Below are 72,089 nucleotides of genomic sequence, written 5' to 3'. Positions count from 1 at the left end.
TCTCACGATACTCTTAGCTTTTCTTCTTATCTTTTTGTAATAATGTTGTTTGTGTTTTCCTATGTTCAAAAAGGAATCTTGTAGTAACTATAAAGTTGTCTCTGTGTGACTTGTAGGTAACGGGTTCGAGTCCGTGGAAGCAACTAATGCTTATGTATTGAGGCTCCTTCTATTGATTCTGTGCTCGTTATTCGTGAGTTCCTTGAGTATTCCCTTCAGACTTGCCGGGTATGCCACCCGATAGGGATATTGACTTCTGCATTGATTTGGCTCTGGGCACTCAGCCCATTTCTATCCCGTCATATCGTATGGCCCCGCCTGAGTTGAAGGAGCAGTTGCAAGACTTGCTTGAAAAAGGTTTCATTAGACCTAGTGTTTCGCCTTGGGGTGCGTCGATGTTGTTTGTTAAGAAGAATGATGGATCGATGAGAATGTGTATTAATTATCGGCAGTTGAACAAGGTTACAATCAAGAATAAGTATCCATTGCCGAGGATTGATGATTTGTTTGATCAGCTTCAGGGTGCCAAGGTATTTTCAAAGATTGACTAGAGATCTGACTACCATCAGTTGAGGATTATGGCATCCGATGTCCCTAAGATAGTTTTTCGCACTCGGTACGGGCATTATGAGTTCTTGGTTATGTCATTCGGGTTGATAAATTCCCCGGCAACTTTTATGGATTTGGTGAACCTAGTGTTCAGGCCTTACTTGGATTCATTTGTGATAGTCTTCATTGATGATATTTTGATCTATTCCCGTAGCCGGGAGGAGCACGAGCAACATCTTAGAGTGGTTCTTCAGACTTTGAAGGATAGTCAGTTGTATGCTAAGTTTTTGAAGTGTGAGTTCTGGCTGAGTTCAGTTACATTACTGGGTCATGTGGCATCAGCAGAGGGTATTCAGGTTGATACGAAGAAGATTAAGGCAGTCAAGAACTGGCACAGACCAACATCAACTACAGAGATCCGGAGTTTCTTGGGATTGGCATGCTACTATCATCGGTTTGTGGAGGGGTTTTTATCTATCACAACCCCAATAACCAGGTTAACCCAGAAGGGCACCCAGTTCAGATGGTCAGATGAGTGTGAGGCTAGCTTTCAGAAGCTCAAGACAGCTCTGACTACGGCACCGGTGTTGGTTTTGCTCACTGGTTCATGGCCTTATACAGTTTATTATGATGCATCTCGTATTGGACTTGGTGCAGTGTTGATGCAGGATGGCAAGGTCATTTCATATGCTTCACGGCAATTGAAGATTCATGAGAAGAACTATCCGGTTCATGATTTGGAGTTGGCAGCCATTGTTCACGCGTTGAAGATTTGGATGCATTATCTGTATGGCGTGGCATGTGAGGTGTTCACGGATCACAAGAGTCTGAAGTATTTGTTCAAGCAGAAGGAGCTAAGTTTGAGACAGAGAAGGTGGTTGGAGCTATTAAAGGACTATGATATCACCATCTTATATCATCCGGGAAAGGACAATGTGGTGGCCGATGCTTTGATTAGGAAGTCAACCAGTATGGGCAATCTTGCTTATATTCCAGTCGGTGAAAGACGCTTGCTTTGGATGTTCAGGCTTTGGCCAACCAGTTCGTGAGGTTGGATATTTTTTTGAGCCCAGTCATGTGTTGGCTTGCACAGTCGCTCGTTCTTCTTTATTGGAGCGTATCCGAGATCAGCAGTATGATGATCCTCATTTGTGTGTCCTTAGAGACACGATGCAGCACGGAGGTGCCAAGCAAGTTACCTTAGGAGATGATGGAGTTTTGAGATTATAGGGTCGAGTTTGTATGCCTAATGTAGATGGGCTTCAGGAGTTGATTTTATAGGAGGCCCATAGTTCCCGGTACTCTATTCATCCGAGCGCTGCGAAGATGTATCAGGATTTGCGACAGCATTATTGGTGGAGAAGAATAAAGAAGGACATCATTGCATATGTGGCTCGGGGTTTGAATTGTCAGCACGTTAAGTACGAGCATCAGAGACCTGGTGGTATGTTCTAGAAGATTGAGATTCCTGAGTAGAAGTGGGAGCGTATCACTATGGACTTCGTTGTTGGACTCCCACGGACTCTGAGGAAGTTCGATGCAGTGTGGGTTATTGTTGATAGGCTAACCAAGTCAGCACATTTCATCCATGTAGCAGTCTCCTACTCTTCCGAGAGGTTAGCTGAGATCTATATCCGGGAGATTGTTCGTCTTCATGGTGTGCCCGAGTATATCATTTCGGATCGAGGTACATAGTTTACCTCCCATTTCTGGAAAGCAGTTCAGTGAGGGTTGGGCACACGGGTTGAGTTGAACACAGCGTTTCATCCTCAGACGGACGGGCAGTCCGAGTGGACCATTCAGATTTTGGAGGACATACTCTGAGCTTATGTCATTGACTTTGGAGACTCGTGGGATCAGTTTTTGCCTTTAGCAGAGTTTTCCTACAACAACAACTACCAGTCGAGTATCCAGATGTCTCCTTATGAGGCTTTGTACGGTAGGCGGTGTCGGTCGCCGGTTGGATGATTTGAGTCGGGGAGGCTCGGTTGTTGGGTACGGATCTGGTTCAGGATGCCTTGAACAAGGTCAGGATTATTCATAATAGGCTTCGTACAGCTCAGTCCAGGAAAATGAGTTATGCTAACCGTAAGGTTCGAGATTTGGCATTCATGGTCGGTGAGCGGGTATTGCTTCGGGTGTCGCCTATGAAGGGCGTTATGAGATTTGGGAAGAAGGGCAAGCTTAGACCTAGGTTCATTGGTCCGTTTGAGATTCTTGATCGAGTGGGAGAGGTGACTTACAGACTTGTGTTGCCGCCGAGCTTATCAGCCGTGCATCTAGTGTTTCATGTGTCTATGCTTTGGAAATATCATGGCGATCCATCCCATGTGTTAGATTTCAGCACTGTCCAGTTAGATAAGGACTTGTCTTATAAGGAGGAGCGGGTAGCTATTCTAGACCAGCAGGTTCGTCAGTTGAGATCGAAGAGTTTTCCTTCTATTCGTGTTCATTGGAGAGGTCAGCCCACTGAGGCCTTGACCTGGGAGTCCGAGTCCGATATGCGGAGCCGTTATCCCCATCTTTTCCCCGACTCAGGTACTTCCTTCTTATGTCCGTTCGAGGACGAACAGTTGTTTTAGAGGTGGAGGATGTTTTGGGTCATCACTTATTTTAAAAGTAAATTCTGCGTTTCGAGGCCTCGAAAACCTCTTTCGGCATCACCTTGATTTGCGTGCGCAGTCCGGGCGCGTAGCCGAAAAGCCATTATGTGAAAATTTGTGAAAAATAATGAATTTTAACTTTAAAATGGATTTAAGTTGACTTCGGTCAACATTTTAGGTAAATGGACCCGGACCCGTGATTTTATTATCCTGGAGGATCCGTAGAAAATATGGGACTTGAGCGTATGCCCGGAATCGAGTTTCGAGGTCCAAAGCCCGAGAAATGAATTTTTAAAGAAAATTATTTTCTGAAATTATTTATGAGTTTTGGAAATGAAATGTGTTTAAAACTTGATGGTATCGGGCCTGTATTTTGGTTCTGGTGCCCGGTACAGGTCTTATATGTGATTTAAGATAAGTTTGTAAAATTTGGTATGAAACGGATTTGAAATGACGTGAATCGGATCGTATTTGAGAAAATTTGAAAAATTTGAAGTTCTTAAGAAATCTCATGATTTTGATGCTAAATTCATAGTTGTTGATGTTATTTTAGTGATTTGAATGCACGAGCGGGTCCGTAGGATATTTTTAGGTTGGTGTGCATATTTGGTTTGGAGCTCCGAGGGCTCGGGTGAGTTTTGGATAGGCCACGGGGTAGATTTTGGACTTGAGAAATTGCAGATTTCAGTTGTTGCATTGCATTGCACGGGGTGAGAAATGCGAAGCCTGGCTCGCAAATGCGAGTTCGCAAATGCGAATGTTATGTCACAAATGCGAAAATAGCCCAGTCCAGCCTACCTCGCAAATGCGAGGGATTTATCGCAAATGCGATTCCCCCCAATTTTTGCCAGTCGTCGCAAAGGCGACATACTGTTCACAATTCCCACTTCGCAAATGCGAAATCTTCTTCGCAAATGCGAACTTAGCAGAAGTCTGGGTTCGCAATTGCGAACCCTGGTCACAATTGCGACATCTGCAACCTGCAATTTTATAACTTAGCCGAAAATCTTTTATTTTTCACCATCTTTCAAAACCAAAACACTCTTGGGCGATTTTTCAAAGGCAACTCTTCTTCCAAATCGATTGTAAGTCAATTTTAACTCGTTTTCTTCGATCATTAACATCTTTTCACATGATTTCAACTCAATATCAATGATTTTCTTGGGGGGAAATGAGTGTTTTGGGTAGAACCTAGGTTTTTCAAAAATTGGGGATTTGGACCTCGATTTGAGGTCCGATTTCAAAACAAATTACATATTTGGATTCGCGGGGGAATGGGTAATCGGGTTTTGGTTCAAACCTCGGGTTTTGACCATGGGGCCCGGGGGCAATTTTTGACTTTTTGGGTAAAACTTTAGAAAACTCATTTTCATGCATTAGAATTGATTCATTTAGCATTTATTGATGTAATTAAGTAACTTGTGGCTAGATACGAGCAAATTGGTGGTGGAATCAAGAGGTAAAGCGATAGTAGAGACTTGAATTGTGTTCGTGGCATCGAGTGTTTGGTCTAACCTTAGCTTGAGGGATTAGGAGTCGAGTCATATTTGCTATGTGGTATTTGTTGAGTACGATGTATAGGCATGGTGACGAGTATCTATACATTTGTGTCAAGCATGCCCGGGAGTCTTATATTGTGATTATTATGACTTCGTTGTATTATTCATGCTTTGGTGATGATTTCTATTGTTGGGCAAAGTTTGTGGAAGTAATTGTGACATTTGAACTTTGAGGAGCATTGGCTCAAGTTGTATAATGAAATGTGAAAGTATAAGCGGTAATTGAACCTTTTAGAGCATTGGCTCAAGTTGTGAAGTTAGTTATGAAGTAAAAGTGAAAAAGAGGAGAGAATCATTATATTATCTCCCTTGTCGGGAATTGTTGCTTTTAATGTTATCTCCCTTGTAGGGATTTTTATTGTAATTTTATTTATTCCCTTTCCCTATTGTTTGTGATTGTTGTTTGGGTGAGGAAGAGTGTTAAAGCACGAAGAGTGATGTCGTGTATTATTTTGGTGAGAGAGTGTTAAAGCACGAAGGGTGATATCGTGTATGATTTGTGAGGGAAGAGTGTAAAGCACGAAGGGTGATGTCGTGCCGCACGATGTACCATTCCGTGCCGATTATATTGATTATATGGTGATGACGAGAGTAAAAGCACGAAGGGTGATGCCGTGCGCATTTTCATTACTTGATTGCTTTGGTGAGGACGAGAGTAAAAGCACGAAGGGTGATACCGTGTACTTATTGATTTCTGATTCTTTGTTGATATCTGAGATATGGTGTTCCTTTTAATTACCCGTTGTCTTTCTATTCTAAGTTGATAGTTCCCCACAACATGTTACCCTTCCCATACTTGACTGTATATTATTGTTCTTCTTTTCCGCTGTATATAGTTAAATTGCACAGGTTTATTTGGTAGTCTGGTTCTAGCCTCGTCACTACTTCGCCGAGGTTAGGCTAGGCACTTACCAGCATACTGGGTCGGTTGTGCTGATACTACACTCTGCACTATGTGCAGATCCCGGAGCAGTAGCTTTTGGACCGTAGATTGGGTGGTTGCCTTCAGTCCACGCAGAGATCCAAGGTAGTCCTGCGGGCGTCCGCAGGCCCTGGCGTCTCCCTCTATCCCTTTACTCTTGTTTCATTTACTTAGTTCAGAAACAGTGTATTTTTTATCTTTCTGACTTTGTATATAGTATTCTTAGATCGTCTGTGAAACTGTGACACCAGTTCTGGGTGATCGAGGCTCAAACAATTGTATTAGATACATATTTCAGATAGTTTACCGCATTTCTTCCGCTTATTGTAATTTTCGTTGTCTACACGTTATTACTTTATAATTGTTAAAGAAAATAAAATGGGTAAAAAGGTAATGTGTTCAAACAGTCGGTTTGCCTAGCTCATATTAGTAGGCGCTATCACGACTCCCGTTGGTGGAAAATTCGGGTCGTGACACTCATTGACGTCCAAAATAAACAGTGATATTTTCCGCTTTCTCCAAGGTCGGGTAGCTTTTAAGGTAAATTTTACGGCACCACTCTTGTTTTTTTGCTTTCTCTATTTCTCTTTGTTGTGCTATGATAGTAATATATTAGTGTTACAGCAGCTTACACACTTCAATAAATAATTCTTGAATACCGCAGCTGTGTCACCACAATTGAAGTCCATGGTGCTCAAAATTTGCAATTTCTATAAATCAGTGTGCGACATATTGTGCATAGTGTCTTGATAACCCTCAAAATGACACCAGTAGAATGTAAAGCCTATGCTCTTAATACTACCCCTTAAAGGAGAAAGACAACAATAATAGGTCAATGATGCCATTATTAGTGCAATGTAATTTCAAAGTTCAATTTTACAGTTAGTATGAGTATTCTAATCAAGAAGTGGAGTAAAGAATAATTGGCTTATCTACGATAGCAGTGTTATGCCCCGAAGCCACCCCATAGCTCTTATTCCCGATACTAATGTCGTATTGTCCAGCCCTTTCCCGGTGAGAACTTTGTTCGTTATCCATTTTTCGATTTGGACATATCCGTTGTAGGTTCCTTGTTTTAGTCTAATGAAATATTTTGAAGTGCGTTTCTTATAAAGTTGCCAAGACTTCAGCCATTTTTGTTGTATAGTTCCCCCTCCATTTTGTGCTACTATTGCTTTAGAAGGTTATGTAATTTGTTGGCATCTTCCACAGCATAAAATGGCTGACCAAATGACAATAGCAGTAGTGAACCTCATGATGCAGTACTAGTTCTCCTGCAATTGAGCCAATAACAATCTGGTCAAGTCACCTTTTTAATAGATTTAAAAAATCATGGAAAAACATGAACTCATTAAAAAGAATGCGGCAATCCCACATTACTATAATTAGCATGTAATTGTAGTATATCTATATATTGAAGCACAGTATGAAAATGAACGAATTCTCATATCCTAAGCTATTATGTTCAAGCAAACACATACATAAGTCTTCTTGTTGTCTTCCCTTGTGCTCGGTCTCCGGGTCCTCAATCTATTTTTTTCTCACGATACTCTTAACTTTTCTTCTTATCTTTTTGTAATAATGTTGTTTGTGTTTTCCTATGTTCAAAAGGAATCTCGGTCTCCGGGTCCTCAATCTATTTTTTTCTCACGATACTCTTAGCTTTTCTTCTTATCTTTTTGTAATAATGTTGTTTGTGTTTTCCTATGTTCAAAAAGGAATCTTGTAGTAACTATAAAATTGTCTCCGTGTGACTTGTAGGTAACGGGTTCGAGTCCGTGGAAGCAACTAATGCTTATGTATTGGTAGGTTGTCTACATCACTGAGTGCGGCCATTCCCCCAACCCTACGTAAATGAAGAATACCTAGAAAGTGTTAACTAGCAAGAATCTCCAGATAATTCTCTTGAAAGCTTACTCCTTTAGTGATGAACTATAGCACTAATTGTTGTTTCTCAATTCGTTTACTTGTCAAGCGGACTATGCTGGAGTTGTACTGATAGCAAAAGAAGTCATTATTTCTTACTGATTTGAAGCTCGATTGCATCTTATACTCAAAAATTAACATGGAAAAGAGTAGCTTTGAGATTATCGTAATAAAAATGTTTCTATGGTTGGGAGGCATAACGTGTAGTCTGAAAATACGTCATCTACATTAAGACACTGTTTTCTTTTAATGTTTTGAATAGGAAGAAATTCAGCCCATGATAGTATATACAGTGGGTAAAGATTTTATCTTCTATATTTCTTTCTTTTGTAAAGCTAATTATTGTGGGCAACATTGTAGCTTTATAAAGTTTCTTTTTGCAGTAATAAAGAGATCATATTGAATGGAATTTAGTATGATTGCCTTGGGTTTAATATAACTCAAACAAATACCACCTATAGATAACATCACCTGTAAATCAAAGTAATAACCAAAGATGATACTCGGGCTAAGGGTCAAGTTAGTAATTTTTCTTACACCTACCCCTCCCGGAGTCCAGGTGTCGTATGCGCCCCCAAAATAAAAAGCTTGAATACTAGAAGACTTCTGTTCCTACAAGAGAAACAGATTAGGAAAAATACTTGAGAAAAATAAAAGCACAAATTAGAACTAGTTTTAATACAAGTTGAAGTCTTCCATGGAACAGTACATCATTGAAACTCAATTGTCAAAATTGAATAAGATAGTACTTGAGTTCAAAAGTTCCAAATTCTCATACAAAAAATCCAAACCATTTAATACAGTTAGATGATTCCAATTTTGTTCGCCACATCCAAAGCATCATAGTCTGGTGTTAACCTCACATATGCCTTCTTCGTTCCATCAGGCCTGAACCAAGATATGACAAAGCCAGCAGCTTAGATAAGATAGCAAGAAGTTGCATGAAACATTAAACATTGTATAAATGGTGAAGAATAAGAAACAACAAATTGATTTTTTGCCAGAATTGCAGTGGTAGGACTAAGTTCACTTCATTCAGAGCATATTATCTTCACACTATTTCAAATGAGAATGTTTAAAATAGTGGTGCAACACACAAGTACTTCAAGCAAGTCCGAAAAAACCTGCTTCATATAAGTTCTGGCTCAACATAAATTAGAATAAACCTTCGTATATAAATAAAAGGCTAACCAGCATAAAACTGGGAAGTTTATAATGCAACTACAGAGATATCAAAATGTTAATGCAAACATATGACAACTAAGACTACACATGTCTGTTTTCTTGAGGTAGTTTTAGCAGATGCAGAATAATGAGACAAATTCCTTAACGTCCAAATTACCACAGAACTAAACTTAACACGTAACGCTCGGAAATTATTGAACAGTGCATCAATGCCCTTATCTGGAAGGGCATCAGTAATGTTGGATAAAAAAATGATGTGTAGCTATCTTCTCTGTTAAAGAAATCAAGAGAACAACTAAAAGTGCCTATTAACCAAGCCAAAACACAAATAGGAAAATAAACAAGCTGTTACCTGATCAAGGTATTGACTTTCTTTGTCTGGATATCATACATTTTCTTCACCGCATCCTTAATCTTCTTTTTGTCAGCCTTGATGTCAACAATAAAAACAAGTGTATTATTGTCCTCGATCTTCTTCATTGCAGATTCAGTGGTGAGAGGATACTTAAGAATCCCATACTGATCAAGTTTGTTCCTTCCAGGTGCACTAATCCGGGGATACTTGGGATTTCTATCCTTCTTCAATGTCTTAGGCCGATGAAATGTAACTTTTGTTCTTATCTTTGTTGACTTTTTCTTAAAGGTTGATCCTGATTTCACAGCCTTGGCAGCCTTGACCGCTTGGGCTTTGGGGTCACCTTTTTTTGCCACATCTGCTACATAAGGAAGTCGCACTAAGTAACAGATCAAGTCATCTACTAGCAGGAATATATGCCACAGAATTCATTTGATATCTTCCTGTTATAGAGCATATCGACTTCGATTTCTGAACAACCCACATCATTTTTGTTTCAATTCAAACACTAGATTCCAGGTAAGAAAACAGTACTAGTAAAAGTAAGATATAAAACAAACACTTGATTTTCCAATCAAACCAAAAGAGTAACCATTACTCTTAGCCCTCATGATTATCAATATAAGTACCAAACCATTAGCCTTTCTAGTTGAAAATTGGAACCACTAAGGTCTGAGCATACGTCCCAAGAGAAAAGAATCTTTGTATCCAAACTCTCATAGAAATCATGACTTGACATTCCCATCTACCCAAACCTTGATTGGCAGAGTTACTCATATTTGAGCTGGTAGGAGGTACCAAATTGTCCAGCTAGCCTAGACACCACCGTAGTCTAAAAAGATCCTTAAATCCACATGCAAATCGATGATTTAAGCTTTATGAGTTCAACCTTTAAGGTTCTTAGCATTGAACCCATTTTATTTTTAACAATATGGGTTCATGTCTACTACTTGTTGCAGTTTTAGTGGATTTTTACATAAATTTATGCTCCCATCGAAAGTATTGGTTCAGATGAACCGGGTACCAGTACTCTGCATTCGCCTCTGCTTAAATCAACACATATCGGAATTGCTGGAAGATTTCAAGCTACAACTATCTCCTCTATCCCACATTCTCCAAACTCCCAATATAATCATCGCAACTATTATTCCGTAAATTTCAATCAAATGCGGTAAACTCCAAACGAGCCTTCTAATCAACAAAAATGTTCACACCTATAAGTTAAGCTACATCACGTTTCACCTTTAAATGAATCTAACAACTAGAATATTCTGCCATTTAATAAATAAAAAATTAAAAAAACGAGCTTCATCAGAAATGCCCAAGCTTCTGAGACAAAAAGCGAATACTTTTCAAGTTTCCAACAACACAATAACCTTCTTACTGAGCGCACTCTTAAAATTTATCTCTAGTTAGAGTTAAAATTAGAAATTAAATGTAAAAAAAAAAAAAAATTAGATTTAAACATGTACCTTTAGCCGGAGCCATGGGAGATAGTTCTAAAACCTTATACTGCAAACCTCAGAGAAGCTCCCGCTGTACCGCTAGGGTTTTCTCATGGAAGACAATGAAAAATGATTTATATTGGGGCCTTGACTAGCAGAGCCCGGCTTATTCGGGCCGTTGCTTTGAGGCCCATATATATGGGCTTTAGTGACTCCAACCGACTAAACAAAAGCAAGATTGGATAATATTATAATAAGATCTTTACATAAATAGCTAGTTGGATTTACTATTTTTTTTTATTCGGTATACATAGATTTTATATATATATATATATATATATATATATATATATATATATATCCTCATTATCACTTGTAAAATACACTACATTACACTACCTGTGACGACCCGATTGATTGTTTTAAGAATTTAAGCCCCGATCCCTTAACACTTAGTCCCTGAATGAGAGCTTAAGTTTTGAAAATTTGACAATAGTCAGAAAAGTGTGAAGACGGCCTCGGAATGGAATTCTGATGGTTCTGTTAGCTCCGTTGGGTAATTTCGGGTTTAGGAGCGTGTTTGGACTTTGTTTTGGAGGTTCGTAGCTAATTTAGGCTTGAAATGCCGAAAGTTGAATTTTTGAAGTTTCCAGTTCCATAGTGAGATTTTGATCCGAGGGTCGGAATGGAATTCCTAAAGTTGGAGTAGCTACGTAGTGTTAAATGTGCCGTGTGTGAAAAATTTCAGGTCATTCGGACGAGGTTTGATAGACTTTTTGATCGAAAGCGTATTTTGAAAGTTTTTGAAGTTTTTAGGCTTGAATCCGGTGCTAAATTGGTGTTTTGATATTGTTTTGAGCATTCCGAAGGTTGGAACAAGTTTGAATGATGTTATGGGATATGTTGGTAGATTTGGTTGAGGTCCAGGGGGCCTCGGGTGTATTTCGGATACTCAAACGGGCACTTTTAGACTTTGGGAGATTGCTGGTTTTCTGGTATTTTAGCAGCAGTGATTTGTTCATTGCAATCATGTGAGTCCATCCGCGATCGTGTAGAGTCAGTTAAGGCCAGGCGATTTTTGTGAATCGCGATCGCGAAGGTAAGAGTGCGATCACATAGGGTGAGCAGTGTTGGCCACTGCGTTCGCATAGAAGGACTTGGAGTGGCAGCGGGGTGATGGAATTGCTCTATGCGATCGCATAGAGCTGTTCGCGATCGCATTGTTTTGAGGAAGTTGTCTTATGAAATCGCATAGGTATTTCTGCGATCGCATAGGGTTAAATCTGGGCAGTATTTAAATAGCCCATCCGCAACCCTTCTTCATTTTTCCACCATTTTTTAATGAGATTGAAACTTTTGAGGGAGATTTTTGAGAAAACCAAAGGGGAATCAGTTGGAGGTAATATTTTTGACTTCATAACTAGTTTATATGTGATTAAAGGTCTAACTAGTGGTAAAAAATTAGGAAAAATCAGTGCAAAATGGGTAATTATGGCTTGAGATTTAGAGACCTTAAAATGGATATTTGATGGGTCAATTGAACTCCGATTTCAGAGTTCTTGATATGTATAGACTTGTGAGAGTACAAGAATTCTAAAAATATAAATATTACCTGATTTCGAGACATGGGCCCGAGGGGCATTTTGGTCATTTTACCTAATTCCGCGTATTAGCTTAGAATTTATTTGTAGAATTAGTTACTTGAAGTGTTATTTACATTATGCAATTGTATTGAATAGATTTGGAGTCGAGTACTTGTGGCAAAAGCGTAGTTTCGGGTTGATTTTGAGCTGGTTCGAGGTAAGTGGCTTGCTTAACCTTGTATGGGGGACATTCCCCTTAGGATTGGTATGGTGATAGTTGAAATGCCTTGTACGTGAGGTGACGAGTTCTTACTTGTGCTAATTATTGAAAATTTTATTTTCACTAAAGTAGCTTTAATTGTGTTTTCCCTTTCCTACCTACATTACTTAAAATTTAACCATGTTGTTAGCTTAGAAAAGCATGTTTAATTGACTTAACTGCTTTATTTGCTTAAACTGCCTTAATTGTATTATGTGAAGCATGTTAGGTTAGAATTACCCATTTTACCTTGGTATAAAGTTGAGTTTAATTGAGTATTCTTTGTGTTATTGCTGTGTACTCTATTTTGGGACTACGGGACGGCATCCCAAGAGATCCGCCAGCACGCATATTGAGGATACCAAGAGATCCTCGGGATACCAAGAGATCCCTAACATACATTGAGGATACTAAGAGATCCTCGGGATACCAAGAGATCCCTGACATATATTAAGGGTACTAAGAGATCCTCGGGATATTGAGAGATCCCCGGTTATTATCTTGTGAAGAGTGGTATTCCTTGTAATTGTTTTTCTTCTGTTTCAGTTGTTGTTATCCTTGTTATCCTGTATTTAATTCTTATTATTATCTTTCAACTGTACTTCTTTATCTTATGTTGAAAGATAAGATACCTTATATTTTATTTAATCTCAGTAGGGCCCTGACCTTCCTCGTCACTACCCGACCGAGGTTAGGCTTGACACTTACTGAGTACTGTTGTGGTGTACCCATGCCCTTTCTGTACATATTTTTCATGTGCAGATCCAGGTACCTCCACTCAAACTTATCACGCTTGAGATGAGGCGCTTCTAGAGACTCCGAGGTATATCTGCCGCGTCTGCAGATTGAAGAGTCCCTTTCTACTCTCCCTTTTAAGTATTAGCCCTTCTGTATTTTCTTTTCTTTGTTAGATATTCTGGAATTAGATGCTTGTAGACATTCAAAGGCTTATGATCATGAGATTCCGGGTTTTGGAAATGTATTTAGTTTTCGAGAGTTGATATTGTGTATGATGAGCGGCATTTTTAAATACTGTTTTATTTCACTATTTCGATTTTTATTATTTCTTCCGCAAATTAATTTATTTTCCGCATTGTTAGGCTTACCTAGTCGCAGAGACTAGGTGCTGTCACGATGGTTCACGGAGGGAAAACCCGGGTCGTGACAAGTTGGTATCAGAGCTCTAGGTTCATAGGAGTCATGAATCACAAGCCGGTTTATTAGAGTCTCGTTGATCGGTACGGAGACGTCTGTACTTATCTATGAGAGGCTATGTAACTGTTAGGAAAATTCCACTTCATTTGATTTCCTTGTCATGCGAGATTTTGATATCATAATTCTAAACTCCTGTATTCTATTCTCTCACATATGGTGAGGACACGTGCTACCCGAGATGATCAGGCACCCGCACCCCTACTGCAGTCGTTAGAGTCCGAGGCCGGGGTAGGGGTCAAGGACACGCACGTGGTGCAGCTAGAGCACCTGCACGAGCTGCTACCGAGGTACCACTAGCAGTTCCAGCTGGAGTCCAGGCACCTGATACGCCTACTGCTACTACTACACTAGCACTTCAGGAGACTCTGGCACAGTTTATGAGCATGTACACCACTTTGGCTCAGGAAAGGTTGCTTCCCCTTGTTGTAGCTACATCTCAGGCCGGGGGAGGAGCACAGACTCCCGCCGCCTACACTCCTGAGCAGTGAGTGCATGTTGAGCAGGTTCCCGATATTATTCTCGTACAACCTGTAGTCTGAGATCAGCCCGAGGACAGGGCAGTAGTTTTCGAGGATGAGCAGATGAGGCTTGAGTGGTTTAAGAAGTACAAGCCTCCTGTATTCAGTGGTCTAACATCGGATGATGCTTTAGATATGAGTGTTACCGTATTCTCCGTACCATGGGTATATCAAGATTGAGCAGGGTTTCCTTCACTACTTTCCAGCTTCGAGGAGCCGCCTATGAGTGGTGGCGCACCTATGAGTTAGACAGTCCGAATGAGGCTTCTTCATTGACTTGGACTTAGTTTTCAGATCTGTTCCTGAAAGAGTATGTTCCTTAGAGCCTCAAGGACGCATGGCGTGCAGAGTTTTGAGTATTTGCACCAGGGTGCTATGACTGTCTCATAGTATGCTGTCTGTTACACTAGTTTGGCTAGACATGCACTAGCCTTGGTTTCTACTGTTCGCGAGAGGGTTCGCCGGTTTATTGAGGGGATTATTCCTAGTATCAGGTCTAGCATGGCTCGTGAGTTAGAGATAGATATTTCTTATCATCAGGTGGTGAGCATTGCTAGGAGGATTGAGGGTATGCATGCTAGGGAGAGAAAGGAGAGGGAGGCCAAGAGATCTCGAGAGTCGGGCCATTATTTTGGTGCCCGTGCCCTAGCTGCAGGACGTCATGGTAGCGGTTATATGAGTCTCCCTGTTCATTTTGCTCTTCCAGCAGGCAGTGGTATTCTAGTTCCTCCTAGGCCTCAGGAGCCTTATTATGCACCTTCGGTATCTAGCGCGCCTCCTACGCGAAGTGCTTTCAGAGGTTAGTCCAGCAGACCTGGTCCGAGCCAGTCACAGCTTTCATATCCTCCCAGAGCTTGTTTCGAGTGTGGTGACACACGCCATGTGGTGAGGGATTGCCCTAGACTTGGGAGGTGTGCGCCTCCATAGACTTCTCAGCCATAGCGCGCCCCGTAGAGTTCTTAGGCTATGGTTACATCTTCAGTTGCTACCCCACCTGCTTAGCCAGCTAGAGGTGGAGGTTGGGGAGGTAGAGGTTGCCCTAGAGAGGGAGGCCAGGCCCGATACTATGCCCTTTTCTGCTCGTACCGAGGCTGTTGCCTTCGATTCTGTCATCATAGGTATTATACTGGTTTGTCACAGAGATACATCTGTTCTATTCGATCCATGCTCCACTTACTCTTATCTGTCTTTTTATTTTGCTCCATATTTGGGTGTACCTCGGGATTCTTTGAGTTCCCATGTTTATATTTCTACTCCTGTGGGAGATTCTCTTATTGTGGACCGCATTTATCGGTCGTGTTTGGTTGCTCTTAGTGGTTTTGAGACAAGAGCCAATTTATTGTTACTCAACATGGTAGATTTTGATATTATCTTGGGCATGGACTGGTTGTTGCCCCATTATGCTATTCTTGATTGTCACGCCAAAACCGTGATGCTGGCTATGCCAAGTGTACTGCGTGTTGAATGGGGGTACTTTAGATCACACTCCCAGTAGAGTTATTTCTTTCCTTAAGGCTCAGCGAGTGGTTGAGAAGGGGTGTGACGCGTATTTAGCTTATGTGAGAGATGTCAGTATTGATACCCCTTCAGTTAATTAAGTCCCAGTAGTACGGAATTTTCCTTATGTGTTTCCAGCTGATCTTCCGGGCATGCCGCCCGATAGAGATATTGATTTTGGCATTGATCTATTGTCGGGCACTCAACCCATATCTATTCCTCTGTATCGTATGGCTCCTTCTGAGTTGAAGGATCAGTTGCACGAATTGCTTGATAAGGGTTTTATTCAGCCCAGTGTATCACCTTGGGTGCTCCTATCTTGTTTATGAAGAAAAAGGATGGTTCTATGCGTATGTGTATTGATTATCGCCAGTTGAACAAAGTTACAGTGAAGAACCTTTATCCTTTGCCTCATATTGATGATCTATTTGACCAGCTTCAGGGTGCACGAGTGTTTTCTAAGATTGACTTGCGCTCAGGTTACCATCAGTTGAATATTTGGGAGTCAGATATCCCGAAGACTGCTTTCAGGACTCGATATGGTCATTACGAGTTCCTCGTTATATCATTTGGGTTGACCAATGATCACGCCCAACTATGCCTTATAAAAGGACAATGCGGACGTTGCAAATATAACCTGAGTATTTATGCCCAAAGTCGAATCCACAGAGAATTAACCTATCAATTACTTTCGTTGGACTTACTAAATTCTTCAGAATCAACTTCCCCAAACGTTGTGAATAATAATTGATGGTATATTTAATAACTAAGATTGAAAGTCAATAAACAGTTGTAAACTAAATATGCTTAAGTTGTGAACAATAATGAGAAGGTTCTAAGGTAGTGATTTCCCCTATTGATGGAATCCCTTCTGTTTATGTTTCATATAGATTTACCAACACATCTCTATCAATCATGAACACTCTTTTTACCGTGAATCTCTCCCGAGTAATCACGATAATTTACTAGGCGTACTCTCCCGAGATACGCTATATGGCTTTGTTTCTTATGGTTCACTTTAGATTGCACCCAAGACTTCGTTATCCCTAATCCCGCCTTTAAACCCACAGTTATAGATCCCTCTTATACTTTGGGAGTGGTGTTGTTCAACAATCACCTAAATATGCACTCTCTCCCTAGTTATACATACTAAACCGGCATAACTAATTGAGGATCCTGTCAATTAACTACAACAAACACGTAGTTGAACAAATAGAGATTAAACTGGCAAACTATATTAACATAATCAAGAAGTTCATCCTTCAATAGGTTCCATCAAAACCCTAGACAAAGGATTTAGCTACTCATGACAATGGGTAAATAAACTATGAAAATATTCATGATCAAAATTGCAAGAAAAATAAAGAGAAGAAGAAAATATGATATTTTGGGTGATCTCTCACACTTGTTTCTCTTGCCAAAGTACTTCCTAAAACATTACATGCCTCCCTTGGACGAGTTCTATTGTTTAATATAGGGATTTGGGCTAAAAATCCCGTATTTTGCACTTCAGTCCCTCAATTTTCCTCTTCCTATTGCGGTCCTACCGCGGTCACGCCAGGACCGCGGCCAACTAGCCTCTCAGAATCCGCAACAGCCTTCTGTCGCGGTCCGACCACGGTTACACCGGGACCGCGGCAGTCCATCTCCAATTCTGGTTTTGCTGCCTTCGCGTGGTGCACTTAGCAGATATTGTAAGATTGACCTCTTTTTCTCCGTAATTGATCCCAAAAGTACTCCATAGACTTATTTTATTGTATATAGCCTACAAAACATGAAAATCACTAATCAGAGCATTTTGTTATCACTTTTTACCATAAAACTATACACGAAGGTGGTTCTTTAGTGCCTAATTATAGTCCAATTCACCTATTATCAACACCCCACACTTAAATCTTTCCTCGTCCTCGAGCAAGTTGAACCACACTTCTAGGCCTAATCGTTTGATGCATTACCCAGTTTATGTCACCCCCGCCATTATGAAAGAACAACCTAAGCAGTGCAACAGCCACACCTCAGATGAAGACTCTAATGCCATGCCACACTCGTGTTTACTCTAGTTACTCTAAATAGAGGTGAAAATTTGCTTTTTCTTCCTGAGTCATATGCCCCTCACATCATATTTCTGAGAGAAGTTCCACACACATAAAATCAAGCAACAAGGAACTATAGATAGAACGAATCCACTTACTCTCATCAAAGAACATTCACATGCCACACAGATACACCATAAGCTTGCCCTTAGTGTAATACTCTACTAATCGAGTTGTTTAGTCCAAGATCAAGAGGTCTTTATTTGGTTATAATGTAGGCTAAGGGACGGGTAGGATATATTTGGATATAGTGACTAACCTCCCTAAGCACTTTTAATACAATCGTTCCCTTTATTCCAATTTTCATGTTCAACCCAATCATTCTTCCACTTTTCATAGGCTACATACACTTTTTTTAGCAGTCATTGCACCATTCAAGTATTTTCCTGATTTTCCTTTTCCCACTCCATTACTACCCCACACTTTGACTTTTATATGCTCTTTAACGATTCAAGTGCTTCTAGGAGGTACAGGTTCAAACAATCAAACTATTCAACATAGGGATGTAGGTTGTCGTAAGGTTATCAAAGAACAGGCTTCAGGCTCGAAGGGGTTAACTATGGCAATATGTACAGGTGGATTCATAATTATACAGGCTACACAAGGAAATGCTTCAATCATCTCTAAGACCAACCAACTTCTATTTCGCTTTGCAGACACACATGGAAAGTTCTAGGTATCGCATGCAAGCACAGAATACAAGTATTATCTCACACACACTTGACATGTAACTCATTCCGAATTAGTTTGTCAACACACTCACGTGAGCGTTCAAGAAAGACAAGGTGTGCAGAATTAAGGCATAAAATTACGAGTCTACAAACGAGCCTAGACGTCACACCCTCAAGTTCGTTTTAGTTATTTGCAGGTGTGTACATTACGGGTTACATTCTTGCCTTCACCCATCTTGGTCCAATAGAGTCCTAAAGGTCCTAAAAATATTAAAGAAAAATCTACCTGACCCGGTTCAAGAAAAGCCCTTGGAAAAGAACCGTGTTCAAAAGAAAAACCAAGGAGGAATTACTACACTATCTAAAAACAAAAGTAAAATAAATAAAAAAAAATCTAAATAGACTACTTCCCTCAAGAGTACTGTCCAAGTGGTCCGTCCTCAGGAAGAATCTCCTACATTTATTTATTTTACAACCAATGTATATGTACACTAACAATACACCACTAAAGCAAGTCTCCCACCCCACACAAAAAAAATATGGCATGTCCCCATGTCATAACACAAATAAAGTGCAGAAGGGTAAGAAGACTTCCCTGAGCATCACTCGGAGTCGGAGACGGTGCTGGAATCCACATGACAAGCCCTCCCCAAAGCACGGAACCAAGCCATCATCCAGCTCTCAGACCTGGCATGCCGCTGAGACATGGCATCCATACGCACATGCAGGCCATCCACCGAGGAGCGAAGATCTGCCACCTCTTCCTCCAAAGAATGCAACATGGGTCGGCTGGACTATGATCTAGAGAACCCTACCCCAGTATAGGGTTGCCGAGAGGATCTGGCTCCATCATAGGATCTCCTGGATGGTGCCATGGGTGCTGGGGCGTCATCCTCACCATCAAGCTCAATAGTTGTGGGTGCATCTCTGCCCACTGTGATCTTCGAAGCTCTGAATGCCGCTTTTGCGGGCAAAGCTCCATCTGTAGGATTGGTGGGGACACCATCCAGCAGACACAACCTCGACACAAGTGAGGGGAAGTAAAACCCCTTAGATAGCAGAGGTGACCGAAGGATCATTTCATCTCCAATAATACTCGCCACATCAAAGTCTTTCTTGGTGACGAAGCACCACACCAATAGAGCCCGTAGGTGGTTCACATCTGTCGTGTTGCCTGTGGGCAATAACCAGCTGCAAATAATGGTGAACCAACACTTAGCCTCATGTGTGAACGACTTGGAGTGAAGGGTAATGTTTCCTGTATCCAGATTAGTCGACCCCCTACGCAGATTATCTCAATCATAGTGTCCCAATTGACCCTTTGGGCGTCGTGGTAATGATCAATGTCACCAGTGAACTGGGGCAGCTGCAAGACCTAGCGAAACTTCATAATTGAGGCATCCACCACCCTGCCCCGCACAATTACAGACCGACACAAATTTTCCGGGCAGTTCGCGTAGAACTCTCGGACTATCATCGGGTTTGTCGTCTCAGGTTCATCAAACAAGAACGCTATCTCCCTCCATCTGATTTCCTCATACATGTCTGCTTTTTCCATACGGAGGGCAGCCCTATCAACAGAAATCTCAGGGATAAAGCTTTTGGTGGCCTTAGCATGAAACGCATCCTCGGCCTCTTGTGACTGGAACCTGGTGGCATCATATGTTGGCATTTGGGAAGTGCTTGCCGAGCTCTTTCGCCTTTTTCGGGCCATATTACCTGTAGACAATTCAGGGTAACAATCAGATGCATCCTAATATGTGTCAGTCGGATGGGTACTCAGACTTTGCCACCCGATGGCACCAAACAGTTTCCTTTTGTCAAACAATGCCAGTATACCCAATTAGTAAGGTGCCCAAAGTTGACAACCTCCACTATTTCCCTCACACCACTATTAATTCTACAATTCAGCCATATAATACCTCACACAATCTCCCATAAGTAGGGCTGTGTATGGATCAGATCGGATCAGATCGGATTTAGCATATTTCGGATTCGAATTTCGGATTTCGGATTCTAGAAAATGTAATCCGAATCCGATCCGAATTATATCCGATCGGATCGGATTTTAAAGTTTGGATCGGATCGGATATCAGATCATATTATTATGCCTCAAAGTTAAACTAATATGTATATTTTCTTTGTAAAAGAGGCAATACATTAAGAAAAATTCATGTTTATGCAATTATGAGAGTACTATGGTGCCAATATAGCTAAATCTAGCAATTGTAAAGGTAATAACTTGGAGGTTGATGTAAATTAAAGTGTAGTATTTATACATGTCCTAATAATTTCGGATTTTGGATTGGATTGGATTAAAATATACCAATCCGAAATACGATCCGAAATTTTAATAAATATAATCCGAAATCCGATCCAATCCGAAATCTGAAATTCAAAATTGAATGGATCGGTTCGGATTTCGGATATCCGATCTGAATGAACAGCCCTACCCACAAGTGAATCATGTCAAATGCTACCACCACCACAAACTAAGAAGGGCACAAAGTGCTCCAAAATTTTACAACATACCCCCAATTTTCGGTCATTTAGACCCCTCCACCAAGCTTCACCCTAAAAAATTTGTTTAGGCCTACAAACCTTCTAAAAATCACCCCCAAGTTAAGCACAATAAAAATCCAACCATTTAAATATCAATCATGGCCAAAAGAAGCAAATAATGGATAAAAGGAAAGAAAAGAAAGAAAGACAAAAAAATAAAAAATAAAGAATCTACACTAAAACACTACACTAAGTTATGTAAAATAAAGAGAAAAGAATAGATAAGCTTACCTTGAGAAGGAATGGAAGGGATAGGTTGTGGAGAGAGAGAGATGGAGAAGAAAGGAGGGACAACAATGGGGGTTTGAGGGATGAGAGATGGTGTGAAAGAGAGAAGAGAAGAGAGAATGGGATGGGGGATGCGGGTGGTGTGAAGAAAAGAAGGATTTGGGGGAATAGTGGGGGGTTAGGTTTATTAAAAGGGGGGAAGAAAATAAAAAAAAAATTGGACTTACCTGGCCCGCGCTGGTCTGTCGCGGTTATGCTGGAACCGCGGTAGACCCCTTTCAGAGGGTGTATCTGACCGTGGTCCAACCGCGGTAGACTTCTTTCAGAGGATGTATTTGACCGCGGTCCTACCGCAGTAGACTTCTTTCAGAGGAGGTCCTTGACCACGGTCCCACCGCGGTTACACTGGGACCGCGGTCTGGGCGTGTTCCTGCTACTTTTTTTTTGAAGTTATGCATTACACTTACAACACATTCGTGGGTTGCCTCCCACGCAGCGCCTGATTTAACGTTGCGGCACGACGCAGATGAGTGCATTTAAGGCTCGTTCGACCTCTATGGTTCAGTCAAGTGTAGCTCAGACACTTCCTTTGGTTTGCTCATGCCCACATATAGTTTCAATCTCTGCCCATTGACTCTAAATGTATGAGAGTCTTTCTCTGTGACAATCTCGACAGCACCTAAAGGGAAAACTTCGACCACTCTAAATGGTCCAGACCATCGCGACCTGAGTTTACTGGGAAATAGCCTTAATCGTGAGTTATAAAGCAACACCATATCTCCAAGATTGAAATTTTGCTCCACAATGTTCTTGTCGTGCAACCTCTTCATTCTTTCCTTGTATAACATTGTGCTCTCAAAAGCAAGATGTCTGAACTCGTCGAGCTCGTGCAATTCTGTGATCCTCGTTGTGCCCGCAGCCTCGATGTCTAGATTCAGCTATTTCAGCACCCACCACGCTCTATGTTCAAGTTCCACTGGCAAATGGCAGGCCTTCCCGAACACCAACTTATATGGTGACATACCAATCGGTGTTTTAAAAGCAGTTCTATAGGCCCAGAGTGCATCATCTAACTTTTTCGCCCAATCAGTTCTTGTGGTGTTCACATTCTTGGTTAGCACACTCTTTATCTTTCTGTTGGACACTTCAACCTGCCCACTAGTTTGCGGGTGATAAGGGGTAGCCACCTTGTGGCGTACATCATACTTTGCAAGCAACTTCTCGAAAGCTCTATTACAGAAGTGAGTGCCTCCGTCACTGATAATCGCTCTTGGTGTCCCAAATCTGGTGAATATGTTCTTCTTCAAAAACCCCACCACCACTCTTGCATCATTAGTGGGCAACGCTGCAGCTTCTACCCATTTAGACACGTAATCCAGAGCAACAAGTATGTACTTATTGCCATAGGAGCTAACGAAGGGACCCATGAAGTCAATCCCCCAGACATCAAACACTTCCACCTCTTGAATTGGGTTCATGGGCATCTCATGGCGACGGGAAATGTTCCCGGTCCGCTGACATTTATTGCAGCCCTTCACCCATTGGTGCATATCCTTAAACACTGTTGGCCAAAAGAATCCGGCCTCAAGCACTTTCGCAGCTGTCCTGACCCCTCCAAAATGTCCTCCATAAGCCGATGCGTGACAAGCCTGCAAAATAGAAGATTGTTCTATCTCGGGGACACACCTCCGGATCATATTGTCAACACAAATTCTAAACAGGTAAGGCTCATCCCAATAATACATGTGGCAGTCACGATAAAACCTTTTCTTTTGTACAGATGAAAGGTCATAGGGAACTATACCGCATGCCAGGTAATTTGCAAATTTTGCATACAATGGCGCTTTCTCAAGATTAGTAGCGAGCAGCTGCTCGTCTGGAAAGGTTTCCAGAATATCTTCAGCCTCAAGTGCATTTTCAGCTCCCTCAAGTCGTGATAGATGATCAGCGACTTGGTTTTCTGTGCCCTTACGGTCACGGATTTCAAGGTCGAATTCTTGCAGCAGCAACACCCAATGAATCAGGCGTGGCTTAGACTCTTTCTTCTCAATCAAGTACCTGAGAGTTGTATGATCAGTGTATACAATTACCTTAGAACCAATCAGATATGATCTGAACTTGTCGAAGGCAAACACCACAGCCAACATCTCCTTCTCAATCACAGTATAGTTCAGCTGGGCTCCACTCAACATTCTACTATCATAGTAGATTGGATGCATCAGCTTGTCCTTCCACTGTCCCAGCACTACCCCCACTGCGTAGTCACTGGCACCACACATGAGTTCGAATGGTTGCTCCCAGTTGGGGACAACAATGATAGGTGCTGTGACCAGTCTCTTTTTCAGCTCCTCGAATGCTACCCTGCAATCATCAGAAAACAAGAAAGGGTGATCTTTTTCTAACAACTTACAGAGAGGGTTGGCAATTTTTGAGAAGTCTTTTATGAATCTCCGGTAGAAACTAGCATGCCCAAGGAATCTTCTGATTGCTTTGACTGAAATTGGAGGAGGTAGATTTGCTATTACATCCACTTTAGCATGATCTACCTCAATTCCTTTGCTTGACACCCGGTGCCCCAAGAATATGCCTTCTTCTACCATGAAGTGGCACTTCTCCCAGTTCAGAACTAGGTTAGTCTCGATACACCGTTTCATACACGCGTCAGATTTATCAGGCACTCATCAAATGAATTCCCCACCACTGAAAAGTCATCCATGAACACCTCCATTATGTCCTCTACCATGTTAGTGAATATGGCCATCATGCACCGTTGGAATGTGGCGGGTGCGTTGCATAGGCCAAAGGGCATCCTCCGAAAGGCATAAATGCCATAAGGGCAAGTGAAAGAGGTCTTCTCTCTGTCCTCCAGTGCAATGGAAATCTGGTTGTATCCTGAGTACCCATCCAGAAAATAGAAGTGTGACCTCCCTGCCAGTCTGTCTAACATCTGATCAATGAAGGGAAGTGGGAAGTGGTCTTTCCGGGTGGCTAGATTTAGCTTTCTATAATCCATGCAAATTCTCCAGCCCATGACTGTTCTTGTAGAGATCAATTCATTGTTATCATTCTTAACTACCGTCATACCACCCTTTTTAGGTACACATTGAACTGGGCTAACCCAGCTGCTGTCAGAGATTGGGAAGATAATTCCCGCGTCTAACCACTTTATTACTTCCTTCTTCACCACTTCCTTCATGTTGGGGTTTAACCTTGTTTGGTGTTCCCTGGAAGGTTTGTGTCCCTCTTCCAGTAGAATTTTGTGCATACAGTAGGCGGGGCTGATCCCCTTTATGTCTGCCATGGTCCACCCAATGGCAGTCTTGCACTCCTTAAGTACCTGCAAGAGTTGTTGCGCCTGCACATCTAATAAACTAGATGAGATAATAACAGGTAATGTGGAGTTAGGTCCAAGGAATTCATACCTGAGATGGTTGGGTAATGGCTTTAACTCCAGCTTTGGTGGTTCTTCGATAGATGGCTTGGCTGGAGGAGTCTCTCGATTTTCCAAGTGCAAGGGCTCAAATTCTAGAGTTCTATCCCAGAACCCTCTACCCTCTAATGCCAACACCCATTCCGCCAGTTCCTCTCCATTCACCTCATCCAAATTCATCAAACATGCAGCAAGTGGGTCCTCAATGGTTAGCACCTCATCATCAGTCTCTACGATTACATCCACGACATCAATAAGAGAACAATTGGCGAATTCACTTGGTCCTCATAGATTTATGCACATTGAATGTTATCTCCTCATCGTTCAATCTCATCTTGAGCTTCCCGGTTTCATAATCAATGAGATCTCTCCCTGTGGCCCAAAATTATGGGAATCTCTTCATCCACTCTGCAGTCTAAGATCACAAAATCTGCAGGGAACACAAATTTCCCTACCTGAACTAGCACATCATCCAGTATACCAGAGGGTCGTTTCACTGTCCTGTCAGCCAGCTGCAACAACATAGAGGTGGGTCTAGCTCTTCCAATGCCCAACCTCTTATAAATCGCCGGGGGCATAAGATTGATGCTGGCCCCTAGATCACACAGTGCTTTAGCAAAAGCAAAATTACCAATAGTGCATGGAATTGTAAAGCTCCCTGGGTCAGACAGCTTTTCTGCAATTGGTCTAGTCACCACTGCACTACATGTCTGAGTAAGAGTAACTGTGGCCAAGTCTTGGAAATCAAACTTTCGGGACATCAAGTCCTTCATCATTTTTGCATACCCAGGCATCTCCTTCAAAGCTTCAATCAATGGCATGTTTACCTGGATTTGTTTCAGCATTTCTAAGAACTTCTTGTATTGTTCCTCCTTTTGATACTTAGCCAGCCTCTGAGGGAAAGGTGCAAGAGGTCTCTTCTTCCCAATCAACTGGGATTGATCCTTATCAGCTGCTACATCAACTACTGGTTCCTGGACTGTCTCATCTTCTTTCTCGGTCGCATTCTGGATGCTATTTTCTTCCTGGGCAGGCTGGACTGGGACCTCCGTCAGTTTCGTTGACTCATCCAGCTCAATGGGCACTAGTATAAGTGTCTCAGCTTGTCTAGTTTCTCGAGCCCTCTCTTGCTATACATCCAGATCTCTGCCATTACGTAGACTTACCGTCATCAGCTGCTTTGGGCTTTGATCTTTTGGATTTATCTGGGAGTCTGCAGGTAGTGTCCCATGAGGATGATTGTTCAGAGACATAGAAATTTGGCCCACCTGCACTTCAATATTCTTGATTGTTGCATCATGTGCATCCACTCTCTCATTAATCTTTGCATTAGACCCAATAACCTGCTGCATCATTGCCTCAAGTCTAGCAAATCCATCTTCCTGCCTTCCACCATGCTGCTGCTGAGGAGGGTGATACCCCTGCTGCTGATTCTGATTATTATATCCATGTGGCCTTGGGTAAGGTGCCATATTGTTAGGGGGTCTCATACCTCCCATGTTTCCATTGTTGAACTGTGGATGGACTGGCCTGTATTGCTGATTTTGTTGGCCCCAATTCTAACCACCCTGTCTTTGGCCTCCATAATTAGACACATAATTCATGTCTTCAGGGTAGTGGTGATGATCATGTTCTGCATTCCATTGGTTACCCATTAGCTGACTAATGCAAAATGCGCACAAGCCCCCATTGGTAGTATCTACGATGTGTGCCTGCTGCTTTTGCCCTGACTCTTCCACCTTTTTGGTGAGTATACTCATCTGTGTCAATAAGGTGGCCATATTTTCAGCCATAGGGTTGGATGGATCTAATGGCACTGAGTGAACCACTGGAGTGATCGGTGCATTCCTGGTTGTCCATCTCGAATTTTGTGCCATCTTGTCGAGCAGAATTTGGCCTTCTCTCCATGTTTTGCTCAAAAATGCTCCACCAGCTGAAGCATTAACAATGTTCTTCACGCTATCTGACAATCCCATATAAAACCACTGCCCCAACATCAGATCTGGAATACCATGGTACGGGTATATAACCAGCATCCCTTTAAAGCGCTCCCATGTTTCATACAGTGTCTCCATTAGTCTCTGTTTAAAACTTAAAATTTCATCAATTTGTTGAGCAGTCTTATTGGGTGGGTGGAACTTGTTATAGAATTGCCTGACTAACTCATCTCAAGTTGTTATAGAATTTATGGGAAGTGAGTTTAGCCAAGTCTGGGCAGCTCCTGTCACTGAGAATGGAAACAATAACAGCTTGATTGCTTCAGGAGTTACGTTGGGCTGCCTTTGGGTTTTGCAGATAGAGAGGAAGTTCTTCAAGTGCTACTGAGGATCTTCGACTTGCGACCCCGAAAATAGTCCCTTGTTCTGCAACAAGTGCAGCATGTTATTCGTAATTTGGAATGACTCAGCCTGTATCTGCGGAACTACAATGGCTGTGGACAGATTTTCAGCTGTGGGTTGTGCCCAATCATAGAGAGCAGCCTCTGGCACTATTGGTACCGCTGGGTTTTCCTCGTGATCCCCCATGACTGTTTCGAATTGTGCAGTTGTTGGTTGTTGTTTGTTTTTCTGATTAGCCCGATTTAAGGCCTTGAAAACTTTCTCGGGATTTGATAATGCTTCAAATACTTCACCAGATCTCGATGAGTTTCTAGGTATGCACCTGTGCAACCAAGTCAACAAACGTTAAAATTTCAATGTAAAAATTGGGTATAGAGAAGGAATGACTACAATAAGAATTTTTGTACTTCTTTTAATTGTAATTGATAACATCATTAATTTCCCGGCAACGGCGCCAAAATTTGATCACGCCCAACTATGCCTTATAAAAGGACAATGCGGACGTTGCAAATATAACCTGAGTATTTATGCCCAGAGTCGAATCCACAGAGAATTAACCTATCAATTACTTTCGTTGGACTTACTAAATTCTTTAGAATCAACTTCCCCAAACGTTGTGAATAACAGTTGATGGTATATTTAATAACTAAGATTGAAAGTCAATAAACAGTTGTAAACTAAATATGCTTAAGTTGTGAACAATAATGAGAAGGTTCTAAGGTAGTGATTTCCCCTATTGATGGAATCCCTTCTGTTTATGTTTCATATAGATTTACCAACACATCTCTATCAACCATGAACACTCTTTTTACCGTGAATCTCTCCCGAGTAATCACGATAATTTACTAGGCGCACTCTCCCGAGATACGCTAGATGGATTTGTTTCTTATAGTTCACTTTAGATTGCACCCAAGACTTTGTTATCCCTAATCCCGCCTTTAAACCTGCAGTTATAGATCCCTCTTATACTTTGGGAGTGGTGTTGTTCAACAATCACCTAAATATACACTCTCTCCTGAGTTATACATACTAAATCGGCATAGCTAATTGAGGATCCTGTCAATTAACTACAACAAACACGTAGTTGAACAAATAGAGATTAAATTGGCAAATTATATTAACATAATCAAGAAGTTCATCCTTCAATAGGTTCCATCAAAACCCTAGACAAAGGATTTAGCTACTCATGACAATGGGTAAATAAACTATGAAAATATTCATGATCAAAATTGCAAGAAAAATAAAGAGAAGAAGAAAATATGATATTTTGGGTGATCTCTCACACTTGTTTCTCTTGCCAAAGTACTTCCTAAAACATTACATGCCTCCCTTGGACGAGTTCTATTGTTTAATATAGGGATTTGGGCTAAAAATCCCGTATTTTGCACTTCAGTCCCTCAATTTTCCTCTTCCTATTGCGGTCCTACCGCGGTCACGCCAGGACCGCGGCCAACTAGCCTCTCAGAATCCGCAACAGCCTTCTGCCGCGGCCCGACCGCGGTTACACCAGGACCGCGGTAGTCCATCTCCAGTTCTGGTTTTGCTGCCTTCGCGTGGTGCACTTAGCGGATATTATAAGATTGACCTCTTTTTCTCCATAATTGATCTCAAAAGTACTCCATAGACTTCTTTTATTGTATATAGCCGGCAAAACATGAAAAGCACTAATCAGAGCATTTTGTTATCACTTTTTACCATAAAAACTATACAGAAGGTAGTTCTTTAGGGCCTAATTATAGTCCAATTCACCTATTATCAACCAATGCTCAACAGCCTTTATGCATTTGATGCACAGTGTGTTCCGGCCATATCTTAACTTGTTCGTCATTGTCTTTATTGATGTCATTCTGGTGTATTCCCGAAGTCGGGAAGATCACGAGCAGCACCTAAGGACTGTGCTTCAGACTCTGAGAGAAAAGAAGTTATATGCTAAGTTCTCGAAATGTGAGTTTTGGTTGGATTTCGTGGCATTCTTAGGCCACGTGGTATCAAGTGAGGGTATTCAGGTGGATCCGATGAAAGTAGAGGCATATAGAGTTGGCCCAGGCCATTCTCAGCTATAGAGATCTGTAGTTTTCTTGGCTTGGTGGGTTACTACCGTCGTTTTGTGGAGGAGTTTTCATCGATTGTAGCCCCTATGACCAGACTGACCTAGAAGGGTGCTCCGTTCTAGTGGACGGAAGAGTGTGAGGTGAGCTTTCTGAAGCTCAAGACAGCTTTGACTACAACCCCAGTTTTGATATTGCCTACAGGTTTGGGGTCTTATACTGTCTATTGTGATGCCTTGAGGATTGGACTTAGAGTGGTATTGATGCAGGGCGGTAGGGTGATTGCCTATGCATCCAGACAGTTGAAGGTATACGAGAAGAATTACCCTATCCATGACCTTGAGTTAGCTGCCATTGTTCACGCCTTGAAGATCTGGCGTCATTTTTTGTACGGTGTGCCTTGTGAGATTTAAATTGATCATCGGAGCTTGCAGCATCTGTTCAAGTAGAAGGATCTTAATTTTCTCTAGAGGAGATAACTAGAGCTACTGAAGGACTATGATATCACTATTTTGTATCACCCGGGCAAGGTCAATGTGGTGGACGATGCCTTGAGTCGCCGGGTAGGGAGTTTGGCTTATTTACCAGCATCAGAGAGGCTTATGACGATGGATGTTCAGGCCTTAGCCAGCCAGTTTGTGAGATTAGATCTTTCGGAGCCCAACCTGGTTCTAGCTTGCGTGGTTTCTCGGTCTTCCTTATTTGATCGTATCAGGGAGCGTCAGTATGATGACCCTCATTTACTTGTCCTCAAGGACAAGGTTCAGCATGGTGATGCCAGAGATGTGACTATTGCTGATGACGGGGTATTGGGGATGTAAGGTGGGATCTGTGTACCTAATGTTGATGGGTTTCAGGAGTTGATTCTAGAGGAGGCCCATAGTTTGCGGTATTCTATTCATACGGGTGCCGCGAAGATGTATCAGGATTTGAGACAACACTATTGGTGGAGGCGGATGAAGAAAGATATAGTTGGATTTGTAGCTCGATGCCTCAATTGTCAGCAGGTGAAGTATGAGCATCAGAGACTGGGTGGGTTGCTTCAGCAGATAGAGATTCCGGAGTGGAAGTGGGAGCGGATCACCATAGACTTTGTAGTTGGGCTCCCACGGACTTTGGGGAAGTTCGATGCCATTTGGGTGATTGTGGATCGATTGACCAAGTCCGCGCATTTCACTCCTGTGTGTACTATCTATTCTTCGGAGCGTTTGGCGGAGATTTATATTCGGGAGATTGTTCGTCTGCATGGTATTCCAGTTTCCATCATTTCAAATAGAGGTACTTAGTTCACATCAAGGTTCTGGAGGGCCGTTCAGCATGAGTTGGGTACTCGGGTGGAGTTGAGTACAACATTTCACCCTCAGATGGACGGACAGTCTGAGCGCACTATTTAGATTCCTGAGGATATGCTCCGTGCGTGTGTGATTGAGTTTGGAGGGTCTTGGGACAATTCTTGCCATTGGCGGAGTTTGCATACAACAACAATTATCAATCCTGCATTCAGATGGCACTGTATGAGGCTTTATATGGTAGGCGGTGTAGATTCCCGGTGGGTTGGTTTAAGCCGGGTGAGGCTAGATTATTGGGCACAAACTTGGTTCAGGATGCTTTGGAGAAGGTTAAGGTGATTCAGGATAGACTCCGTATAGCCTAGTCTAGATAGAAGAGTTACGCGGACCGAAAGGTTAGTGATGTTTCCTATATGGTTGGAGAGCGAGTTCTACTTCGGGTATCGCCTATAAAGGGCATTATGAGATTCGGGAAGAAAGGGGAAGTTGAGTCTGAGGTTTATTGGTCCTTTTGAGATATAGCGGCGTGTTGGGAAGGTTGCTTATGAGCTTGCCTTACCTCCCAGCTTGGCAGGAGTTCATCCGGTATTTCATGTTTCGATGCTCCGGAGGTATCACGGCGATCCGTCACATATGTTGGATTTCAGTTCAGTTCAGTTGGACAAGGATCTATCTTATGTTGAGGAGCCAGTGTCGGTATTGGACAGGAAGGTTAGAAAGCTGAGGTCAAAGAATATTACATCAGTGAAGGTTCAGTGGCGGGGTCAGTCGGTCGAGGAGGCGACCTGGGAGACCGAGCAGGATATGCGCAGCCGTTACCCTCCTATTTTCACTACTTCAGGTATGTCTCTATGATCGTTCGAGGACAAACGAATGTTTAAGTGTGGTAGAATATGACGACCCGACCGGTTGTTTTAAGAATTTATGCCCCGATCCCTTATTCGGAGAGTTTTGGGACACTTAGTCCCTGAATGAGAGCTTAAGTTTTGAAAATTTGACCGTAGTCGGAACAGTGTGAAGACGGCCTCGGAATGGAATTCTGGTGGTTCCGTTAGCTCCGTTGGGTGATTTTGGGTTTAGGAGTGTGTTCGAATTTTGTTTTGGAGGTCCGTAGCTAATTTAGGCTTGAAATGCCAAAAGTTGAATTTTTGAAGTTTCCGATTCGATAGTGAGATTTTTATCCGAGGGTCGGAATGGAATTCCGAAAGTTGGAGTAGCTCTGTAGTGTTAAATGTGATGTGTGTGCAAATTTAGGTCATTCGGACGGGGTTTGATAGACTTTTTGATCGAAAGCATATTTTGAGAGTTTTTGAAGTTCTTAGACTTGAATCTGGTGCTAAATTGGTGTTTTGACGTTGTTTTGAGCATTCCGAAGGTTGGAATAAGTTTGAATTATGTTATGGGACATGTTGGTAGATTTGGTTGAGGTCCCGAGGGCCTCGGGTATATTTCCGATGCTCAAACAGGAACTTTTGGTTTTTGGGAGATTGCCGGTTTTATGGTATTTTAGCAGCAGTGATTTGTTCATTGCGATCGCGTGAGTCCATCCGTGATCACGTAGAGTAAGTTGATGCCAGGCGATTTTTGTGAATCGCGAAGGTAGGAGTGCGATCACATAGGGTGAGCAGTGTTGGTCACTGCGTTCGCATAGAGACCTTTGCGTTCGCGTAGAAGGACTTGGAGTGGCAGTGGGGTGATAGAATTGCTTTATGCGATCGCATAGAGCTGGTCGCAATCGCATTGTTTTGAGGAAATTGTCTTATCCGATCGCATAGGGTTAAATCTGGGCAGTATTTAAATAGCCCATTTGCGACCCTTATTCATTTGTCTACCATTTTTTAACGGGATTGAAGATTTTGAGGAAACCAAAGGGGAATCACTTGGAGGTAACATTTTTGACTTCATAACTCATTTTTATGTGATTAAAGGTCTAATTAGTGCTGAAAAATTAGGGAAAATCAATGCAAAATGGGTAATTAGGGCTTGAGATTAATAGACCTTAAAATGGGTATTTGAGGGGCCAATTGAACTTCGATTTCAGTGTTTTTGATATGTATAGACTCGTGAGAGTACAAGGATTCCAAAAATGTAAATTTTAGCGATTCCGAGACGTGGGCCAGAGGGGCATTTTTGTCATCTTACCTAATTTCGCGTATTAGCTTAGAATTTATTTGTAGAATTAGTTACTTGAAGTGTTATTTACATTATGTAATTGAATTGAATAGATTTGGGCCATTTGGAGTTGAGTACTCGTGGCAAAAACGTGGTTTCAGGTTGATTTTGAGCCGGTTCGACATAAGTGGCTTGCCTAACCTTGTGTGGAGGACATTCCCCTTAGGATTAGTATGGTGATAGTTGAAATGCCTTGTACGTGAGGTAACGAGTGCGCACTTGTGCTAATTGTTGAAAATTCTATTTTCACTAAAGTAGCTTTAATTGTGTTTTTCCTTTCCTGCCTACATTACTTGAAATTTAAGCCTGTTGTTAGCATAGAGAAGCATGTTTAATTGACTTAACTACTTTATTTGCTTAAACTGCCTTAATTGTATTATGTGAAGCATGCTAGGTTAGAATTACCCGTTTTACCTTAGTATAAAGTTGAGCTTAATTGAGTATTCTTTGTGTGATTGCCTGTGTACTCTACTTTGGGACTACGGGATGGCATCCCGAGAGATCCCCAACACGCATATTGAGGATACCAAGAGATCCTCGGGATACCAAGAGATCCCTAGCATATATTGAGGATACTAAGAAATCCTCGAGATACCAAGAGATCCCTAGCATATATTGAGGATACCGAGAGATCCTTAGGATACCAAGAGATCCCTGGCATATATTGAGGGTACTAAGAGGTCCTCGGGATACTGAGAGATCCGCGGTTATTATCTTGTAAAGAGTGATATTCCTTGTATTGTTTTGCCTCTGTTTCAGTTGTTGTTATCCTTGTTATCCTGTATTTAATTCTTATTATTATCTTTCAACTGTACTGCTTTATCTTATGCTGTCATACCTTATTTTTTATTTAATCTCAGTATGGTCCTAACCTTCCTCGTCATTACCTGACCGAGGTTAGGCTTGACACTTACTGAGTACCGTTGTGGTGTACTCATGCCCTTTCTGTACATATTTTTCATGTGCAGATCCAGGTACCTCTACTCAGACTTATCACGCTTAAGACGAGGCGCTTGTAGAGACTCTGAGGTATATCTGCCGCGTCCGCAGATTGAAGAGTCCCTTTCTACTCTCCCTTTTAAGTATTAGCCCTTCTGTATTTTCTTTCCTTTGTTAGATATTCTGGAATTAGATACTTGTAGACATTCAAAGGCTTGTGATCATGAGATTCTGGGTTTTGGGAAATGTATTTAGTTTTCGAGAGTTGATATTGTGTATGCCGAGCGGCATTTTTAAACACTGTTTTATTTTACTACAACAACAACAACAACAACGACGACCCAGTATAATCCCACAAGTGGGGTCTGGGGAGGGTAATATGTACACAAACCTTACCCCTACCCCGAAGGGTAGAGAGGCTGTTTCTAGGAGACCCTCGGCTCAAAAAAGCAACAGGAGACGATATATTAGTACCATAAAAATGCATAATAAAATAACAGCAATATAGGAGATATGAAATACAGAATACGAAATACGAAATAGATGGCTGGTATAGTAAAAACTAGCAGGTAAAGCCCTGCATCAATAGACGACCAATGACATTCTTAGTCTAACTCCTAACTGGCTAGTCTCACTCTACTGTTTTATTTTACTATTTGTATTTTTATTATTTCTTTCGCAAATTGGTTTATTTTCCGCATTGTTAGGCTTACCTAGTCGTAGAGACTAGGTGTCGTCACGATGATTCACAGAGGGTGAACCGGGGTCGTGATACTACCACTTGAGAAAGAATTCTCTCCCTCTCTCTAGAATTGTTCTCTCTCTAGTATATTATTATAAGTTTTTAACTTGTAATATCTATTTTTCAGTTTCAATAACAATCAAGTTTATATTTATTTTATCCTTGCTCAAGTTTACATTTATATTACTCTGCATTATGATTGGTTAAGTCACCTAATTTAATTTATCGCATTTTATTTATACCGGAATCGAAACCCCTAAAGATTAGGGAATAAATAAATAAATATAAGGACATGAAGCAGTTAGAGTGCAGATAAATAAATTAGGCTGCAGAGCCGACCATATAAATAAAATGCCATAAAGTAAATTAGGTGGCTTATCCAACCATAATAAAGAGTAACATAAATATAAACTTGAGCAATAGTTGAAATAAATATAAACTTGATAGTTATTGAAACTGAAAATTTGATATTACAGGTTAAAATCTTATAATAATATATTAGAGGAAGAGCTCCAACCAACTTTAGAGAGAGCGAGAGAATTCTTTCTCAAGTGGTAGTGTAATGTAGTATGTTTTACTTTTACAAGTGATAGAGGAGGCTATTTATAGCCAAAAACTAAAAATTACTTAGTATTTTTTATGTTATTCATGATGTCATTAGGAGTAAGTGCTAACTGATGTCATGGATGATGTCATCTGTAATGTTATTGTATTGTCATGCTGATTTATTTTCTGATTAATTTCTAAGAACATTAAATCAGGGTCTTCTTCTTCTGATGATGATGATTTTTCATATGTAAATGCTTGATTTTGTTGATATAGAATTTATGTCTCGAAGGAATCAAGAATTTTCTCCATCTACTGAATAAAATCAAGTCTGCTGCTAGAACCGATAAGTTGTGAAGCTGTAATTGATTTTTGTTGTAAAAATAAAATTTGCACAACATCTGTTATAGCTAGATACCGTGGATGAGACAAAAACTACTTGTCTACTGCTGACACATAGGCTTCGGATGAATCCCACATTTTACACCACTTGCAGTGGCCTTGGAGGGCTAACCATGGTAGTCCTTTATGTCCTTCTGGCTTGTGAATGAGTATATCCACGGGATATAAAATCTGTGGGAAAATTGGAGAAGTATGAGTATTTATTGCTCACTGAAAAACCTGTGGCAAGAACAAAATGCGAGTAATATATATATATATTAAGGTACGCGCTTTGCGCGTGTTTTTCATGTCAATGAGTAAATAGTTTTTTTAAAAAAATCAAACAAGTATTGAATAATGTATTTGAATTATAAAATAAAAATAAATTATATATTAAGTGTTGTAACCTCTGAGGATTTTTTTTACTCGTCTAGAATATATTTTACAATTGTTGAGTAACTTTTACTCATTTAAAATATATTTCAATTTATATTGTGTATGATTTTTTAAGGTTGAAATAATTAGTGACTTTTAATTGATTTTAAAGCTCTAATATTAAAAATATTAACTTTAAAGATATTATACTAAAAATAGACTGCACTTTAATGGCATAAGTATATTTTTCAAGAAATTTTATTGTATACGGTAGAAATCGAGACTACCCGTTTTCGTGGGCTCGAAGATTATGTTAAGAGCGAGATCGAAATAGATCAGGAGTGGGCCCGATGGGAGGCTTCGAAGGTCAAAGTGTCTGATGAATATCGAGGCCGAACGTGACCGGCCTCGAGATAATGCAGTTGTAGTTTTGTAACAGAAAGAGTAAGATTCACGCCACATCTCCAAGATCATGGCGTAAATTCCGAGATAAATTTGTACGAGTTAATACGAATCCGTACTAGACGGTTAGACATCTGTCCCAATAAGATTCCTTACTGTAAATAGAAATGTACCTTATTTAGGGTTCCCCTACTATATAAAGGGGACCTAAATCATTTGTAAAGATCATCTAATCATTGGAAAAAAAATATACTCTCTACTTCACGCTCTTTGTTCATCAAAATTATCCTTTAGCTTTATTATTCTTGCTTTATTGTTCTTGACCAATCTCGAGGTCACTTGGGCTTGAGGTCGAGACTGACACATTTGCTGGTCTGGTCTTACTTATTCCTTTCATCTATACTTCAGATTTCTTGATTATTAATTAGTATTAAACTAAACTACGTATCTTTAAACCCACAAATCAAATTTAATTGTTACTCGTATTTTCGCGGTAAACATTTATATACATGTTAGACATTGTGTCCCAACATTTATATACTTTTGGAAAAATTGTTAAGAATAATACAACGAAAAATTGAAACCTTCGAGTCACAATGTCAACATTTTATACGTGCCTAAATATTAGGATCTCTTACCTAGTTTAATAAGGAAAGATTTAATAACAAAAATTTTATTTTATTTTAAAGTTTTAAATATTAGGAAAGTAATACAAATTACAATTATATCCAATATGAAATATATTTTTAAGGGGTAAAAAATGCGAATGACATTTCGCAAAGAGGCTTCGTGCTTTTAATATAGTACTAGTCACTATGTACGTGCTTCGCACGTAATAATAGAATACGCGCAATAATTAACGCATATGTGAGATATGTGAATATACTTGTTACCACATTTTTGCTACTGTTCTTCATATATAACTAATTGTTTTTCAATTATGTCCGTCCTTGTAAGAATTAACTTGAAAGATAAAAGGGTATAATAAGTCTTGTAATTATAGGTTAGATAAATAGAATATGAGCAAATGCTAGAGAGTTACTTTATAAAGTTTAAACCTATTTTAATTATATTTCTGTTACAGTTTTGGAAATGTCTCCTTCTATAAAAGTTTCTTTCGAAAATTGAAATTGCTCATTCTTTTTTCTAACTGTTCTTGCGAATGCTTCTTTTAGTTTTGGTTCCACCAAAGCTTTTCCACCCGACTTCTGTTGGATAATTATAATTCTGCTAACTAATAAGAGGGACTTAGTACACACCTGGACGACATATTGTCTTTTTGTTTAATATTATTTTTTCCGGGGGCTTCATTTGGATTATATCGACCACTTTGGGAAAACTTTACTTTGCCTTTTGTTTCTCACTCTTTTTGTTCTTATCGGTACCAGACATACACGTTTTTGAGAAACTTGGCAGATGCAAGTTCTCAGTATCAATAGGTTAACACCCTTATTGCAAACTCAGTATCACCGATATAAGAAAAGCTCCACCGTCTGCCCATTTTTTTTGTTTTCCTGTCAGGTTTCTCTGAAGAACACAACCTTTGCTAATCAGAGGTTATAGTGTTTGCTACTTTTAGAAGCTTATTTCGAATTTCCGATTTATTTCAAGGTAATTATTTTATAGGATTATTTTGTTTCATCAATGGTATTTTGTATGCTATTTTGATTTTCCCCGCCGTTACCAAATCGGTAAAAAGGTTTCAATGGTTTTATTTTGCTAATTACATTTGCCCTTTAGTAAGAAGAGAGTCTTCCTGATCTTATCTTTGTACTTTCGTGATTTTTCCCTTTTGATCGTTGTTGCTTGTGAGTTTTCTTCTTCTCATCTTGTGTTCCTCTTTGATGGCATGCTAGGGCTTTGTTACACAGAAAGTTCAATTAGTCTATCGACTTTGCTCTTTAGGCGTTTGAGGCAATTCTTGAATGAATTAAGCCTTTTTCTACATTTCTACTATTGTTTTGGTTTAATCTTTCAACTGTGAAATGGTTGGGAAAACATATGACGAAATATTAAACTCTGCCTTTGCTTTCAATTAGAGAGTATGAATTGAACTAAACCATCTATTCCTTGTGTCTTTTTCTCAAAAAGATGAGAAATTTCAATACTAAGTTTGCGATAACCTCTTTAATTGTTTGTTTTTCTCACTTGGTCTTCATGAGCGAGACTTTGAAACTTAAAGTAACATCTGCATGTAGAGTTACCACCTCATTTTCGATGAAATTATGATATAAATAGAGCCATTTATTTTTCCTTCACATTGATAAGCTGGTGAGTGTATAAACGTGGCCAGATGTTCTAAAGTTCTTGCTATTTCACTTATGTAGAAAAGGATGTTTAAAACGAGGAGAAGAAGATTCTATTTTAGCAGTAGAAGCTACTAAATACGTATTTGGTTCTGGTAGTATCTTAATTTCTTGATATAAGACATAAAAAGGGAAAAACTAATTTCTCATGATACATTCTTCCTGCTTTCCTATAGATTACATGCATATACTTATTTTATGTAGTGAGATCCTTTCTTACTTTCAGTTTTCTTCACAACATTTACGAATAAGAAGTGCTTAGACATGTAAACGCAAAGTCTTGGATTCTTTTCTGAATTAAAGAAAAAATTATAGATATAAAATTTGCTAGCTGGACTCAATATGAAAAGGGCACAACATTAACCATAATTCTATAGCTATAGCTTCTATTGAACGATCTTTTTATCACCACAGCCAATTTCTTTCTTTTGATAAGTAATGTTATAGCCATAAATACTCGAAAAAAGTTTTAAAAAATTAAAGCTCTAAACTTACCAAATTAAGCTGAAATCTAACAAACAGGTTGTAAACAAACAAAAAAATAAAAATAAAATCTAACAAACAAGTTATAATGGTTACGTTGTTGTACTTCACTCTTTTTCACAGTACTAAGTACCAAAGAATCTTTAATACATAGCTCAAGTTATAGAAGGTCATATAGTTCTGAAGAGAAGTTTAGATGAAATAGAAAACATCAATCGACAAGAATTTGAACTCATATTGTAACTCTTATAAGACCAACTGAAGGATCAATTATGTATTATTTAATGACACATTTTAATTTGCCTACCCAGCTCTGAACGAAAAAGAGCTAGCAAGATTCCAAAAGGACATCCTGATTTGAGAGCCAAATATTCATTGGAAGTAAGTAGTGTGCTGCTGTCCTTGCTCTTCCCGTTCTTATCTGTACGCTTTGGTGAATTTTTTTGTTTGGATCATTGCTTTCTTGTAAGCTTTCTTCTCATCTTCTGTTTTACTGATGCATCTTTTATGGCATGCTAATGCTTTGCGCACAGAAAGTTTAAGATGTCGGTAGCTTTTGTTCTTTATGTGCTTGAGAAAATTCTTGAGTGAATCAGTCTTCTCATTGACGGTAATTTTAATTCTGGATAAGCGGTGGGCGGTGACACATTTTTATGCTATTCCATATGGTCCTTTTGAATATTCCATGAAAACATTAGGCTGAAAATATCTACAGATAAAAAAGAAGTTGAAATTGCATAGCTGATGGATTCCAAAGAACCAAACAACTGCTTTTACGCAGAAAAAAGAAAGGCTGCAATGCAACTCAGAATACGCAAAGCCTGAAGTTATTATTCCCGGGACCTTACCTCAACGTAGTACATTCAAATTTGCATTATATCAATGATAAAGTTAGTTGCCTCTGTTATATAGTTGCGATAGTTTCTGTTTCATAATCTGTAGTCATTAATCAGGACAGTGGGAAGTTGGATCCTAAAATCTGCGAGGAACACTTGGAACATGCCAAAAATAATTTTCCAGTATGTAAATGTCGATTTGATGTGTTGGATGTTGGCCTTTTCAATTACTGTAAGGTACCGTGATAGCGCTAATTTTATTTAACTTTTTGTTAGTGCTCCTGCCGTGAATTGGAAAACCAGCTAAGATCATTTTTGTACTTGTCGCTCATTCTTTTCCATAAGCTTAAAATACAAAAGGATGCACAAGATTTTAACATTCTATAATCAGAAGCAACAAGAAGTTAGTTGTTGCTGAAAATAGAGGTCTACATAACCCTTCTCCTTTAGTTTTCAATTCTATATGGAACGCTCAATAAGGAAAGCAAAGAACAGACAAGTTCAATTACCCTGCATTTCTGGTATTCAAAGGCCAAAAAATGATGAGGATATTGCAAAATGCTTCAGTAAGTCCTATCATATTTGACCAAGGTTGAAACATTATTACCAAGCTGAAACCGCGTCTTTATTTAAAATTCAATTTTTTTAAAGTATTCAGAATGAACTGAAGTTACGTAGCAATTGGTAGATGACATGCTAAGCTAAACTAATGTAAGCTGTGCAAAAGAAGAATATAATTAGGTATTATCTCTTTGAATAGGTTGAATATAATTAGCTTCTTAATAATTTTATAAAACAGGATCCAATTATTCGGAGCAGCTTGCTATTAACATACACAACTGGCTACGTAGCATTGCAGGTATTCTATATGTTTCAAATAATTGTTATTGTGGCCAACAGCTATTAGATGGTCCAAGGACTGTTAGATCTTGTTTTATGATGCAAATAATATACATGTGCAGGAAATCAATTACAAGAAGTAAAAAAGACTGCTGGAGTGGTTCATGATGTATGAGGAAATAAATCAATTAGCATACAATCGGCAAATCTAGAAAGGTCTCGCAAATCTGGGCGGAATCTAATCAACAAATCAATCAGCAATAACAACAATTAGCTGAGTTGGAAAGAATCAAATAAGCCTTGAGTAAAGGCACAAATCAAGGGCAGAATCACGGAAGATTGAAGGATACGAGGAAATTTGGTACGCGACCGCATTTGGAAGAACCAACAATCACGGAGCAATCTTCATTTGTATCTCTGCTGAAGGAAAGCAATTAAGAGAAGCAACAACTCATTCCTTATTCTTGGAAAGAATCAATTCTTTCCAGAGATCAAATCTCTTGGGTTGTCAAGCCTCTACCATCCATCAAAGTATTTATACCTCGTTGTAAACCCTAGTGTTTATACTTTGATCAAACCAAAATTACTCGCTTTATTCTACTGCAAACAAGCATTGTAGTTCACTAGGATCTGCTGTGTAACAAGCCAGGGAAAGAAAGAGAGCATAACACTGGTGAGGCATTGTATCAAAAACGAGTGCTAGAGAAACCGAGTGAAATTCACTATAACTGTACTCGGAAGAAACTCATTTACTAAAGAGAACTCCCTTGCAACCCAAGGGGACTGGACTAGGATTCACATTGAATACGAACCAGTATAAAAATTCTGGTGTCTTTAATTCCTGCAATTACTTTCTGCAATTTACTTCCTATTATTATATCTGTCAATTTATCATATCTAGTCGACTACTCAAGTAATAAGTCAACTAATAAGCAATTATTTTTAAAAGAGTTATCATTCACCCCCTCTTGTACTTTCAATTGGTATCAGAGCCAGGTTCACATTTTACTTTTACTTAACAGCTTGTGAGAAAAGATCATGGCAAATCAGGTTATCATAGGAGCTCTTTTTCAGGAAAGAACTTCACAAGTTAGACCACCATACTTCAATGGACAACATTTCTCTCACTGGAAAGTACGAATGGAAATCTTTGCTAAAGCTTACGATGTCAAAGTCTGGAGAGTCATCAAAAAGGGAAACTATCCCCTACCGGCTAGCACTCCACCACTTGCTGATCCTGATGATATAGATTCATACTCAAAAGAGCAACTGGAAGTGGTACAAGTGAATAACAAGGCAAGAAACCTGCTTCATAATGCTATAAGTGGTGAAGAATACGAGAAAATATCGAGTTGTGACACAGCCAAAGAGATGTGGGACAAACATGAGGTCACCTATGAGGAAACCAACAAAGTAAAGGAAACACACATCAACATGCTAGTTCATGATTATGAACTATTCTCAATGAAAAAAGGAGAATTCATTGAAGAGATGTTTGCCAGGTTTAGCAAAATAATTAGCGACTTAAAGGCATTTGGCAAACCCTACACCAGTGGTGATCAAGTAAGAAAAATTCTCAGAAGTCTGCCAATCACTTGGCAGACCAAAGTAGTCACACTGGAATCTCAAAACCTAAACAAATTATCCTATGATGAACTACAAGGAGAACTCATTGCTTTTGAAAGAACGCATCTGAAAAAGACAAATCAAGAAGAGAAAAAGAAAATAGTTGCGTTCAAAACCTCTACTAAAATGGCTGAAAATGAAATTGATGATCTTGAAGCTCTACAAGAAGAGATTGCTATGATGTCTAGAAATATGGATGGACTGATGAGAAAATACAGAAACACAAAGAAAGGAAGATACCCACCAAGACGATCCAGACAATACAACGAACAGGACAAGAACGATGGAAAATGCTACGAATGTGAAAAATTTGGGCATATTCAAGCTGAATGCCCAGAATTGAAAAGGAAGATCTCTAGAGGCTTCAACAAGAACAAATCCTTCGGAAGCTGGAGCGATGAGGATGACTCTGGACATGAAGAAATAGCAAATCTTTGCTTCATGACAATTCTGGAAAATGAAATAAACAAAACTTCAGGATGCTGGACAAATGAAGACGATTCAGATGATGAGAATGAGAATTGTTTCATGGCACGAGGTGAAACTAGTGAGGTACGATCTTATGACTGTGAAAGATGTAATGAATTACAGGATATTCTTGATTCAACCTTGAAAGAGTCTCAAAAAATGATGAATGAGCTTAAAAGACATACTAGGGAGGTTAAAGACTGAAAACTCAAACATGAAGTATGTGAAATTAAAAAGGAAGTACTTTAGGAAGAGTTTGAGGGTTTGCAAATGCAGCTCAACAGCTTGCGCAAATCCACCAGTCATAGTTCTGTTAGGTCAAACCAGACGACTTACAAGTCAACTGGAAAGGAACCAACCAAAACTAAGTCAACCAGTCGGTCAGACCGGGTGACTTACAAGTCAACTAGGAAAGAATCAGCTAGAACTAAGTCAGCTAGTTCAAACACTTATGAAAGACCTATAAGCAGGTCTGAAGCTACATGTCATTACTGTAATAAAAATGGGCATAAATATTCCTTTTGTTATTTTCGTAAATCAAATGTATCAGGATGGGTTTGGAAACCAAAAAATTCTAAACCTAGTACTACTAACCCTCCAGGACCCAGGCAAACTTGGGTACCTAAAAGAAAGTAATCATCTTGTCTTGCAGGAACACCACATAGTAAGCCGCAAAGGAAAATGGTATCTACATAGTGCGTGTTCCAGTCATATGACAGGAGACAAAAACCTGTTCAAAAAAGTTACAAAAATCGATGGAGGAAGTGTTAAATTTGGAGACGATTCAAGGGGCAAAATAGTCGGTACTGGAACAATTCCCTTCAATAACAATTGTGACATTACTGAAGTTTATCTCGTCGATGGACTAAACTACAATCTCTTGAGCATAAGTCAACTCTGCGACTCTGGATATGAGGTAAAGTTTAAGCAAACAGGTTGTGCTATTGAAGACGAATCAGGTAAGATAATTCTTCCTGGAAAAAGGTATGGAAATGTTTATATACTTGATGGTTTTGAAAAGATAGATGGCCATATTTGCTTATCTTCTATGTCTGATGATCCATGGTTATGGCATAGGAGACTAAGTCATGCTAGTATGCATTTGATTGAAAAACTGTCCAAACATGATTTAGTTGTTGGTTTGCCTAAATTGAATTTTTCTAGAACTCATATTTGTGATGCATGTCAAATGGGTAAACATACCAGAAATTAATAAAGATATAGTATCTACTTCAAAACCTTTGCAATTACTTCATATGGACTTATTTCCTACTAGAACTGCTAGTATAGGAGGAAAGAGGTATGCATTTGTTATTGTTGATGATTTTTCACGTTTCACTTGGGTAATCTTCTTGTCTCATAAGGATAGAGCTTTAAGAAATTTTGAAGTTTTCTGCAAAAGGGTTGAAAGAGAAAGGGGACATCTGATCTCAAAAATTCAGAGTGACCATGGAGGAGAATTTGAAAGCAAAGCTTTTGAAGACTTCTGTAACGATCAAGGATACACTCATAATTTCTCTGAACCACGCTCACCACAACAAAATGGGGTTGTGGAAAGAAAGAACAAAACTCTCCAAGATATGGCAAGAACCATGCTACTAGAACATTCATTGCCAAACCACTTCTGGGCAGAAGGTGTAAGTACTGCTTGTCACATCCTCAACCGTTGCCTCATAAGGCCAATTCTGAAGAAGACACCATATGAACTCTGGAAAGGTAAACATCCGAATATCAGTTACTTCCATCACTTTGGAAGCACATGTTTCATTCACAATAACGGTAAGGATAATCTTGGAAAGTTTGATCCAAGAATTGACGAAGGTATTTTTCTTGGTTATTCATTAAATAGCAGATCTTTTAGAGTCTATAATAAACGTACTTTATGTGTAGAAGAATCTGTACATGTTATATTCGATGAAAATAATCCCTTGGTCGAGAAAGGAACTACTGCAGGTGATGAAGATCAAACTCAAGAAGCTCAGGATAAAGGAAAATCATAAGAGTCGACTAATACATCTAGGGTGATCGAGTCAACCGGTGAAAATAGCAGAAATATTTCAGATCCACAAATCGAGTCGACTACAAATGCAATTCGACCAAATGAATAGAGAAGCGAACCCAATATCCTCAGAAATTTATTATAGGAGATCCAAACGAAGGAATGAAAATCAGGCTGCTCTCAAGAAGAAAGCAAATATTGCATTGATTTCTCAAATTGAGCCAAAAAAGATAGAGGAAGCACTAAAAGATTCAAGCTGGGTGCAAGCCATGCAAGAGGAATTAGATCAGTTCAGCAAGAATCAAGTGTGGAAACTAATACCCAAACTTGATAATGTGTCTGTAATCGGAACAAAGTGAGTATTTAGAAACAATTGAACGAGGATGGAAAGGTCATAAGAAATAAAGCTAGACTAGTTGTTCAGGCTATTCACAGCAAGAAGGAGTCGACTATGATGAGACTTTCGCCCCAGTAGCTCGTTTGGAGTCCATACGGATTCTTCTGGCATATGCTTCTTTTAAAGGTTTTAGGCTGTTTCAAATGGATGTTAAAAGCGCCTTTTTAAATGGATTTATCGAGGAAGAAGTTTTTGTGAAACAACCTCCAGGCTTTGAGGACTCAAAATTTCCATACCATGTATACAAGCTTACTAAAGCACTGTATGGGTTGAAACAAGCTCCACGTGCCTGGTATGATAAGTTGAGTACCTTTCTTATTGATCATGGCTTTACAAGAGGTAAAATAGACACTACTTTATTTATCAAACGATCATCAGAAGGTAACCTCATTATTCAAATTTATGTTGATGATATTATATTTGGTAGTGCTAACCCTCTTATGTGCAAAGAATTTTCAAATCTTATGCAAAGCGAATTTGAAATGAGCATGATGGGTGAGCTCACGTTCTTCCTTGGGCTACAAATTTAACAATCCGAAGAAGGAACTTTTATATGTCAGACCAAATATACAAAAGAGCTGATTCAAAAATTTGGTATGAACAATGCAAAATCAATTGGAAATCCAATAAGCCCCACTATAAATCTAGACAAAGATGAACAGGGCACCCCTGTTGATGAAACCAAATATAGGGGAATGATTGGATCACTGCTATATCTGACAGCAAGTCGACCAGATATTATGTTCAGCGTATGTAAATGTGCCAGGTTTCAGTCAGCTCTCAAGGAGTCACATTTGACTATTGTAAATAGAATTATTCGATATCTCATTGGAACTGTATCTTATGGATTGTGGTATCCTCGCTCTAACTCTTTTAAACTAGAAGGTTTTTCAGATGCTGATCTTGTAGGTGATAAAGAAGATAGAAAAAGCACAAGCGGCACATGTCAATTACTAGGAAAGGCTTTAATATCCTAGAACAGTAAAAAGAAAGCATCAGTCGCTTTGTCCACTACTGAAGCTGAATACACTACTATTGGACAATGTTGTGCACAACTACTATGGATGTCTTATCAATTGGGTGACTATGAGCTTTCGTTTAAACCTATACAAATCTTTTGTGATAATTCTAGTGCTATTTGTCTTTCAAAAAATCTTGTGCATCATTCTAGAGCAAAGCATATAGATATTAACCATCATTTTATTAGAGATCATGTTCTTAAGGGAGACACAAAAATATCCTTTGTTGGAACTTCTGCTCAGTTAGCTGATATTTTTACTAAGCCTTTGTTAGAAGAAAGATTTTTTACTTTGAGAAAATTACTTGGTATTATTTGCATTTCTAATAACTCTTAGGACCTATGTGCTCAGTTACTTTTAAAGTGCTATAATTGTCCTTTTCCCACGCCTTAATTACGCCTCCGATTTTTCCCTCTCTTTTCGCTTCTTTCACATCAGTTCGCAGTTCGAAGATGGAAAGTCAATCATCACGTCTTCTCAACTGACAACTTTTCCTTTCATGTACTCAACCGTCAAAACCCTCTTCTTAAGTTAGAAAACCCATTCAGTCACTCTCATCTCCATCTCCTCTCCAATACCTTTAGCAAAGCCCCTTCTCTATAATGGCGAAACACTCCAAAAATCCCTCTGCCTTCACCAGAAAAAGCTTGAGGCAAGCAACCCATGGAAGATCCCCCTATTTCATCTACCCCAAAGAAATCAAAGGTTGATTTCTCTGCCTCACTCGAGTCTGACCTAAATTTCTGGGATACCCCAAATAGGGATCTTTTCATTACTCTTAATGACAAGCCCATCGCCCATGAAAGGGTCGTGGATCTTGATGATATGGAAGCCCTTAACTGTAAGGTTAAAGAACTTTTTGTTTATCAAGGGTGGGAAAAATTCCTCTCTATTCCTCCGCCTAAGGTATATGAACCCCTGGTCAAAATATTTTATGCAAATCTTTGCTCTAGTAAACTAGATAGGTTGGAATCTCTAGTGCTAGGTAAGCGCATTGTTCTTGATTGTGCCCAGTTTGACTCACTTTTTCAATGTCGTTGCTTTGGTTTCCCTACTCTGTTTAAAAATGTGTGGCCTGATGACTTTGAAATCTCTTTTGACCAAGCCAAACAGTGCATTGTTGAGTGTCCCTCTAAAATCCTTCCAAACCAATTGGGCCCCAGTGATGTTAGTTTTGAAACTCGGGTTCTGGCCCATATTGTGGCAACCACTTGCTTCCCCGCACTGGTTCCTTTTCAACCTTCTCTCAAAGAGATACATTCTTTGTCTACTGCCTTATCACCAACCTCAAAATCAAGCTTTCCTCCTGGGTTATCAATTTCATGATAGAAAGTGCTGAAGATCCCACTAGTTTACCATATGGCATGACAATCACTCATATTTTGGAAGCCCATCAAATTTTTCTATCCAACTATCCATTCATCACTGTCTCCAAGTCCTATAATTCTAGAGCTTTTGCTAGTATGGGCCATGTGAGTATCAAGGGCTCCTGGGTTAAGAAAAGTGAGAGTGAAGCAAAACAGGCCCCTATAGAATCCAAACCTTCACCCGCTGTTCCTCCTCCTACTCTTGTCAGTTCTGAGCTTAGTGAGAAGCTTTGCACTATTAACTCCCAACTCTCTGACATCAAGAACCTTCTTTCCGCCACTCAGCCTACTCTGAGTAACATTCATGCTATTTCCAAGGAAACAGGGTCTGACGTGTCAAAAATCAGAGTTGTTGTTCTCAGAGTGAGGGAGAATGCTGTCAAAGCTTTCAAGGAGGTTCACGACAGACTGGATGGTATGAGCGTCTCTGCAAATACAAGCTTCGAACAGTTAAAGGAGGTCATCTGCAACACCCTTACCTATTTCCTGCGCCGCTAGTGTGGATGTTTTTAAGACTATGTGTTTTTTTTTGACAATTTGTTTTGGTGGTTTGTGGTTTAAGCCCCTGGATAATTATGTTTTTGCTGCTACTGTGGGCTGTTTTACCAGCCGCTGGATAATCTCTTCTGCTTTACTGCTATTTATTCTCTTATTTCCTCTTTGCTGATGACAAAAGGGGGAGAATATCTATGTGTATAGGTAGCACATATTGGTATATTGTACAAGTACAATTCTACTGCATACATTGAGGGGAGTATCATGGAACAAGTCGACTGCATACATTAAGGGGGAGTATCATGGACAAGTCAAGTTGAGTAGTAAAACACAGGGAGGTCGACTGGTGTTTACTTCTATACATTATTATATTATTTTGCCATCATCAAAAAGGGGGAGATTGTTAGATCTTGTTTTAATGATGCAAATAATATACATGTGCAAGAAATCAATTACAAGAAGTAAAGAAGACTGCTGGAGCGGTTCATGATGTATAAGGAAAGAAATCAATTAGCATACAATCGACAAATCTGGAAAGGTCTCGCAAATCTGGGCTGAATCTAATCAACAAATCAATCAGCAATAACAACGATTAGCTGAGTTGGAAAGAATCAAATAAGTCTTGAGTAAAGGCACAAATCAAGGGCAGAATCACGGAAGATTGAAGGATACGAGGAGATTTGGTATGCGACCGCATTTGGAAGAACCAACAATCAAGGAGCAATCTTCATTCATATCTCTGTTGAAGGAAAGCAATTAAGAGAAGCAACGACTCATTCCTTATTCTTGGAAAGAATCAATTCTTTCCAGAGATCAAATCTCTTGGGTTGTCAAGCCTCTACCATCCATCAAAGTATTTATACCTCGTTGTAAACCCTAGTGTTTATACTTTGATCAAACCAAAATCACTCTCTTTATTCTACTGCAAACATGCATTGTAGTTCACTAGGATCTGCTGTGTAACAAGTCAGAGAAAGAAAGAGAGCATAACACTGGTGAGACATTGTATCAAAAACGAGTGCTAGAGAAATTGAGTGAAATTCAATACAACTGTATTCGGAAGAAACTCATTTACTAAAAAGAACTCCCTTGCAACCCAAGGGGACTGAACTAGAATTCACATTGAATCCGAACCAATATAAAATTTTTGGTTTCTTTAATTCCTGCAATTACTTTTTGCAATTTACTTCCTGATATTATATCTGTCAATTTATCATATCTAGTCGACTACTCAAGTAATAAGTCAGCTAATAAGCAATTATTTTTAAAAGAGTTACAATTGACCCCTCTTGTACTTTCGAGGACCACATGTTGCAGCATCCACATTATGGAGCTCTGCATTTTAAGCTTACGAAGTCTAAAAGACATTATTTTAAGAATTATTTCTGCATTTCAACGCCACTCATCCTGCTTCCTTATCTTTTATCATCTTTCGTAAGATTATTCTTGCATGCTAGAGGTACTGGTTACATATGTTAACTATAATGTTTTTCAACATTTTAGTACTGACAAAATGCATGTCATTTACAGAGTATACTTTCATTCCACAAGTTCTCAGCACGAATCAATCCAGTTAGGTAAATTATTTATGAAAATAATGTTACTATTAATCAAAAATAGCTTAAATTTCTTTTGCTTCAGTCACTTCTTCCCTAATACTATCTTAACCACATTCTTCAAGTGCTTAGCCAGACGTTTGCCTGCTAAATTATTTATTTTACAATGGTACGCAACTATGATCAATTAGCAAGATCTGGAATGGGGATGACATTACCTGCCTCTTCTTAATGTTTGAGTTGCTGCTTATGCACAGCCAAAGCACCATTGAGCGATATAGATCAAAGTTTGAAATTAATGAGCAAGCAAAGGTATTACAAATACTTGGAATCTGTAACTTCCACTCCTAATAGCCAAAACCAAGAGAGTTACTGGTACATAATTTTACTCACCTGATCAGTTGTCTCCATTCCCATTAATTTACAGAAGTGGTCTCTGTTGTCTCGCCGGAGCCCTCTTTGTTGGTATTACATTTTCTAATTTCTCTCTGTTGAAATGTTGTGATTCCTTTACACCAGCAACAGTAAAAATCTGTACAGTTGTTTTGCCTATGTTGTGCTGAAAGATAAAACTAAGGAAATCAGTCTTTTTAACTTATAGGAGATATTAACTAACTAACTATGTTGTACCAATGTATGTCATTTTTAATTTTATTAATTGAGTACATGATATGCTGTTATATCAAATTGTCGAACTTGGGCAACTTTTAAAGGAAAAATTAATTACATAAGCGGGTTAACTGAAATATTTTTGGACAGATTAAAAAGGTATGGTGAATGCTTTCCTTCATATAATCTGCTGGTATGGTCCTGTCCTTGAATCCATTATCAAAATTACTGAAGAATTAGCATACAAACAAGCAAAAGAGGCCGATCAACTGTTTTCAAAAGGCAAATATTTGGGTAACATTCATCCTTCCTCTCTCCCCCTTGTCCCTCTTTCTTTCTTGTATACCCTTGCTACTATTAGCATTTTATTTACTCTTAACATCCTCCATTATTCCAACACTTTTCACTTTATTCTAAGAAATGAATCCGGCCGTTTTTTAATCTTAATTAGAAAACTTCATATACAATTAGCTTTCTCAGAATTTGCTCAAAAGGAAACATTTATTTGATTTTATTCTTTATAGGTCCTCTTCATCGGGTTCCGTATGGTCTGAAGGACATCATTGGCTTCCAAATCTTTCAAGGATCAAGTTCTTGATGTTGAAGCTTGGGTTTATAAGAGGTATTGATAAATTAATGAATGTAGAGGCCTCATCCAGAGGCAACCCTATTACACGTGTTTGTATAACTTTTAGATACGGTTGATACAGGCTGAAATTTGCTGATATAGTTCTTGTTGCAAAATCAGTCGCTGATTCTTTAGCATGTGATATGATATCTGGTTTCGCGATAAAATAATAAACCCATGGAACGTGGAAGAATTTTCTGCTGTTTCATTGGCAAGGCTAGCTTCCTGTACCTCAGCAGGTATATCGAGTTATTAAGCTATCACTAATACAGGTATTTTGATGGAGGTAAACCTATGTTCCATTGTAGCAAATATGATATTACTTGTTTTGCTAGATGCCTATATCTGTTTGTGTATCTGCACGGTCGAAAGAATAGACTTGAACTAACTGTTAGTAATTCAGTGATCCAAATCAATAAAATTCAAAAGATCTTATGTATTGTGTGCCTAATCCCGAAATTGGTACAACAAAAATGACCAACAAGAAGGAAAATTATGTGCAATAGGTAAATTCTGATGAGCAATATCAGCCCCCCATGAACTTTGTGCTTGTAGATGGAATCCTCCATCAAGACTTAGAATGACAGTTCCCGTTGTTTGTGTTAGTTTTACTTATTAGTAGGCGAAGTATATTCTTTTAATAACTGTGTCTTTGTGTTGCAGGTATAGTTCCTTTCGCAATTAATTCAGAAACTTTTGGGTCGATTACCTACCCAGCTACTAGGTATGGTGTTACTGCATTGCAGCCCATTTTTGGAGCTGTTGGTCGTACTGGAATTATGAGCACATCTGAAAGCCTTGTACCATATCTCTTCCACAAACACAGAATTTGATCCCATTTCATCTATGTTTTATCTTTTATTATAACAGGACTGACACTTAAATCTTGTTATTATATTAGGACAAAAGTAGGGCCATTTTGTAGAAGTGCAGCAGATTGCGCAACGTCAATTACCTTCAATGTTTAATTTCTTCATTCATATACCTGTTTCAAAATATCCTTGCCAAGGATTGTATTGAGAAATTTCAAAATTCCAAAGGCACTAGCTTCATCCACCTAGTATAAGAATAAAAGTAAAGAGATTTAAAGATGTGGATGAATTATCAGCCAACATTCACAAATTTAAAGATTCAACTTTTTAGTTGTCAGTAACTATCTTTTGGCTGCGTTAGAAAGCCAAATCTAATCTATAAAATATAATATTAAAAGAGACAAAAATTACCTCTAAAAAGATTTGCATGAGTTGCAATGTCGTGAATATAATGAAAATATTTATATAGAGGCAATATATGTGTTTCATACGTGGGATTGCTATGGTTTTGAATATGAGATTGTACTATTATTCTGTGTAATTTTTCAGGTAGAATTAGTATAGTACTAGAACATTACATTCGATTATTTAAAAGAATTCTATTATTAGTTGGTATCAAATTCCTAAATATTAGGCAAATTATTATTAGATTACTATTTTATCCAACATGGAACTATTTTTTTTAAAAAATATTTAAGGGTATAAAAGTCAATAAATATTTTAAGGATATTTTAGTCGTTCAATATTTAGTCTGAAATATTAGTGTTTTTATAATAATAGTGTATATATATACCAGTTCGGGTTCATGCCGGGCCGATCTACCACAGAAGTTATCCACCTTATTAGGAGGATGGTGGAACAATACAGGGATAGGAAGAAGGATCTCCACATGGTGTTTATTGATCTGGAGAAAGCGTACGATAGGGTTCCTAGGGAGGTCTTATGGAGCTGCTTAGAGGATAAAGGGGTCCCGGTTGACTATATTAGGGTGATTAAAGACATGTATGATGGAGCTAAGACTCGGGTTAGGACAGTAGGAGGCGACTCTGAACACTTTCCAGTTATTACGGGGTTGCACCAAGGGTCTGCGCTCAGCCCATTCCTATTTGCCCTGGTGATGGATGCACTGACTCATCATATTCAAGGGGAGGTGCCATGGTGCATGCTATTTGCTGATGACATTATTCTAATTGACGAGACACGAGGCGGCGTCAACGAGAGGCTAGAGATTTGGAGACATGCTCTTGAGTCTAAAGGTTTCAAGTTGAGCAGGACGAAGACGGAATACCTCGAGTGCAAATTTGGAGTTGAGCCGACGGAAGCGGGAGTTGAAGTGAGGCTTGACTCTCAAGTCATTCCCAAGAGGGGTAGTTTCAAGTACCTTGGATCGGTTATTCAGGGGATCGGGGAGATTGACGAGGATGTCACACACCGTATAGGGGTGGGGTGGATGAAGTGGAGGTTAGCGTCGGGAGTCTTGTGTGACAAGAAAGTGCCACCGTTACTAAAAGGTAAGTTTTATAGAGCAGTGGTTAGGCCTGCCATGTTATATGGAACTGAATGTTGGCCGGTAAAGAACTCACACATCCAGAAGATGAAAGTAGCAGAGATGAGGATGTTGAGGTGGATGTGCGGGCATACAAGGATGGATAAGATTAGGAATGAAGATATTCGAGAGAAGGTGGGTGTGGCCCCCATGGAGGACAAGATGCGGGAAGTAAGACTCAGATGGTTCGGGCACATTCAGAGGAGGAGCACTGATGCACCGGTGAGGAGGTGTGAGCGACTGGCTGTAGTGGGCACGCGGAGAGGTAGAGGGCGACTTAAGAAGTATTGGGGAGAGGTGATCAGATAGGACATGACGCGACTTAGGATTACTGAGGACATGGCCCTTGACAGGGAATTATAGAGGTCGAGCATTAAGGTTGTAGGTTAGGGGAAAGTTGTGAATATTTCTACAGCACAATAGAGTGAGACTAGCTAGTTAGGAGTTAGACTAAGAATGTCATTGGTCGTCTTTTGATGCAGGGCTTTACCTGCTAGTTTTACTATACCAGCCATCTATTTCGTATTTCGTATTCTGTATTTCATATCTCTTATATTGCTGTTATTTTATTATGCATTTTTATGGTACTAATATATCGGCTCCTGTTGCTTTTTTGAGCCGAGGGTCTCCTGGAAACAGCCTCTCTACCCTTCGGGGTAAGGGTAAGGTCTGCGTACATATTACCCTCCCCAGACCCCACTTGTGGGATTTATACTGGGTCGTTGTTGTAGTGTATATATATACCCTTACCGTTTATTTTTAGTCTAAACGTTGAATGAGTGGCTATTTCGGTTAATTTTTGTCGATGGCCTAATTTCAGCTGAAATGTGATAGTTCCTTTCATTCGATTGAATGTTTGTCGAAAATTCAGGAGTTAATAGCCTAAATATGCATCATTTGAACCAAAAATTGAAAAACTAATGTAAACCTGAAGAAATGATCTAAATTATATAAATGTTAATAGTATAATGACTTATCAATTTTTTTTTTGTTTTGTTGAAAGTTATGGCAGAATTTTTCGTAAGCAATATCGACATATTGTTACAGTTGCTGTTGTAGTTAGTGAATTTTAGCCTTGATGTATGGTGGTTGAAACGTCTTATTTCCTATCCAATGTGATATATCTTAGTATTATCTTTAAGAAACGTATCAACATTTGCTTCGTGGGCAAAGTGCATATTAATTTTTAATGGCTTGAAATGAAGTGCACATTGTTGAAACTAGAGTTACTTGTTAAGTGTTTATGCTGTTACACTTTTCCGAGATCTGTATCAAAGTCGATTAAAGGGGAGGAAGATATATAATACTGCTTATCCTTTTCCCCACAATGTTTTTTTTTTTTTTTTTTTTTTTCTCTTTTAAGGTTTGAGAATCTCTTCTCTTTCCAAATTCCAAATCTAGAAATTAATATGTCGGAAGGAGAGAGAGGTTTTTCCATGTGGGTGTTTATGATTACATGATATCAATCTTATGAATTCTGGATTTTAGAACAACATTTTCAAGTGTTAATAAATTTAATATTTGTATATATTTAATAAATTCTAAATATAAAATATATTTTGAGCAAAAGTTACAGGGTTCGGCCAAAGTACCGTAGCTCGGCTTGTACTTCCGCCTTGTTTATGACTGTTGAATATTGAAGTATTAAAACTGTTGGTTCATATGGGAATGTTTTCTTTTATGCTATATGCATATAGGAAATATTAGGAATGACCTTCCTATCTTGAACAGTGAAGTATTTGAACTATTGGTTCATATGGGAATGTTCTCTTTTATTCTAAGCATACAGAAATATATTAGGAATGTTATTCCTATCTTGAACAGTGAAGTATTAGATCCATGTTGCCTGTTGGCTCGTAGTATTGTAACTGCAAAGATTATAGGATGAAGGTTAATGAGAGCCTTCAATGTAAGATAAAAAGTAAGACATTTGGATAATATTTGGTTGAAGTTGAAAGAAATATTTTAAGTTGAAATAGAAGTAAAAAAGTATTTAGATGTTGAAGTTATGTTTCGGTTATGAATTTTACTTCAAATAGAATTTATTTTTATGTGTAAAAACTATCATTTCAGTTGAAATGGTAGTGTGTTACAACTGAAATAATCAGGTGCAGAGGTGGATCCAGGATTTGATGGTCGCGGGTGCTACTTTTTAGTACAAACCTATCATTAGTGAAGGAGATTGAATTAGGGTGTATGTTTTATTGGTTTGATTCATTTTGAACTAATTATGTTCGGTTCGATTTATAAGATTTTTGGTGCATAAATAAATATATGACCATCAAACTAATAATTTTTGTCCAATTCGATCTAATTCTCTAGCTCTATTGAATGATGTAATTAGATGCATGAAAGTTAAAATAAAATTTAAATTAGCAAATGCATCCCTTATATGTCTATGAATGCCATATCTATAAAAGATTTTTAGAAATCATGGAAACAATAAAATTATATGGATAAAAAGAGAAAATTAAAAAAAATCACATTCAAATAAAATATTGAAGATCTACGCAAAGAAAAAGAAGCAAATATAGTTTTGAATAAATAATAAAATGGTTGTACTAAGAGAGGAAATCAAAAGATGAAAAAACACAAGAAATTAAGAACAGAAGCATAAATAAAGTAAAGAATGAAAGGAACTGACGAGATTCGATCCTGTATCTAATCTAATATAGAGAAAGATGGCTTTGAACCATGGCACCTAGAGCAAACGTATTAGTCAAGGTGCCAACCTTTTAATATATAGCTATTTCTTTGCAGAATATCAATATATATATAAACACACATAAAATTTACCTGAGCGTCCGGGTGGCGTGCCACCCCCAACCGTCTACATAGATCCGCCCCTGATCAGGTGTCATGAAAAAACTAACAAAGCATATATCAAAAAAAATATGATTCAGTTAATTTACCTATATTTAGAGGCGAAAATAAGAAATTCACTATATAAAAAGAATATAAAATATCGAAAAAATGGCTTTGTGAATTTTGTAACTATAACCCATATGTAAGATCCACGTAGTTGAAGAGCAGTGACTACAATAGGGCGCCCTTTAACAAAGTGTCATCTGACACAATGTTGTCGAAAAAATTCACTAAATATATATATAAATAGTCCTTTCTGAATATATATATATATATATATATATATATATATATATATATAATTTGCTGATATTTCTTGAAAATAATATAAAGTAAATATCAATTTGGGACAATAAATAAAGCCTTAGCTTAGAACTTCAACAATTTCAGAACACCAGTACAGTATACATATACGAGTCGATTTAAAAAATCTTGCGCAAAATCTTTCCTACATTCTTGATCCACCTCTTTTTTCCCTCTCAATTTTTTTTAAGTGGAATGATTTCCCATAAGTAAATTAGTTAGTGAAAATGATAGAACTTCTATCCACTATCCTTTTTTAATTTCCTATGGCTTGTTGAAATTGTCAATCTACTAGATAATCTCTACATTGATTGAGCAGTTGTTTTGAGCTGTAATCGCACTCATAAAATAGTCTATGTACTGCTATATATAGCAGAAAACAATATTTTATAACTAGCTGTCCATATGGGTTCTAGATCATAATAATGCCATTTTGTTAGTGACCCAAAAAGATTTCACAGGTGGGAATCTTTTAAAGAGTTTTATTTGATATATGCACTTTCACTTTGATGTTTTAGCTTTTTGATTTATTTAACCTGAGTGGTTGTTCCACCTGTCGTCGTGAGAATGATACACTGATTTCATTTCTTTATCACTTAAAGAAAAAACTGAAATTAGCTACAATTTTATTGCGAATATGTCGTTAAACCACTAATAGCTAACAATTTTTTTTTATTTTTTATAATCTATCAATAATTCATCGTTAAATAAAATTAACAACAGATTTTTTTGTTTAGCTACTAATTCTGATTTTTTAATAGTATATACTGCTCTCACGAAACTAAATACTATATAATACAAAATAGATCCAAATAGTTGCATGCATTTCATGTACTGTAAGGAAAGTTTCGAGTCTGAATAATTTCTTGAATTGGTTTATCTAATGTTTCAATGTCAAAGTACTAGATATTGGAATCCATTACTTAAATGGTCACTCAATTATTCTAAATTATTTAATAAAGTCATTTTTTTCGTTTGTAATAGAAAAGTAACTTAACTGCTCAGAAGGTCACTCAACCAGATTTCTCAAACTAAAAAAAGATGATTTTATTAGATAATTTCGGATAGTTGAGTGACCATTTAAGTAATGGACCGTAGATATTGGCAAAACTTGATAAAAACTTAAATGGTTTAAACAACAATGATAATATTAACATCCAGTAAGTTTAGGTCGACTGTATACATACATACATTTTACTCTCCAATCTCCATATTGCGTTATTTAAGCTAATCATCCAAAAATTAAATAGTTTAAACCATATATTTTTCACTGTTATCCATTTGTAGCTCGTTGAATCATATGTAATCTAGCCATGAGAGATGTTGAAAGAACAATGTTGAATATTTGTTGTTCACGCTTAGTGGTGGCAAAATAGTTAAAGAAAAATAGTAATCCGCTCATATTATCTGTTAATAAATGAATTAGATAATGAACTTTTTTAAAAAGGGTCAATATAGATAAAAACCGTTTGACCAAAAAATATAGATTTTGGTTCAACTAATTAAATTTATACAAATGAGGGTTAATCTTAGTTAACAATAATATCCCAAAGATAAAATTCTCGGAAGTGCAATAAATAATATGCAGATATACTTTCAATAGCAACGGCGACACACAATCAATTTTTAAGAAGTCAAAGAGAGTAATGTAGCATTAAATAGTGATGAACATCAATAAATGATACTTATGTAAGTAGAACGAATGAGTCAGCTCTAGAAAGGATGAAATCAATTAATGTTCCTTCTGACAATGATGAATGATGAATAGGCCTTTGAATATGTGAGTTATTCTCGTATCGAGAGGAAAAGTGTGGATAAGAATCTTAACGAAAAGATTGTTTTTGTATGCTTGCAATAAGATTCGATTCTCTCTTTTAAAGTCAAAGTGTATTTTACAAATGAATATCGCACGTCCCCTATCTTTGTGTCTCTTTCTATTTATAGGGAACATATTCCTAAAAACCCTAATAGTACAAATGCAGAGAATATCAACTAGAATATTCTCTTTAATGTCCTATCTTGAAACTAGCTGATATAGCTCTGTCAAGAGTACCCAACCTCGGCCTCGATCTTTGGCAACTCCTCAGCTTCAGTCTTTGCTGACTCTTCGACCACGACCTTCGTTGTTAATTAGATCACTTCGATACGTGGCGACCTAAGATTGTTTTACTAATACCATTCTGACTGGAGATAGATTTTGCCCCATACAGTTAGTCCCTCCGCTTATTAAGGCCGACTTTGCGGGCAGATTCGATGAGCGAATCATGTTATTGGTGGTCGTGCTAACCAGACAGACTACACAGGTCATGGTTGTTGCGACAAACAGGCTATGTGGACCTTTGTAGGCTGCGCATTTCGAAGGCCTCGAATTTCCCGGTTGATTTCTAGAGTTATGTTGTCCATGGGTTGGAATGACGTTATGCATCATTATGGCGTATATTCCCGATGCGGTTGCTCCATTTTGCGTGCGACTTTTGATTAGACTAGCCACTTCGGTTCCGGTGCCATTCATGATGAACCGTTTTTTGGTTTTGGTATCATGACCTTTATAAATAGATATATTTGAACCTGATTTTGAAGTTTAAACCTTCTAACATTTTGAAGCACCATACCCTTCTCTTGCTCTTCTTCTTCTCCGAATTTCTTTTCTGCTTCGTTGACCTCTATCATTCTTCTTTCCTTTTTGTTTGTTTCTTTCCTCTACTACGTTAAATAATGTCTAACGTGTCTTCTGATGCTGGTAAGGGGAGTCTTGTTGCTCCCTTGGCAGTGGTGTTCCCCTCCCACGGGGAGCGTATTCCTGCCATCGTTGGGGACGAAGCCTTCCTGTCGGTGGAGGAGATAATCCCACGCAACCCTGATTCTAGATATGATTTCACCAAATCACCAAAGGCCGTACCTAGAGCTTTTCGATCAGTGATGACAGTGAAGTAATTAGTGAAGCTTAAGGACAAATTCAGCCTTCCTAATCATATCGAGTTGATCCTGGCCAAGGGGGATATGGTACAGGTCCACCGTCCTAGGTATTGCGCCCTCTACGCGTACCACTTCTAAGTCGGCTATTATTTTCCATATCCTTCCATTGGTGGAGGAGCTCTGTCGTCACTACGACATTTGTCCTGCTCAGCTCGCGCTGTACGTCTATAAAATAATAAAGATGCTCACTAAGTTTGTTGAGCTGACCGGGGTCGAACAGATACTGCAACACTTAATTCATCTATTCGCCCTTAGCTTTTATACGGGAACAATATTGAACCTTCACCATCGAGGGGGTAAATGCTTGGTGGTGAAGATGGATGACAAAGCCAGTCATGGTTTAACTTCTTTTTTGTCTGAACTGAGGATGTTGTGGCCAATGTCAACGACTTTTCTAAGGCTTGGAACTATACTCGTAAGTACTTTAGTTTCTTCCCCGTGTATGGTCCTGAATTTTGACTTCTCACCTTCTTCTTTTGTAGCCAAGACCTCGCCTTCTCCTTTAGATTCTCATATTTCTGACTGGGTCGAGTGGCTCCTCCCTGACATCGTAGGGATTCGTGAATGGCCAAGCTTTTTCAAGAAATTCGGGCCTGCACTCCCTTCGATTGGTAATTTTCTTTCTTTGATAGTAACCGCTCTGTTTCCTATTATATGCGGATTCATTTTGCTGACTTAATACTGTCTTTTTCTCAGGTAGGTGTTCTTGGAGGAGCCGGGTACTAGTGCCTTCTTTTCGTAAGGCGGCTGTAGCCTCCTCAACTTCGGCTCCTGTTGTGGATACTACGTCTTCCGTTCTGATCTTGGCCTTGGATACTGTAGCTCAGGAGCCTGTCTCTATTCTTTCTGTGACTTTTGCCCCCTAACTTTATTCTCTAGTTGAGGAGGACGACATCTCTCCTGATGACAATGCTTTGATTCCCTTAAGATGAAGGTCGTGGACACCAGGGGAGAGAGGTCGGCATCCGCTGATGTGGGAGATTGTGGCCTTGTCCTTCAGGAAATAGCCACAGTGCATATTGGGGAGAGCCTAGAGACAAGTCCCGAGGCCCTTCATTTGGAGGATACGAGCATGCGTTCTGTAGGGGATGCGATTGAGGGCATGGTGAGAAAATGACGACCCTATTCTTCCGAGGTGCGAAGAGGCCTCATCTTCCGAGGTCATGGCGGACATGCCTTCTTAGACTGATGATAGAAGGAAAGTTGTTGCTGAGGAGAATTTTGGATCTGACTCCGACATGGATGTAGACGATTTGAGGATGATCGATGAGGGGCTTACTCAACTCCAAGTGAGGTTAGAAGGGGGTTCAATATTCTTGTGAACACCGAAGAGATAATCCCCTCCCTTGGACCTCTTTGTTCTGAAATTGAGGGTACGACCCTCAAGACTATTGATGATAGCATTGTGTCAAATAACATTGTTGGTCTCACCCATTGGGTAAGTACGTTTGTTGTCTGTTATTTCCCAAACGTTTTGTTCTTTAGTAGGCTCTAACTTCCTTCATTCATTTTGCATACAATCGTCCTGAGATTAAAAGTGCTCGTATGGAGCAGAGACGTAAAGATATATATGTGAAGTTGAAGGATACGTACTTCAAGTGCCTTGAGAAGTACCGGGAGCTTCGATGTCGGCTCTGCAAAAGCGGTGATGTGCGCCAACTAAAGGAGGATTTGAAGGAAAGAGATGTGGAGCTGGTGCGGGTAGTGGGGAAGTGCAGCGTCCTGGAGGGGACATTGAGGAGCAAAGAGGAAGAGCTCGAGCTTAGCAGGGGGTAGAAGCTTAGTGCATTGATCTCCAAGATCAAGTAGTCTTACTGCGAGGCCAGCTTGAGAAGTGTCAACTCAAGGCGGAGGCTCTTAGTGTGAGGTCGTTGAGAGGACAGAGGGGCTAGAGAAGGCGGAGTCCGCTGAGTTGGAGACTTTGAGGAAAGCAGAGTCCCTTGAGGTGGTGATCTAAACTCTCCGTTCTGAGTGAGAAAATGATTTAACAACGACAAGCCTTAAGGAAGAGTAGCTCGATGAAAGGATTGGGGAGTTGGAGAAAGAGACCTCAATCTATACGATCGATTTCTGCTCTGGAGGCCGAGAAGGCCAAGCTGCTTGAACGGACTTCTTCATCTACGACTTTTGACTTCTCCGACATTCCCTATGACTTGTACTAAAAGTGGATTCACGCCGAAGCTCGACAAGATGTGCTTCGCGAGTTGCAGTAGCGGGCTCCATTTCTGCTGCAGACTTCAAGGGTGCTCGTGTCAAAGCTCGCGATGCTCGGATTGCATGTGGTTATGATCCGGCTACTCCTTGTCCTAGTGAGGAAGATAAGGGCGATGAGGATGCTATAGATCGCCTCGAGGACAAGGCCTGGTATGATTCCATATGCTCTCCGAGCGAGGATGGTGAGGGCACTGGGGGCCGAGACGGTAAGGGTATCGGTGGTCATAGTGGTGATGTCGTTGAAGACCGAGCTGGTGAGGGCATTGAAGGCCGTAATGGCGATGACCACTAGTTTTCTTTTTGATTTTTTTGTGTATTTTTACGGCGTCTTCATGAATCTTTGTAAACAGTTTAAATATGAAATATCAAAGTTGTTCCTTGTATCTTCTTCCATTCCTGCGGTTTATTTTCTGCACTTGTATTTTTTTTGCTTCTATTGTTTGCTTGTTTCGCTTTTTGTCCTTCTTATTGTTGTTGTCATTTAGTTGTCCGCAACCTTCGTGCGAATATTCATGGGTCATGTCAGCCCCTTGTTTATATAGGTCGCGTGCATTTCTTAGTTGAGATGTGACCTAGGGCCGATATGTGTTTGTTCAAACGAGGTCGAACATAACCTTTCATTAAACCATGGCCGAGGGCCAGTAAGTGTTTGTTCTATCCTAGTCTAACATAACCTTTCATTAAATCACAGCCGAGGGCCGGTAGGTGTTTGTTCTAGCCTTGTCGAGCATAAACTTTTGTTAAATCGCAGCAGAGGGCCAATAGGTGTTATTCGAGCTTAGTCAAACATAGCCTTTCATTAAATTATGGCCAAAGGCCTGTAGGTGTTTGTTCAAGATTAATCGAACATAACATTTCATTAAATTGTGGCCAACGACCGGTAGGTATTAGTTCGAGCTTAGTCGAACTTAACCTTTTGTTGAATCGCGGCTATGGGCCGGCATGTGTTTGTTCGAGTGGGTCGATCATAACCTTTCATTAAGTCGCGGCCTAGGGCCGGTAGGTGTTGTTTGAGTGAGGTCGAACATAACCTTAATACGAAAAATATGTCTTGATAAATGTAAGTTTCTTATTCATTTGACATTGTTTCTTTGGCTACATACTTGGAGAATGTTACAGATTTTGGATGTTGGCTGGTGTTCCATTCCAAGTCCTAGTCTACTTAGTCTTTTCATTGTTTGACTTGTAAAGTATTGAGGAGCCAAGAAATGAAAGAGTAACAATGGTCCCTACTTCGCGTACTTCGACACAAAGTGTTCCCTTCGCCTCCTCGTTAAAAACCTCCTTGACAAAACCCAAATGGGACAAAACTCAAGTGAGGGAAAAAAATACAACCCCGGGGACATGTTTTCTCTCAAAAGTTGAAGTATTTGAGGTGGTTGATGTTCCAATTGTTTGGTAGTTGCTTTCCTTCCATTTTCTCTAGTTGAAATGAACCCTTGTTCGCTTTGACTGTGATTTTATACGAACCATCCTAGTTTGTTCCCAGCTTGCCTTCCCGGGGTTCGTTGCTCGCTTGAGTTTTGGCTTTCAACACATAGTCCCCAACTTTAAGCAAACCTTTGCTTTCTTGTTGTAATAGCATTCTGCTTGTTGTTTTTAGGCGACCATTCTTATGTATACCATATCTCTTCGTTCGTCGATTTCATCGAGTTCCTGCATTTTGCTCTCATCGTTACTCATACCGCTTTCGTGGGAGTACCTTTGGCTGGGTTCTCCAACCTTGACCGATATTACTTCCTTGGTCCCATCGACCAAAGACTAGGGCGTCTCTCTTGTGCTTGTCTTTGAGGTTGTTCGATAGGCCCATAATACTTCTGGTAGTATTTCCGGCCATAGTCCCTTGGTGTCCTCGAGTTTTTTCTTCATAATGTTTAGTATGGACTTATTGGAGGACTCTGCTTTCCCGTTACCCGCTGGGTGATATGGGGTTGAGAATATCCTCTTGATATTCCATTTCTCGAAGAATTCGACAGTTTTCTTTCCTGTGAACTTGGGTCCGTTGTTACAGCTGATCTTCTTGGGTAAGCCGAATCGGTAGATGATGTTTCTCCATATAAGGTGATTACCTCTTGTTCCCTTATTTGGGTGAATGCTCCTGCTTCCACCCATTTAGATAAATGGTCAGTTAAAACCAAAAGGAATCGTACATTACCTCGCCTTGCTGGGGGGGGCACGATGTCCATTACTCATTTGATGAATGGCTAGGGGGAAGTGACTGAGTGGAGGCATTCTCTTGCTTGGTGAATCATTGGGGCATACTTTTGGCACTATTCGCATTTTCTCACGAAGTCTTCGGCGTTTTTTTCATGGTGGGCCAATAGTATCCCGCCCGTATGAGGCATCTGACTAGTGCTCGATTGCCAGAGTGAGAACCACAATGGCCTTCATGGACTTCTTCGAGGACACGCTGGGTTTGGTTCGAGCCCAAAAATTTCATCAGAGGCCATCGTAAGTCCTCTTGTATAGTTCTCTATGAAGGAGACTGTATCTGACCGCTTGCATTCTTAGTTTTTTGGCTTCTTTCTTGTCGTTTGGTGTGTGCCATCCTACAAATAGGCGATAATACGATTGCATCAATCCCAAGTTAAGTTTATGGTTCTTACCTCGATTTGGTCTAGTGATGAGTTGAGGAGGTGTACTATGCTTTTATCCCCGGTCGTGATGCTTTTGGTAGTTGCGGCCAATTTGGCGAGGCCGTCTACTTCGGCATTCTATGCCTATGGGATCTGGTCGAGCTGGCATTCGTCGAACTCTGGTAGTAGCTTGTAGATTTTAGTCTGGAATTTTTGTAACCTTTGTTCTTGATTTGGAAAGTCCCTATGACTTGGTTGACTACGAGCTGGGAATCACAATGGAGTTTCAAATGTTTTACCCCATACTTAAGTGCTAGCCTCAACCCTGCAATTACGGCCTCATACTCGGCCTCATTGTAAATCATATCCGGGCACCTTATGGACTTGCAAATTACTTTTCGTGTAGGGACCTCGAGTACGAGTCCTTAGTCCGGACCCTAATGCATTGGATGAGCCATCGGTGTATTGGACCCAGAGGTCTTGTGTTTGGAAGGAAGTTTGGATGGCTTCCCTTTCGACTTCAGGCATGATTTTTGCATTGAAGTCGGCGATGAAGTTGGCGAGCACCTGCGACTTTATCACTATTCGCGGCTGGTATGTGATATCATGCTCACTTAGCTCGATGGCCCACTTGGTCAGCCTCCCCGATAGCTCAGGTTTATGCAAAATGCTTCTCAAGGGAAAGGTTATGACGACCGATATGAGGTGACACCGGAATAGGTTCTAAGATTTCGTGAAGCTACGACCAATGCCAGAGCCAATTTTTGAGGTGCAGGTACCTCGTCTCAGTGTCGATGAGTGTTTTACTAATGAGATAGGAGATTGCGTAACTTTATTTTCGCGGATCAAGATTGCGCTTACTGCTACTTCTAAGATGGCTAGATAGACGATGATCTGCTCTCCAGGTTCGGGTTTTGATAGCAGGGGTGGTGATGATAGGTATGCCTTCAGTTCTTGCAGAGCTTGTACGCACTCGAGAGTCCATTCGAGGCCGTTGTCCTTTTTGAGTATGCCAAAAAATTTGTGACATCTATCAGACGATCGTGAGATGAATCTCGATAGGGCTGCGATTCATCCACTCAACCTTTGGACTTGCTTCTTAGTATTCAAGAGCTCCACTATCCCCTCGCATTTCTCCAGGTTTGGCTTTGTACTGTACCATCTTAGTATGTCAAAATATTCTTTCAAATGATCGATCTGATCCTCTGCCTTTTCAGACTTGACGATGTCGCCCAAACTCATACCACAAACATAGGTAGTGAGGCGGTCGAAGCAATAATAAAACCCAACGCAAGTCGGGGCCGAATCCAAAAGGAGTTAGAATTGGGATTAGGTATTTAGTGTAATTATATGATGTGCCTCAAATTACACTTCCACATTCTTGTTTGTTGTTTCTATTTCTACTCTAAGATATTGATTGCAATTATAAAACGAGATGACAATATTTTTGGTTTTGGTTGTTTTTCAAGTGATAAAAGATCTAGGGTCGTGACTTCCACCTAGGTGGTTACCTAACGGGTTGTAAAATCTAGGGAAGGCTTGATTGGTCGGGGTTGTAATATAGCAATCACACGCAATTACCCACTCTATACCTCTTGGTAGTTTGAGTGATTTTGCCCAATTTGGCTTTCTTAAGTCCAAATGGGTATTGCACAAAATAAGTGATATATGCTCAAGTCGGGTCTTACTATCTCTAGATTTGACCCTTTAATTGGGGCTATCAATTTCTTGAGTTCACTTCAATTTCTTGTTAGCCAAGTTTTCCTAGACTTAGTCTCTCTTTCTCAAGTAGAGACTAAGTTAATTAGACATTAATCAATATTTGCAACCATTAATTCTTGAATTCAAGCAAGAACTAGGCTAAATATCACTAACCCAATCACAAATAAGCCCTAAATCAAACACCTATTAAGTACCCACACTAGGGTTGGGCCACAACCTTAGCTAGAAATTTAGCTACGCATGAAAAATGCTGAAATTAAAGAAGAAATTAAGAGAAAATACATAATATTTGGTTAGAGAAAGAAAATCTAATGTTTAGAAGCTAATCTAGTACAAAATTACCCAAAGCAGTAAAGAAAAACGGCTCAGGTGCTCTTCCAAAATAAAACTTAACCTAAAAATGACAAAAAGTTCTATTTATACTAAGCTGAAAATATCTGACAAAAATGCCCCTACGGAGGTTGTGTGGCCGCACAATAATGTGTGCGGTCCGCACAAATAGACTTGACCTGACAGGTTCCATCTCTACGGCCACACAATTCTGGGTTGCAGCCACACTCCTTTTTCTTATGTGGACCATACATTTATGAATGTTGCTGCACTTTTGCTTCTGGGGCCGTACAATTATAGTGCGGTCCGCACTTCTTGACTTTGGACTTGAACCCAGCTCTCTGATTCTTTCTTCTACGGACCGCACAATTATGAGTGCGGCCGCACCTGACATCCTGTGACCGCACAATTATGGTGCGGTCCGCACTTTTTCATAGCTCAAAAATACAAGTCTCTGAACTCCATCTTATGTGGTCATACTAGAATTGCGCGGTCCACATTTTTCCTTAAAAGTCTGTCAGAGGTTGCCCTTAGGTTCTGCGAACACACTCACTTTTGTGAGGTCCGCACTGTGCCCCTTGTAGCCTTGTTTTAGTCCTTGTCCAATTCTGATTCTTTTATAAGTTGGTTTTGACTTCTTTGGCTCGTTTCCTAATATTCTTGCAAGAAAGCACATTTCCTTATTTCTCGAGAATATCTTTAAGCATTTTTGAGCTAAAACTCAAGTAAAAGAGAGCAAATAAGCGGTCAAAATCCCTACTTATCAACTTCCCCAAACTTAAGCTTTTGCTTGTCCTCAAGCAATTAAGACAATTCCGACCTCCACTAGAAAGGGATATTTCAGCTGGCCTAAGTTGAATCAATCATACATCAATTGGGACCAACAATACCCACAACACATATGAATTATCAACAATGCAATAATTTGACTTTTTGAGTACAATAGTTCTGATGTGACACTAGAGCATCAAGAGTTAACTCTATTCATCAAGGAAGCTCGCTCGTTCATGTAGGTCATTGTGGATCCCAAACTCCTCCTCCTCTACTCTCCATTAGCATAACTCACTTAGGATGTGACATTCAATTCAAGAATTTTCAAAAGTTCGCTCATCTCTCTCAAAAGAATGTCACAAGTACGACTTTAAGTACCATATGCTTGCCCCTTATGTAAATTACTACTAATGTAAGCTCACTCAACTTGAAATCATGTAGGGCTTTTCGGGATGTAATGAAGGCTTTTTGGATCAAGGTAGGTATTGATAAAGTAGAATAGGTTCATCTTTCCTTAAGCACTCCATTTTATCATTTTGGCTCATACTTTGTCGGCTCTTTGAGTCAATTTCTTTTTCCTTGGGGGAACCAGAGAGACGTAAAGTCACTCTTTCTTGGTCATGACATTCATTTTTCTTCTTTTCTATTCACTCCATGCCTTTCATCATTGTTTTCTTTGAATCCCTTCAACTTTCTACCTTATTCACTTTCTTTTTGGCATTTTTCTTTTTGTTCTTTCTTTCTTTTCTTTTGCCTTCCTTTTTCTTTATTTCTTTCTCTTCTTTGTACCTTTTATCACTTTCAAACTCCTCGTCTCTCCCCCAAACTTATGTTTTTGCCAATTGTTTCTCAAGAATGCTAAGGAAAGAATGGGTGCCAAGAGAGGGTCATTACAAAACAGATAAAGGCTTATAAGGTGGTTATTGAAAGAAAAAAGGGCTTAGGCTCAAATGGGTTGGCTAGGGATATCACATTGGTAGGCTATGGAAGATTTCAAACTTCTTATTGGATAAGGAGAGCCTACATTCATTTCTCAAGCCAAGCTACACTTAGAATTTCGCCTAAAAAATATTCGGCGCAAGTTCTATACTATTAGCACGGGAATTTGGACTTGCAATTCAATACCTCACCTCTCATGCTGCTGGATTGCTAAGGAGAATGGAGTCGAGGGTCCACAACAACCCTAGTTAAGATTGAGAATCACAAATGGCTTGACTGAACCACTCGATGATTGTTTAAGTCAACACAAGAGTCAAAAGGTCACAACTAGAGCTATTTTATGCCAACAAGTTTGTTTCTAACCATAAGGTCAGAGGTAAATGTGTTGGTACCAAGTGAAGCATGCTTGAGACTCTTTTATTCATTACTACTATATTTGACTAAACATAAAAGAAAACGGACTCAATTCCTTGAGAAGGTTGTCATGCCATCTATCGTTGGGAAGAGCCATCCGGTTAACACAAAATCCACCTTTGGAAAAAACCGTGGCATTAAGAAAACCAAAGTCTTATTATTCACTTAAATGAAAAAGAAGCTAACAAATCAAAAAGAAGCTACTAAAGCAAATAAGAAGTTATACTACTAAGAAAAGTAAACTAAAAAAGCTATGAAGTAAACTACAGAAAGTAAGACAAATAAATACACAAACCAGAAGGAAATAAATATATAAATAAGGGGGAGTGAATATATACATCAAACAAAAGCGGAGAATATATACATACCAAAGAGAAAATAAAGATGAAGGAAAAAATAGTATAAGAGTAATTGCAGGCCAAATGTCAATGTCAATCAATAAAAATAGATCACCCCCCGAATGAAAATAAGCATTACCCAATGCTTAACAAAAATTAGAAAAGGAAAGGGTAGAGAGTTAAGATAACTCCCTATGTGGTCTCAGTCTGCATGGGATCCTCAACACCCTCTGTCTCCTCTAGCTGTATCTCATCATCTCTTAGCTGATGGACAACAGGGTTGTTGAGCATCTCGATCATCTCCTCAGCGGTATGGGCAGTGCCAACCAGCTCCTAAGACTGACCGGCTGCTATATGTGATGCCTCTGGTACTGCTGGTGCTACCTGTGCTACTGGGTCTGAAGGTACTTCCTCCATAAGCAAGTCCAGTGGTAGATCTCCGGAAGATGCAATCTTGACAACCATTTTTCTCAACTTGTCCAATGACTTCTTTGATGCCTGAGACTTCCGCATCTTCTTTGTTTGCTTTCCCAACTCCTCAATGACCTCCCACTAAAGTCTCCATAATGGTCTTTGTACATAATCTTCTTCAATATTTCCTCCGCTAATGCAGGTACCTGTGGCTCTGCGGGGGCTGCTGACTATGCTGTAACAACACTAGATATGTCAAACAGCTTTAAAGCAGCTGCCTGCATCCAGTTGTTGAGACTCGCCAATGTTTGCGAGACTCGTAGTGCAATATGTGGGTAGGTAGATAAAGCTGGCACTGATAGTTTGGAAGAAGTAGGTGGTGGCATAGTTGCTGTCCCAGTAGAAGGACCGACTACTGTGGAAGGCATGGCACCTGTGAAAGGCTCAGCAGCTGAATCAATAACTACTACCGTTGGAACCTCAGACTAGCATGTGGAGGTAGTTTCCTTACCCTTGAACTTCGGGTTGTCAGCACCCTGAAGGTGGTACCATGAGAAAGGCTTCTTTGCATTAACTTCTATATTATATTGCCTCGGTTCCACCTTTTGATCTTTGAAGTATTCAGTGAGGAATTTCGGGTATAGGTAGGATCTTTCACCTTTTTGGACAGCAAGAGTGATGTTGGTGGACACGATGGCACCAAAATTAATCGAGAACTCAACCATAATTGAGACCTCCAAGACTACTCGGGGAAGTGGGAGGTTGTTTTTATTTAGGCACAGATCAATATGGCTGCACACGAAGGTCTGCCACCCTTTTGCCTCAAAGTTTAGGGTGGCCCAGACTATGGGAATCCCTGCTGTAAGCCACAGAGGTATTGATCCTCGAATAGCCAAAATCTCAGCTAGCCATGGGTGAACTGGATCACCCATAGCCAGTTTTTCCAAGTATTAAACTGCCTCAACTTCTTCAAATCCCACATAATTGTTCAAAGCACAAGAGTCGAATCGGACTTTTAGATTCCGCACTTTTGTCACCTTGGTACCCTTCTTAATGTGAGCCACATTGGCATAAAATTCCTTAACCAAGTGCTCATTTGCATTGAGGACGCTTTGAGTCAACCATTTCCATCCTTTTCTCACCTGGAACTATCTGAGGACATTTGGGTTGTGCTTGTCCAAATCCTTCATCAAGAATTGTCGCTCAAGAATGAGCGATCGCTGAGGCCACCACTCTCTAAATCTGTGGAAGGCAGTCAAGCTGACAAATCAGTTTTCCCATATCTTTCTTCTCTTCGACCTCTCCAAAGCCCCACTACAGTATCACCCCCTCTACCATCGTCCGAGATATTATCCTCATCATCAACATTGATTGGTGCAGCCGGAGCATGTGAGGAAGAGGGTTCAAAATCTTGGCTACCCTCTTCCGAACCTTCAGAAGAACTAGCAGTGGAAGATGACTTATCTACCAAGTGGAATCTACCCGAGACTTGTTGTGTTTGGGCTTCCAGCTGTGCTTGCATGGAGTTACCCTCAGAAGCTTCCCCAGATGGGAGATACTCACTGGTCTCGGAGGGTTAAGGAACTCTGCTAGTGGTTGGTTTCTTTCCTATGGTTCTCTGAATGGAAAGTGGTAGGTTACTCTTACCTCAGCCTCGACCTCGGGAGGGTTATGCCTCCTATTTGATGTATCTCCTCTACCACGTGTTCTAACCATCGTCTGCAATTTATAACAATAAGAATCAGTTAGAGTTCAGGTGCATAGGACACAGATATATACATGATAGTTGCAGGCCAGTTGTGGAAAAACAATCTCAGAATAGACAGTGCGGACCACACAAAAATGAGTTCGGCTGCAGACTGCCAAGTGTGGATCGCACAAAAGTGAGTGCGGCCGCACAACCAAATGTGCGGACCGCACAATTTTGAGTGCGGCCGCACAGCCCCAGGTTCATAATACTGGGTTCTCTGATCATTCATCAGTGTGGACCACACAATTTTGTTACCCTAAATTAGAGGGTTGGGACCGCACAAAAAAGTATGCGGTCACACAATTTGAACTAACGCGGCATTGATTTTTGATTCAGACAAGTTTTTCAAGAATTAGACATGGCTCTAACAACTAAGCATGATTAGCTACTTACCCAGGCCCCAATCAACATCTAAGATACTACCCACATGATTCTAAGCAAAAATGATGAACAATTGACATTATTAGGCTTGAAATTAACCCTAGATAAAAGAACAAAACTAAGAAAAATTGAAATTATCATACCAGTAATGAAGGATGCAGGTGAGAATCTACAGTTATGAAATGCTTGAAGTTTGATAATTAGTGGGGGGTGTACTGTGCTTGCTTAGGGCTCAAGAGGTTAGAGAGTGTAAAGTGTGAAAAGTTATGAAAAATCCTATTTATAGGCTGACCCGTCGGGCCCAAAACTCACCTGAGTGCAGCCGCACAATTTTTGAGTGCGATCCGCACTCCTTACCTGTACCTCTGAAGAATTGTTGTGGTCCACACAAAAATGAGTGCGGCTGCAGAATTTGTGCGGATCGCAATTCGTTAAGGAAATTTGACAGGCCAAACTTCAGAGACCATGCATTTTTGATCTTCCAGTTGTGCGACCCCACACAGAATTGTGCGGTCGCAGAGTGATTGTGCGGTCCACATAATTCTGGTGTGGTCCGCATTTTTGTAATACTTAGCCAATTTTCTTCTTGCACAGTCTCTGCAATACACACCCATTCCTGCATACACTTCAAAACTAGTTAGCACAAAACAAAGCCTATCTAATCTAAAGAAGAAAAACAAGGAAAAGAAAAATACACATGGGTTGCCTCCCAAGAAGCGCCTGATTTAACGTCGCGGCACGACGTAGATTACCAATCATTTGAAATGGAGAACTATCACGATGTGGCCATCATCAACCTTGCCAAGATAGTGTTTAACCTGGTGCCCATTGACTTTAAATACCTCATCATTCTTATTTTTTAAATCTAGCGCACCAAAGGTGGTCACATTCACCACTTCAAATGGCTTACTCCATTTTGATTTCAACTTGCCCTGAAACAACCGTAACCGAAAATTGAACAATAGCACAAGATCACCTTCTTTAAACTCCTTGTTGTGGATGTACTTGTCATGGAGGTACTTCATCTTCTCCTTTTGAAGGGACAAGCTTGTGTAGGTATGATATAAAAATTCATCTAGCTCATTCAATTGTGACACCCTTAGGTTTTGAAACGATATCCAAATCAAGGTTCAACTTCTTCAAAGCCCACATCGCCTTATGCTCAAGTTCTACCGAAAGATGGCATGCCTTACCGAACACTAACCGGTATGAGACATCCCGATCGATGTTTTGTAGGCCGTTCTATAAGCCCAAAGAGCATCATCAAGTTTTCTTGACC

At 39.6% G+C, this 72,089-nt stretch overlaps 3 protein-coding genes, 2 long non-coding RNA genes and 1 other non-coding gene across 7 annotated transcripts; 4 read left to right on the top strand and 2 right to left on the bottom strand.

Annotated features, from left to right (window-relative positions):
* Positions 1-8,200: 8,200 nt before the first annotated feature.
* Positions 8,201-10,711, bottom strand: LOC104243451 (large ribosomal subunit protein uL23-like). Of its 2 annotated transcripts, none has more exons than XM_009798639.2 (3): positions 10,572-10,711; positions 9,097-9,457; positions 8,201-8,447 (listed from the first exon to the last, which is right to left on the bottom strand). In XM_009798639.2, exons 1-3 carry the CDS (start codon positions 10,585-10,587, stop codon positions 8,363-8,365), a joined length of 462 nt encoding a protein of 153 aa, XP_009796941.1. In that variant the 5' UTR covers positions 10,588-10,711; the 3' UTR covers positions 8,201-8,362. The 2 variants fall into 2 exon arrangements, with proteins under 2 accessions (XP_009796941.1, XP_009796940.1); XM_009798638.2 differs by having other exon boundaries at positions 9,097-9,460; positions 10,572-10,663.
* A 14,245-nt stretch (positions 10,712-24,956) lies between these two features.
* On the bottom strand, positions 24,957-25,952 carry LOC138883751 (uncharacterized). The gene is made up of 3 exons (XM_070164460.1): positions 25,869-25,952; positions 25,387-25,730; positions 24,957-25,287 (listed from the first exon to the last, which is right to left on the bottom strand). Exons 1-3 carry the CDS (start codon positions 25,950-25,952, stop codon positions 24,957-24,959), a joined length of 759 nt encoding a protein of 252 aa, XP_070020561.1.
* A 655-nt stretch (positions 25,953-26,607) lies between these two features.
* Positions 26,608-26,714, top strand: LOC138884463 (small nucleolar RNA R71). The gene has a single exon (XR_011404656.1). It is a non-coding gene; the product is annotated as a small nucleolar RNA R71 (small nucleolar RNA).
* A 10,492-nt stretch (positions 26,715-37,206) lies between these two features.
* On the top strand, positions 37,207-41,031 carry LOC104249465 (uncharacterized). The gene is made up of 4 exons (XR_716754.2): positions 37,207-37,444; positions 38,934-39,003; positions 40,258-40,317; positions 40,421-41,031. It is a non-coding gene; the product is annotated as an uncharacterized lncRNA (long non-coding RNA).
* A 305-nt stretch (positions 41,032-41,336) lies between these two features.
* Positions 41,337-42,596, top strand: LOC138883749 (uncharacterized). The gene has a single exon (XM_070164459.1). It carries the CDS (start codon positions 41,337-41,339, stop codon positions 42,594-42,596), a length of 1,260 nt encoding a protein of 419 aa, XP_070020560.1.
* Positions 42,597-49,736: 7,140 nt separating this feature from the next.
* Positions 49,737-51,063, top strand: LOC104249464 (uncharacterized). The gene is made up of 3 exons (XR_011404582.1): positions 49,737-50,128; positions 50,359-50,456; positions 50,545-51,063. It is a non-coding gene; the product is annotated as an uncharacterized lncRNA (long non-coding RNA).
* The last annotated feature ends 21,026 nt before the right edge of the window (positions 51,064-72,089 follow it).

This window comes from Nicotiana sylvestris, chromosome 12, assembly GCF_000393655.2.
Source record: "Nicotiana sylvestris chromosome 12, ASM39365v2, whole genome shotgun sequence".
Taxonomy (NCBI): domain Eukaryota; kingdom Viridiplantae; phylum Streptophyta; class Magnoliopsida; order Solanales; family Solanaceae; genus Nicotiana; species Nicotiana sylvestris.
This window is presented reverse-complemented; position numbering and strand designations above follow the sequence as displayed.

Coding starts and splice junctions, on each gene's coding strand:
- LOC104243451 (XM_009798638.2), bottom strand. Junction 8,448..9,096: donor AAAGTCAATACCTTGATCAG/GTAACAGCTTGT, acceptor ATCTTGGTTCAG/GCCTGATGGAACGAAGAAGG.
- LOC138883751 (XM_070164460.1), bottom strand. CDS start 25,952: ATGCAGCAGGTTATTGGGTCTAATGCAAAGATTAATGAGAGAGTGGAT. Junction 25,731..25,868: donor TCAAGAATATTGAAGTGCAG/GTGGGCCAAATT, acceptor CTGGATGTATAG/CAAGAGAGGGCTCGAGAAAC. Junction 25,288..25,386: donor GCTTTGAAGGAGATGCCTGG/GTATGCAAAAAT, acceptor AGTGGTGACTAG/ACCAATTGCAGAAAAGCTGT.
- LOC138883749 (XM_070164459.1), top strand. CDS start 41,337: ATGGCAAATCAGGTTATCATAGGAGCTCTTTTTCAGGAAAGAACTTCA.